Below are 61268 nucleotides of genomic sequence, written 5' to 3' on the forward strand. Positions count from 1 at the left end.
TTTCATTGTGTTAATTAAATAGGCAAATGATTTCGGATTGAATTGAATTTTTGCAAGAATGTATGAATCAAGACTTACAAAATAAATGGTTCAAATCGTTGAACTTCGATGTGAAGTAGATCTTACAACTAATCCCCGTTTTTGAATAAAAATGGAACCCCTTCCCTTAATGGGCATGTATGGTAGTATACTAGTAGAGTGAGGATCCTTGTCGGATCCTCTTTGTGAGGATCTTGGAGATCCACAAATCATATACGTTCATCGTACATCGTGTGATCAGAAATTATTGTAAATTATTTTATTTAAAATTAAATATAGACAATATCCAACGAAAACTAATTGCACAATGTATGATAAACATATATAATTAGAAAATTTTTAAAATCCTCACAAAAAGAATCCGGCCACTCCCGTACTAGTTGTACGTGCAATATATTTGGGGAAGGTAAAGTTTCTCGGCTGGAGATTGGTGGCGATGAGTCATAAAGCTTATCATCTTATCTAGTTCACTTTCTAGGCCTTTCTTTTCTATTCTCTACTTTGTTATAGGTAGAATCTTCATGGTATTCTTGACGTGTCCATGGCTAATTAGAAAGGGATACCCTATGCAAGCACATGTACTTTAATTATTAATAATGTAGCCTAAAATATAAACTCGTCACTCACCCACTCTGGTCATAACCAATACTTTTTCCTATATTCATACCTAAGAGTGGATTTATTTAATGCCAAAGATCAAACAATTTCTTTATAAGACTAGATTAACCCATCTAGTAGTTGAAGAAGGTTGAGAGTACGCGCGTTTTTCAAGATTTATACAGTCAATTCTACCTAAATAGGAGAAACCTTTTTGTTGTTATTGTAATACCAAAAACCAACAATCATTTTTGGATGTTCTCCTTTGTTGCAAACTTGTTTCATCCAAATTCATCCATTTCACTCAAAGTTTGCTAAAACTTGCCCACCAACAAAAAAACTTGGCCAAAAACACCACACCAAGCTTATATACATAAAATTTCTGAATTCTTCACTACTTACATTGTTTTTTTTTTTTTGGAAGAAACAAAGGCCGAAACCGAAAACAGCAGGAGAGCCAACAAATGGCGAACACCAAACAGGCACAAACAGAAAGAAAACGAAGGAATGGGATACCAACAAGCAGACACTGCAACCAGGTTGAGTGTCTCCCCAACCAACGCAACAACAACTCAAGGCGGACAAGGAAGCCCATCCTTATTCAGAACATGCACTAACGAAGATGGGGGCCTGTTAACCCAAACCCGATCACACATCTCCGGACATCTAACCGACGCAAGATAATCCGCCGAAGAGTTGGCTGATCTTGGAACCCAAGACCAGCGACAGAACTGGAAAGCTTCACACAATTGCTTGACCCTTGCCAAGATAGGAAAAGCCTCCCAACTGCCAGAATCCAAAGCGCCAGAGAGACAAGAAATGGATTCACGGGAATCCGATTCCAAAATGACCGCGCAACAACGTAAAAGCTTCAGCCGCAGCAACATTAGGGAACAAAATAGCATACCTAGCAGCCGCCACAAACCTCCCTCCATTAGCACGCAGGACCACCCCAACAAAACCCATTTTAGACTCCTTGGACCAGCTAGCATCAACATTGATTTTAATGAAAGGAGATGTTGTAGGGTTCCATCGAGAAACCAAAACATGCCGAGCTGGAGCCACCAAACGCCCAACCTTCGAAAAACCCCCGGCCTCCCAGTAGGACCCGACAACAAAGGCAACCTCCCGCAAAACAGAAATAGGATTAATGGGAACCTGATTAAAAATAAAGTTGCACCGAGCTTTCCAAATACTCCAACAAGTGAAAGCAACATAGGAATGAACCCATTGCACCTTAGCCGAAGACCCCAGATGAAGAGAGAACACAGCCTGCAACCAGCTCGCCCACGAAGGAATGCCATCCCTAACCACACGATAATTAAGAGCACCACCAAACCAAATAGCTGCAACCCACGGACACTGGAGGAATAAATGTTCCACAGTTTCATCCTGGCAAAGACAAATGGGGCACACAGGGGAAGGGGAAGATCGTCGACGGAAAAGCGCCACACTAGTAGGCAGAGCATTGTGCAAGGATAACCAAAAGAAATGGCGGAGCTTATGAGGCCCACGCAGTTGCCAGACCAATCGCCACAACTGCCTCGGAACTAAACGAGCACCAAGCTGGCGATGATCCCGGGACCCAACAGACCTAGACTGCAGCCAATGATAGCCCGAACGAACTGAGTACTGCCCATTCTTGCTCACATCCCAAACTAGACGATCATTCCGACTAAGATCACCAAGAGGGGTGAGACTGATAGCCCGTTGTTCCTCCTCTGAAATAAACTCCTGCAAAAAACTAATATCCCACGCATGCGACTCAGGCCGAATAAGAGACTAAACCCGCAAACTGGGAGTAACCGCAACCTCCCCAAGCGGTAACGGATGCCCAACAGGTAAAGATGGGAGCCAACGATCCACCCAGACACGCACATCCGCACCACTCATGATTTGCTAATGAGAACCATTCCTTAAAACCTCTCGACCAACCAAAATACTACTCCAAGCCCAAGAAGCCCTCCCGCCTTTTTTGGCATCCCAAAAGGAACAGTGCGGAAAATAACGAGCCTTAAGGACTCGAGCCCAGAGGGAATTCGGATCAGTGATCAACCGCCAACACTGCTTAGCCAACAAAGCGTCATTAAATTCACTGAAATTCCGAAAGCCTAAACCTCCCATCGTCTTCGGAAGACCAAGAACAGCCTTAGAAACCCAATGCGTCTTCCGCCTGTCCCCAAGACTACCCCACCGAAACCCGCCACCAAAGCATCCAATTCCTGACAGACAATTGCTGGAAATTTAAAAATGTGCATCGGGTAGGCAGGAATAGCTTGAACAACGGCCTTAATCAAGACTTCTTTCCCAGCTCGGGATAAAGTACATTGCTTCCAACCTTGCAACTTTCCTAAAAATTTTCCTTTAATATAGGCAAGACCGCGTTTTTTGGATCGCCCCCAAATAGCAGGAACGCCTAAATAAGCACCAGGATTAGCAACCGCCGGTATGCCAAGAACATTAACCAACTCATTGGAAACTTACATAGAAATGTTCGCCCCAAAGTAGACACTCGATTTTTGCAGATTAACTTACGGACCAGAAGCCTCACAGTACCTCCCAAGAATGTCCACCAGGTTCCGACAATTTTTAGCATCTACCTTTAGAAAAAGAAGAGTATCATCCACGAAAAACATATGAGAAATGACGGGTCTAACATCTTCGAATCCACCGCCTTTTGTATTAGACAAGAAAGGACATCTCCAACCAGCAGGAACAGATATGAGGAAAGAGGATCACCCTGCCTTAAACCCCTAGAAGGAGTAAACTGCTTGCCGGGTTGTCCATTAAGGAGGACAGCCAACTGCACCGAAGACACACAACTCATAATGAGATGCCTCCATTCACTGCAAAATCCCATCCGAGCCATAATAGCCTCAAGGAAGTCCCATTCCACTCTATCATAGGCTTTCTGCATATCCAGCTTAATACCCATCTCAAACTTGTTTCTAGCCTTGCGCCCTTTTAAGAATTGAAAAAGCTCATGAGCTATGCCAACATTATCGTGAATCATCCGACCAGCCACAAAGGCATTCTGGGAGGGAGAAATAATGTGCGACAGAACACCCTTAAGCCGGTTAGCAAGAACTTTGGATAGCACCTTGTAAGAATAATTGCAAAGACTGATGGGTCGAAATTGCGAAACCGTTTCCGGATGAGAGACCTTAGGAATGAGAACCACGTGGGTAGCATTGAGTGTACGCGGGCTCGCCGTTCCGTGCATCAATGATTTGATCAAGCTGTTGACATCATCCTGCAGCTGCTACCAAAAGGATTGATAAAAAATCCCTTGGAAACCATCAGGCCCAGGAGCTTTAAGGCTTCCCATATGTAGCGCTGCCTCCATAACTTCCTGCTCGGACACCGGCGCAATTAGCTCCAGATTCATTGCGTCAGAAACATCATGAAGTAGGCAATCCAAAATAGTACCCCAATTCCTTGGACCCCCCGACTGAAATAAGGAACGAAAATGATCCTCAACTAACTCCCGGACCCTACGGGGATGCTCAACCCACTGCCCTTCTCCATCCTTCAAAGTAAAAATCTTGTTCCGCCTGCGACGTTGTAAAGTTGATTGATGGAAGAATTTAGTATTTGCATCACCCTCACGTAACCACTGAACACGAGATCGTTGATGCCAATAATTTTCCTCCTGAGCGCTAAGGTCATCAATTAGTCTAGACATCTCCTGAATTGCAGTAAAATTAGGACCCCAATTCTCCTGAAGCACCCCGAGTTGCTGGGTGAGGTCCTCAATTTGTTGTCCGCGCTTTTTGAATTTATTGCGGCTCCAGCGAATAAGGCGAGACCTACAATCATTAATTTTAGACACCCAATGAACCAGAGCCCCTGCCTCCCCCCGCCGAGCCCAGCACTCACTAACCAACAATTTACAATCCTCCTCCTTAGCCCAAAAAGCCTCAAAACGAAACAACTTCCGCCGTTTTGGCCCATCTAACTCCGACTTAATAATCAGGGGACAGTGATCATATCCCTGGACAGGCCCATGCAAGGCCAACGAGTTGGGCCAAACCTCTTGCCACAGCCCATTAATCAGACCCCTGTCCAAGCGTTCTTCCACCCACTCCCCCCGCCTAAAACCCCTCCACGTAAAGGCAGGACCCTTGAACTCCAGATCAAACAACTCAGAAGCATTCATAAAATTCTCCAAAAACCGAGGCCAATTGTAATGAACCGCCACTCCTCCGGACTTCTCAAAATCCCAAATGAATTCATTGAAATCACCACCACAGAGCCAAGGAACATCCGAAGGAGAAAAATGAGATTGCATCCAAGCCCAAAAATCAGCTTTTTCACCAGAGTACGCAGTACCATAGACACCACTAACCGGAATCCACTGATGGACGCCTTCAACCTTTACAATAGAATCAATCACAGACCTAGACGAAAAAACTATGTGCACCTCCAAAGAATCTTCCCACCATAAGCTCAAACCCCCAGCCTTGCCGATTGGGTCCACATTAAAACCATGCGAAAACCTCATACGTCTCCGCAAACCATCTAGTCTATGACTCTTCATTTTAGTTTCAGATAAGAAAATCATAGAGGGTCTGTTATGTCGTATAAGCCCATGAAGAGCTCGAACTACCGTGTCCGACCCCAGACCACGGCAGTTCCAGAACAGATAATTCATGGCAGCTTTGCGGCTGTTGAGGGCCAGCCGCCACCACCCCGAGCTACAATGCCCGCTTCCTGAGTCGCACTCAAACTAACACATGGTACTACCAATAACCACGTTCCCTCAATATTTCAAAAGTGAAAAGTAGCGTCCTTAATTATTGTTGAGCTGAAATATTACAAAAGAGAGGATTCTGTATATACTTTTAACTTGTACAAGTCCATGAACCTAGTTTTTGTCATTGATTCCATGTCCACTAAAAAACAGGCTGGTTTGGATAATCCATTTCTACTTTTTAGCTTTTCTTCCATTTGCATGGACCAACTTCATTCCAGTTTTCAATCACAACCCTCGATTCATATTTGGAGATGGATTATCTACTCTCCCCATCCTATGCATTTCTCATCCCCTCCTATTTTTTATGGTCACGATTAAGCCACGTCAATATTTTATATTGATTTTTTTATAGAAACAATAAGACAAAAAGCAATGGGAATATAAAATGTTGACGTGGCTTAACCGTAATCATAAAAATATGAGAAGATGGGAAAGGCATGGGATGGGGAGGGCAAACAATCCATCTCCAACATATTTTGAGCAATTTTGTATACAATAAACAATTGTCGCAGGATATATATATATATATATATATATATATTTACATGTTAGAGCATAAAGTGTACAACAAAATTGATGCATTATATTTCTATATCAAAAAATAGAGTTGAGCATAAAATCTCCCAACCTTTTTTAGTGTCATTTTAAATTGGTCTCAGTTTTTTTAAACATTCCAAATAAATACACAATCTATTGAAATGTCACATCTGTTAGACCCCAGTTAAATTTATGTTAAACAACTACGTTTACGTTGTCTAAAAAATTAATAAAAGGTTATGGAAGCATGGCCTCCACCAACTAACAATCACCACCATTCCATCAAACCATCACCTCCAAATCCAACTCCACCCAAAAACTCAAGCTGCCAACATTCAAAAGAAGGTCTTGGGGTTTCGGTAGTTGTAGGTTGAGCTTGGAGGTGGTGAGACTTGATATTTCTCAATCTTCATTTTTGTTTTTCATTTTATTTGTGAATTTGTTTATTTATTTTGTCATCTTCACGTCTTTTTAAAGTTATTTTTATTATTATTTTATTGTTCATGTAAGCTAAAAAGTGAGACTCATCGTCGCCACATAAACATTTAGCAGAACAATTAATTGGAGCTTAATAGATGTGACATTTCCAATAATTTGGGCAGAGCCGACCCTAAGAATTTGGAGGCCTTATGCGAGCCTTCAAAGGGGGTCCTAGAGTTCTCTGACCTCCAACTTTTTGTACAGTGATATGTATAAAAAAAATTCGCTAAATACATGAAAATGTCAACTTCTAAGTCAAATATCATTAAAAATTAATATCAAAATGAGAAAGATATACAAACATTATTGACATATTACCCGTCTCGTGTTTTTACATGCAAATGCAACAATCAACTTTCAACTCAATATCCTAAAACAACAAATTGACAGAAAAGCAAACTGAAAACTCAAATTCCACCCATTACCCATATATTATATATTAATATAAGCAAAGCATAGGCAATCAAGTAAGCGATCAGATATTCAGATTCATCAGAATAAAGAATCAAACCACGTTAACAATTCTATTCCACCCATTACGACATTACCCTAAAATTGAATCCATAAACCCCTAAAAGATTGTATCTCTAAATCCCTAAAATATTTCAAATCCTAAATCCATATAGTAATCCAGAAACCCCTAAAGGATTCAATCTCTAAATCCCTAAAAAGAAAAATACACTTGTGCGGAGTGTAGAACGAGATTTTTTAAGTGCTAATAACAGTTTCCTAAATATGTCTAAATAAATATTGTACGTGGCATTGACTTAGACTTTCACGAATAGACTTATAATTTCTGGTATCTAATAAATATCCAGATTGAAAATATTCATCGATCTATAAAATTTTCTCATGGAGGTATCCCTTTTTTTGCCACAGAAACTAATATAGAGGCTAAAAGACAATACGACATTAAATTCATATGTGGTCAAGATATTTATAAATTTAATCATTAAAATGCATAAACTCAATTATACATTCAAGACTCTTACCTATGAGTTCACCCTATAAAACGTGCAAAGGCGATATACTTTTTAACCACAGTTCAATGTAATGTGAATTGTTGTCCGTAATTTTTGTATCTAATAAATATTCACGGTTAAAAATATTCATTGATCTACCAAAAGTTATCATGGACGTACCCATTTTTCTACCACAAATAGGAATATAGAGGCTAGAAGATTCTCATTTAATTGAAACATACCAAACTCATTAAACACTCTAACCAGAAGCTCATACCGATTATTAAGCTAATTAGTGCTCTAGAAATTTAGGGGAAGAGGAAGAGGAAGAGGTTTGGATGACTACGGAGGAGTAGATGGGAGTGTAGAATGACAACCACGGGGGATGAAAGGATTTTTTAAACAGAGAGAGAATGGGATTTGCTCCATGGAGATGATAGACTGGTTAACATTTTATTTTTTATTTTTAAGTAGATTGAGTTGGGTGTAAAAAGAAGTTTGAATGAGTTAAGTTTTGATAAGTAAGAGCGGTTTCAGAAATAATGTTGGGTGTAAATAGATAATAATAGATAAATCAAATACAATGTAGATATAAAAAGTAAAATACAAAATAAAAATTCAAATAAAAATTCCCATAAAATATTCTAGGATTTCTGAGCCTTTGTATTGTTTTGTGGGTGATTTTTCCACAATGCAAGTTTCCTGGATCTCCTCTGTATCGATTTGTTCTCAATTCTTTCTGTCGCCGAGAGAGGAACTGAGTTGAGAGGAAGTCTGAGTTTCACTTCCCGCCCAGTCGTCCGCCTAATTCTTTTCCCGTTTTCTCTCCCGATTAACACTTGAGAGGTGTCTCTCCCTATTCAGCCGAGCTCAAATCCCTCGCTCTCCTCAGTTTACATTAGTTTAAAAGAAATCAGCCTCTCCCTTGTTTCAAATGCATTTATAAATCTGTGATCCAAAGCAATTGCTCTCTTGTTTTAGAATTCAGATTTTCAGAGCTGGGTGGTGGTTGTAGTTGTTGTAACTATGCAAGCGGTCCTTGCGTCAGTTGTAGGATCTGTTGTAAAAGTACCATTTGAATGGCTGTTTGATGCCGCCAAAAAGGCGCACAAGATGGCTAAGACGTTTCCAATTCACCACAGCAATCTCATTTCAACGCTAGACTCTTTGGTACCGCTGATCGCGCAGATAAACCACACCGGAACCAATTCGGTTTCTGAAAATTTTACAAGAACAATGGAGGATGGCAAGAAGCTGGTCGAAAGGTGCGAGGGGAAGCTGAACTACTTTGAAAAGGCTAAATATGCTCAAGAAATTGTTGAATTGGACAAATCTCTTCAAAGACTCTTGCTTCTGCTGGCTGTGCAGTTAGGAGTTAATTCCGCGGTGGTGCTCAACCGAATTGATGCAAATCTTGTGGCTCAAAATCAAATCCGATACCTTATTACAACTAGGTATGCAGTTCCTTACCTTCCACACGATACACTTCGGCTGGATGCACAATTGGCACAATTGGCTGAGATCAGGATGAAACTCCTTACGGACAACACGCCGTCAATGCTTGTGCTCACTGCTCTGCCAGGATGTGGGAAAACCTATTTGGCAAAAATGCTTTGTCATGATCAACGAGTCAAAGGTATGTCTATAAAGTTTTTAATTTTTATGCGTTGCGGCTAGACCCGTAAACGGGACTGGGTTATCAGGTTTGAATCGGGTTTAATTTGAACAGTTAAGTTAACAGATCATCTGAATCCAACCTATTAAACTAACGGGTCATCCAAATCGGACCCGTTAAACTAACGGGTCACCTGTTTCATCTGTTAATAATTATTATTATTTTTTTTTTCATAGAGTTTTTTTTTTTTTTGTTAATACTTTATTGAAATTACTAAAACATCCTCAACTAACTAGTGCTAACAGGTTTAACGAATTGACCAAAATGACCCGTTATTTAACGGGTTCACCTGTTAGAGACCCGACCCATTAAGCATCCATTCAAATATTAATATTAACGGGTCGGATCCAAAATGTCAGGTCTAGTTGCGGCTAACATTTTTTAGATGCGCAATTGATGATGCGCACTTACAATTGTCAATGTGTGGTCATAGTTTGTCCCCAAGAACATTTCATCACAACGTAGAACGACTGCTGCCTATATACTAATGATATCAGTTCTTTTCTATCTTTTTTTCTTCTAATTAGTAATGTTACATTCCTACTTGTTTTCCTGGCCAGCTAAATTCAACAATATCTTCTTTACCACGGTTTCCGAAAACCCCAACATTGATGTCCAAGAATTCTGCCAACATGCCGGATTCAGGTCACCTGCATTAGAAAATGAAGAAATTGCAGCTGGGCAAAATCGTTTCCTATTAATCTTGGACGATGTTCCGTCTACATCAGAATTCCTTCTTCACGAGTTTAATCAAATCAACATTTCAGATTCCAAGATTTTGGTGACATCAAGATGCCATTTTCCCAAAGTCGGGTCCCCACATGAAGTACAACCATTGAGTAGTGAAGACGCAGAGACTCTTTTTTGTCGTTCGGCATTCCGGAATACGACCCTCAGCAAAGGTGATTTTCAGGAAGAGTTGAACAAGGTGATTTATTAGTTTGAATTTCTAACATACATGCTTATTTATGCATCCTTGCTTTGCAAAAATATAACTTAGTACACAAATCACCCATGCACGCAAGTGAACCCGTAGATTTTACCATATCTGTAAATAGTTATTCACCTTATTTGAGAAAATTGGGCTGCAGATAGTAAGCCACTGTAAGAAATTTCCACTGGCCATTACAACGATAGGAGGGTCACTTTGTAATCAGCCTATAGAGAAATGGAGACTCAAATGCACAGAATTATCTGAAGGTTCTATTCTCGAGTCAGAGGAAAGTTTGCGTGTGGTCCTCCAGAGTTGCTTAGATGACTTGAATAAAAGAATGGCTACTGTCAAGGATTGCTTCAAAATGGCTACTGTCAAGGATTGTTTCAAAGACCTTGGTTTGTTTCCCAAAAACCAAAGAATCCCTGTTGCTGCCCTCCTTGATATGTGGGCAGAGTTCTATGAGGGATCAAATGATAACATGTCAATGGTGAACCTCTACGAGCTCACCATCTGCAATTTGGCCAGTATTGTAATCACAAGGTATTCAAACTTTACTTTGATAACTAATTCACTATTGTGATCTGCACGTTTCAGAAATTTCTTCTGTGAAACTAAATTTTGATCACCACCAGGAATAAGGGTATAGATGGCTACTATGGTGAACACTTTGTTATCCAACATGATATGCTTAAATTGCTATCAATCCTTGAGAGTAGTGAAGACCCGATGGGCAATAGACTGATTATCGACATACGTGAAAAGGAGCTTCCACCAACATGGTGGACGGAGAACCAGCAGAAAATGAATAAGGCTCGCTTGGTATCTGTCTCAACTGGTTGGCATCTCCGAACTCTCTTTAGAAAATAGATACATACATATATACAATCATGTACTACAATCTCACAAACGTAATTTCACATTAATTTCCTCCCCACAGTCACATCATATAGCACATTGTTTATTTGCAGGCGAATCGTCCTCAACAAAGTGGCACAACATGGATCTACCAAAAGGCGAGGTTCTAGTTTTGAATTTTCAAGCAAAGAACTATGCCTTACCCAAGTTCATGAAGAAAATGTCCAAGTTGAAGGTTCTAATAGTCACAAATGATGGCTTCTCACCAGCTGAGCTAAGCAACATTGAACTGCTGTGTTCTTTATCTAATCTAAAGAGACTAAGATTCGAGCGTATTTTGATTCCTTTGATAAGCAAGATGAGCATTCAATTGAAGAGTCTAAAGAAGATATCTTTATTCATGTGTAACGTCAGAGAAGCATTTGGAAACTCTTCCATCCAAATTTTTGAGATATTCCCATACCTAGAGGAGTTGCACATCGACTATTGTAGCGATTTGGAGAAATTTCCTGCCAAGCTATGTGATCTTAAACGCCTAAAAGTTCTCAGCATCACCAACTGTCATAAGCTATCTGTCTTGCCTGAAGACATCGGAAAGCTGGAGAATTTGGAAGTGTTGAGGCTAAGGTCCTGCACAGACTTGGAAGAGCTTCCAGGCTCGATTGAGAAACTCAGTAAGTTGTACTTTCTTGACATATATAATTGTTTCCGCATTAAGGAGTTGCCCGAATGCATTGCAAAGATGAATGGTTTAAGAAAAATCAACATGGCACAATGTTCAAGATTGAAACTGCCTGTGTCAGTGTATGATCTTGATCAGCAATTAGAGAAAGTGACATGTGACGAAGGCAAAAGAGATTTCTGGAAATCTGTCTTATCAAATCCTGACAAAATAACGGTGGCTAATGAAGAATTCAACCTGAAATGGCTCCACGGACCTCAGAATTGAGAGCTCTCTTTCCACGATAAGTATTGGAGCAAAATGTCCTGTTTGTGATTTGTGAAGTTTATTCTTCCCTGTTTCTCATTAGGTGTTTGTACGAGATATTGCATCATTCCACTGTCTTGGATTTCCCTGATTTTCTTCTCTACATACTGTTGAAATGGTACCGGGCCATGATATTTTTGTTTAATTTCTTAAAGGTTTTAGCTTTCAAGAATTGGGGATTCGAATAATAAGAAATGCAGAGATGAAGAAGTGAGAGAGTAATTTTAATTCAAACAACTTAGCGAAGAAGGCTTTGGTGTATTTAACACAATACGTTGAAATGAAGGAAAGCTTATTTATTGATATCCCCGATAAGTTACAAATATGTACATATACTTGAGTCAAAATAAACAAACAAGAGGGAGCCTTCACAAAGGTTGCTTAGGAGAAGTCTCAGTAGTCGGTAGAGCCCCAGAAAGAGAAGGCACCGGAGGGGGATCATTCGGAGCCTCAGTACTGGACAAAACCCTAGAAGGAGGAGGCATCAGAGGTTGATCATTTGGAGCTTCATTACGCGGTACAGTCCCAGAAGACGAAGGCAATAAATGCCTTTGGAACAAACCCACAAATCTCTGATGATCAAGTAAAACCTGACCATCAGATTCCTTCATCTGGTCAAGCTTCCTCTTCATGTTTGTAGCATAGTCATGTGCGAGCTGGTGCAACTGTTTATTCTCATGCTTGAGCCCTCTAATCTCCTGTTTGAGACTCATCACTTCAGCCGCCAATGATTCAACTTGGCGGGTTCGAGCAAATAGGCGTTGGGCCATATTAGACACAGAATCTGCACACTGAACACTAAGAGCCAGAGAATCCTTAACAGCCAACTCATCAGACCGTTTGGAAAGTAGTCTGTTATCTTTAGGAGTGAGAAGGTTCCTGGCCACTACCGCAGCGGTCATATCGTTCTTCATCACGAAATCCCCAACGGTAAGAGGACCAGTAGGGGAGACGAAGGATGGGCGCCATATGTTGTCTGGAGAAGGCGGGGCTGCCTCTTCAACAAGGTTCAAGTCAAAACGACGGTCGGAGGGGCCAGACATTTTCAAAGGTGTTGAAGAGAGAAGAGGTCAGACAAATCAAGATCTTAGAAGTGCAAGAATGGAGCTTCTACTGGTGGATATTCAAGTGTGCTTTGGAACTTAATGTCAGCCCCTATAAAAATCTGCACTCGACGAAGCTTCAGAAATCGAAGAGGCGTCTGCTCAGAAATCGAAGAGGCGTTTGCTTTCTCAAAAGCTGGGCTGCTCAAAGACCACGAAGGCCGATCTCAGAAATCGAAGAGGTTTGCTTTCTCAAAAGCTGGGCTGCTAAGAGACCACGAGGGCCGATCTCAGAAATCGAAGAGGCACCTACTTTTCCAACCTTGTCAGCACCTGTCACACGTACACTCAGCTTTGCGGAAATTATGGGCATTCTGTCGAAGATTTCTGGCGAAGTAGAAAGCACATGAATCGTACTGTTCAATCACCCACTTCCCACACGCAACAGTAACTCATGGGTACCACAGATAACTTTGCCAAAGTTCTCTGACAAAGTTGAGACACGTGAAGCTTGCAGCTCCCGCTACATCGCTCTGACCAAGAAGGGTAAAAGAATTGCAAAGAAACAACACTAACAAAGTTTAGACACATAAATTTTGAAGGTCTAGCTACCATATTATTACCCACAAGGGTAAAGGAACAGTACCACTGCTGGATAATTGGAAAGTCCCGGTGTGTCAACCTCTGTGCTTCGTGGCAAGGTAGACTAACAAACATGCCCAACCTTTACTCACATTCGAGAAAACACTCCCAACAAGATTGCTTGCTCCAAAATCGAAGAGGCACCGCCCTCCGAATCTCGAGAGCCAGACTCCCAACATGATTACTTTCTCAAAAATCGAAGAGAGGGTAAAGGAACAGTACCACTGCTGGATAATTGGAAAGTCCCTGTGTGTCAACCTCTGTGCTTCGTGGCAAGGTAGACTAGCAAACATGCCCAACCTTTACTCACATTCGAGAAAACACTCCCAACAAGATTGCTTGCTCCAAAATCGAAGAGGCACCGCCCTCCGAATCTTGAGAGCCAGACTCCCAACATGATTACTTTCTCAAAAATCGAAGAGACACCGCTCTCCGAATCTCGAGAGCCAGACCCCCAGCAGGATTGCTTTCTCAAAAATCGAAGAGGCATCGTTCTCCGAATCTCGAGAGCCAGATCCCCGACAGGATTGCTTGTTCGAAAACCGAAGAGGCACCACTTTCCCAACTTCAAGAGCTGGATCTCCTTGGATAAAGCTTGTCTGTAATCTTCACACGCAACATCAGCTTTCCAGATACCACAGACCACTTTTTCAAAGTGCTCTGACAGAGTTAAAACATGTGAAGCTGGCAGCTCCCACTACCGTACTATGACCAAGCAGGGTAAAGGAATAGCCTTATTACTTGATGTTAGGGAGACTCCTATATATGTCGACCTTCATCCCTAACGGACAGGCAGACCTGCAAAAATGCTCAACCCTTTCTCTTATCTGAGAGGGCACTCCCAACGAAGCCTTTCGAAATATTCAGCTTTCTTTCCCCCCGATAATACCTCTGTAAACAAGCTATACTAGAGCAAGAATATCTCATATCATCAGGGTTAAAAGCAAGAGTATCCCATATCATGCTTTTTCCCTGTCTTTTCCTTTGGCCTTGTTCTTACCTGCAAGACAAGGAGAAAGAGAGCAATCAGTCAGCACTTGGAATCAAGCTTCCAGCCAGGAACTGACTGCCTGGAACCTCTTACCTGATTACTTACCTGGCATTGCTCTCGAGTACTCATCTTTAACATCTTATGCTTCCAGGGAAGATACCGCATCGGCCTGTGGAACAGATAGGGCAAGTGAGAAGGATACAAGGAAGCATGTGGAGACAAGCGTAACAGCACACGTGCCGATACATCCACTACTCTGTCAAAAGCAAAAGTATCCCATATCTGCAGGGTCGAACGTACTCTAGATTTGATGGACTTGTTTTGACCCTCAAATTCTTCAGTCGGCCTTATACTCTGGAGGAAACCAGAAAACCCTCCAGCCCGGTTCAAGAATAAGCCTGTGGAAAGTTACTTCTTCAAAAGCAAAAGTATCCCATATCTTCTCTTCTCATTTTTCTTCTCTTTATCCTTCATGCTGCCTGCAAGATAGGGAGAATGTGAACAATCAGCCGGAGCTCTGATTGCTTACCTTGTCTGTCACCTCTTTCAGCAGATCCCCTAGCCCGGCGACTTGGGGGACTCCTACTACATGGTTTGTATCGCGCTTGACCAAGCCTGAAACTACAAGTAAGCTTCAAGTGAAATTGATACATTACCTTGTGCATCTCCACCAGTTACAGATACCACCCCTGGATGGATGAAGAGTATTTCCAGAGAAGATGCCACATCTACCTATGAGACAGATAAGGCAAGTCAAGACGATACCACACTCCGGTACTTAGAAGTTTCGTGGTTACAAGATCATTCTCCCACAATATTTCCTAATGTCATTTGTACTAAATCATTCACTTATACTCACTAAAGGAGAGCTTGAACCTATGTACTTGTGTAAACCCTTCACAATTAATGAGAACTCCTCTAGTCCGTGGACGTAGCCAATCTGGGTGAACCACGTACATCTTGTGTTTGCTTTCCTATCTCTATCCATTTATATACTTATCCACACTAATGACCGGAGCAATCTAGCGAAGATCACAAAAAGTGACCGTTTTCGCTACCTAGGATCTATCTTGCAAGAGAACGGAGAATTAGATGGAGATCTCAACCATAGAATACAAGCTGGATGGATGAAGTGTAAGAGCGCATCCGGCGTGTTGTGTGACCGTCGTAGGCCACTGAAGCTCAAGGGAAAATTTTATAGGACGGCAATAAGGCCAGCGATGTTGGATGGCACATAATGTTGGGCGGTGAAGCATCAACACGTACACAAAATGGGTGTAGCGGAGATGAGGATGCTTCGTGGGATGTATGGGCACACGATAAAGGATAAGATTGGGAATGAGGATATCCGAGGTAAAGTAGGAGTAGCCAAAATTGAAGGAAATATGAGAGAAAATCGGTTCCGGTGGTTTGGACATGTGCAAAGAAGGCCTACTGATGCTCCGGTTCAAAAATGTGACTACGGGACAGAGGTTCAGGGCCGAAGGGGTAGAGGAAGACCTAGGAAAACTTTGGAAGAGACCCTAAGAAAATACTTGAGTACTTGGATCTAACGGAGGACATGACACAAAATCGAGCGCAATGGCGTTCTAGGATTCATATAGCCGACCCCACTTAGTGGGAAAAGGCTTTGTTGTTGTTGTTGTTGTTGTTGTAATTCATACATCCAAAACCCTAGCATATAGAAGGCTTAGAGTGGTCCTATTTTTCAGGGATCAATCTCAGTCCTCTAGAGCATCAGGAGTTGTGATCCTTTCACTTGGGAATAGATCCAGCAACACAATACATTCAAGGGATGAGAACAAACACAGTTGTTCATCTTTCACAAAATAGTAACTCTACTAGCCGTTGGACATTTAAACATAACGGCTAATACTAAAAATAGAAACTTCCATCATCTTCGATTTCTTCAAGTTCATCTGCAATATTTGTCATCTGTAGGTTGATTTCAAGTCTGAGAAGCTTAATTCTCAACAGCCTCTCCTAAGCTGCTCACTGGCTACTCCAAGCTTGTGCCTTAAGTAATTGAATCTTTCTCTAGGCAGTGCCTTAGTAAAAATATTTGCGAGTTGTTCCTTACTTCTGCGAAACTTCACATCAATCACCCCTTCTTGTAATGCTTCTCTTATGTGTCTAGTTTTCTGGTTGAAGATAGGGTTCTTCACCATAGAAATTGTAGACATGTTTTTTCAAAATAAAGGTGTTGCATCAGTTTTCATTTCCCCAAAATCATCAAGAAGAAATCTCAGCCAAATTGATTGAGCAGTTGCTTCTGCTGCTGATACATACTCAGCTTCAGCAGTTGATAGAGCAACTGTGTTTTGCTTCACTGAGGCCTATGAAAACACACCACTCCCAAAGTTAAATGCATATCCATAGGTGCTCCTGCTATCATCTTCATTTCTTGCCCAATCAGCATAACAAAAACCAACAAGAATTGTTGTCGTCTTTCACATATTTAATTCCATAATTTAGTGTACCCTGCACATATCTCAAGACTCTCTTTGCTACTCCAAAATGCTTCTTTGTATGACTATTCATAAACCTTGCTAGTAGACTAGCAGCATACATCAAATCTGGTCTAGTTGTTGTCAAATACAACAAGTTATCACAATCTTTCTATACATGCTTTCATTTGCCAACTCACTTCCATCACCTTCTTGAGTTTTTCTCCTATGGGTAATGGAATTGACACAAGCTTGCAGTCTTCAAGACCAAATTTCACTAGGAGTGACTTTGCATACTTACTTTGATGAATGAATACACCCTTATCAGTTTGTAGTATTCTAATTCCCAAGAAATGGTGAAGCGGCCCCAAATCAGACATCTCATATCTCTGCATCATTTCTCTTTTGAACTCACTGAGTAATCTCTCACTACTTCTAGTGTATCATCAACATACAATGACACAATGAGCAATCCTCATTCTTCATCAGATCTTGTATGTCACACTCCAAAACTAGAGATGTGAGATTAAGAGAAATAACTAGAACAAAGTGGTTGTTCAAGGGTGCAACACAAATCTCATCTTAAGATTATGTCAATGAAAATTTAAATTCCACAATTCCATTAAATCAAACTACGAAAGTCAATTTAAAGAAATAGAGTTAAAGATCTCATGGTAATACAAACTACAAAAGCGACCTGAACCGTAAAATTCACCGAAAATAGCTCATTCAACCAAAACGAGTGAAAATTTCCAGATCCAAAGTAGACACATGAAACTAAGTTGTGTCAAAATTTCATTGATTTTCGAGTTCGGGAAGTATAGGAAAATTTTAAAACTAAAACAGGCATGCTGCTGTTTTCACGTAAAAACAACTTTAGCAGCACCAAATTACTTTGCAAATAAAACTGTCTATATTCCAAAGAACAAAAATCTGAAATTTTGCAACATACCACTTAGGTAATAGGTACACACCCACAGTTTTAAACATAACCAAGTTCATAGTGGTTCTTCAAGAGCCATTCATAAAACCTTCCAGATTATAATGAGTTCACAAAAGACTTTCAGGGCTTCTAACAAGAAAACATTTTCAGGCCATTTGAGGAAAATGTACATGAGCAAAACTATACAAGCCAAAAAACGAGTAATTACATATACATAGTTTTCATAGCCCAGGTAAGTAGAATCTCCAACCCACTGAGGTCGACATCATTTTAGTCTACTACGCAACAAAAGGATCATTTACAGACAGAGACTAACTATACAAACACTTTGGCAGCTCACCCAAAAGAAGTGTATGTCTGAACTCCCTTCTACTAGCCCACACTAGTGCTGCCACTTGAAAATCAGCTAGTCGACTCTACACACCTGAAAGTACATGTTTAGAAAAACGGGTGAGCATAAATGCCCAGTAGGGGTTTTTCCATAAGTCCGTAGTCATTTAAAATTTATGGTGCACACCAGAAAGTAATAAGAGTGATTCAAAACCATTTATATTCATTACCACGAAATCCAACAATCTGAAATATGCTAAAAAAAAAATGCTTGGAAGTAACATATGACAGAAAAACCAAAGTTTTAGAACATTAGTAGCTTTGATAACAACGGTACCACACACAAGTTCAGAGTCACTTCCTTTTTCATAAGGATAATAAAGCCATTATCATTTAAAGAAACACAAACACAACTAATCTCAAAGATTTTCTGTTATCCCCAAACAAGTGACTAGCAGATTGGAAAGAACAGTAGTAATACCTGGCCAACTTACATATCACACGTATTTATCACTTTTATAAATCATTCTCACATCCCACACATGGAGCTCTCCCCGGGGAAACATTGGGTCATTGTGCCCATAATCAACAACTTCACGGGTTATTATGCCCATTCATACATTTCTCAACATTCACATCTGCACACCTATTATACTACTTTCCACCTACTTTCACAATTTGAACATTCGTTTCAAGATGCTTCAAAATTTGACATTGAGTAAAATAAGAGGCATGCACATCAAAACAAAATCTTGAAAAATCATTTCAATCACTTTAAACTCACCAAAGTTGTAGCAACAGAATTCAAATCATTAAGATCAAACCATAGAGAAATATTTTCTTAACTTTTTTCACATAATCGAAAAAGAAAAACATTTTAAGTAAGCTTCAAATAATGCTCAAATGCCAACAATCCTTGATCAAGTAAAAATGAAAAACCAAAATATTTTATTTTTGATTAAAACTCCCCTACCTCAACACAATTTCTTGATATTCAACTCCCAGGATGTTCGTCAACTTGTTCCGTAGTCTAGTAAAAAAAATCATCACACACCACTTATACAAAATATCAGACAACGAACCCTAATTCAAGGTTAATTGGGGCCTTTAATCAAAGGTGCTCAACTCAAAAACTATAACATGGGTTATCAAACCAAATAACAATTAGATCCCAAAGGTAAGAAATAGATACCTTAAATGGAGACAAAAGAAAGATCGTCACTTGTTCTAATCTTCACAAATAGAGGAAAAGAAAGCTAATTTCCTCCTCCTTCAATTTTCTTTTTGACAATTTAAGGGTTAAAAGGGATAAACCCCTTAATTCCTTTCGGCTAGAAGGGAAAGCAACAAATATGAGGGGGTTTTCTAGAAACCTCATCCCCTTTTATTCCCTTTTTCTAACATCAGCTTTCCCTTTCTTTTTTTTTCTTTTTCTTTTTAAATTCTTTTCATTTAGTTCTTCTCTTTTCAAGCCAAAGCTTGGTCTCAAAAGTAAAAGAACTTTTAATAGCCACAAGTAATCCACTCTTAATCACCACCTAAAATTTTAGGGATATTACATTGTATATAGTGTAGCCTCACTAGTGCTTCTCTTGAACTTATAATTAATCGAGTAAGTATCAATCTCACTATACCAGGCTCTGGGAGCCTGTTTTAAACCCTATAATGCCTTCCTTAGCTTGTAAATCTTGTGTCTACAATTCTTTAATTCAAAGCCTTCAGGTTGATCAATGTACACTTCTTCTTCAAGCATTCCATTTAGGAATGCTAATTTGACATCTAACTGAAATAACTCCCACCACTTTTGTGCTGCAAGGGCAATGAAAATTCGAATTATGTCTAACCTTGTCATTAGGGCAAAGGTTTCATTATAGTCAATACCAGGCTTTTGAGCATAACCTTTTGCAACAAGTCTATTCTTGTGCTTTTAGACAGTTCCATCCAAATTCAACTTGGTTTTAAACACCCATTTCACTCCTATGACAGCTTTATCGGTAGGTCTATCTATTAGCTGCCATGTGTCATTTTTCTCAATCATTTCAATCTCAGCATTCAAAACATCTTGCCAAGCTTGATCATGTGCTACTTCTTGATAGTTTTCTGGTTCAACAACGCGCATGTGACATCTTGCATATATTTCATCCAAGCTTCTCATCTTCACATGTATTGAACTAGGTGTTGAATTTTGACCTTGAGTTTCACTCCTACTAATGGATGAACTGGCATAACTTGAAATTTGTTGGTGACTCTGAGTAGTTTCAACTTGAGTTTCAGAATTTGAATTTTCATGCATATCAATACCATACACATCATTTCCCAAGCTAAAAGGTATTGAGAGTGTTTCAACTTTCCTACATTCCCAATTCCAAGATCGATCTTCATTGAACACCACACTTCTAAAGAGGATAATTTTCTTAGATTGAAAGTCATAAACTCTATAGCCTTTCTCACATCTACCATATCCTATGAAAATGTCGTTGCTTGCCTTTTCATCAAATTTATGCCTTAGTTGTGAAGGAATATATGTGTAACATATGCAACCAAGCACTTTCAAATGCTTTATGCTAGGTTTTCTACATGTGAAAGCTTCAAATGGGATGTTGTCTTTTGTTGCAATTGGAAGACATTTATTCTACAAATACATTGCAGTCCCAACTACTTCAGCCCAAAATCTCACAAGAATGTTTTTCTCATCCATCATTAACCTTGCCATTTCTCCAATGGTTCTATTTCTTCTCTTAACAACGCCATCACGATTTTGTTTATAGGAACTCACACGAGAACTTCCTAATGGGTCACCCATCATGGGATTGCTCTCGCGCAAACTCGTTTAACTTCGGAGTTTCGATGGAACCCGAAGCCAGTGAGCTCCCAAAATGCCTCGTGTTAGGTAGAGATGGGAATATACATATAAGGCTTACAAGATCCACTCCCCTGGGTGATGTGGGATCTTACAATCCACCCCCCTTAGGGGCTCGACGTCATCGTCAGTACACTTCCGACCAGGAATTGGCTCTGATACTAAATTGTCACATCCCGACCCGGGCCCCCACCACAGCCTAGGCTCAACTCCGCTGTAGCACGATATTGTCTGCTTTGGGCCCCGACCACACCCTCACGATTTTGTTTCTAGGAACTCACATGAGAACTTCTCAATGGGTCATCTATCATGGGATTGCTCTCGCGCGAATAAGCTTAACTTTGGAGTTCTGATGGAACCCGAAGCCAGTGAACTCCCAAAAGGCCTCGTGCTAGGTAAAGATGGGAATATACATATAAGGTTTACAGGATTCACTCCCCTGAGCGATGTGGGATCTTACATTATTAGTCTTCTCGGCGAAGTAAGGTGTTAACAAGTTACGACATTCAGCACACTGAAAGCCAAATTTGATATTGAACTTCGCATAACTAGCAGTCTTATCTTCAGGCTCTCAAACCTGAAGGCCGAAACATGCTCATTTCTCTACCGTAGTCGCAATATTCATAAGTCATCAGTGCGACCAATGCCACATCAACATTCATTCACTCCCTGGCTGAGCTCGGCCAATGAGCTGGCACACCCTGCATTCAACTAAAGGACGTAGTTAGCTTATTAGCCATTCGGTCTGCGCGCCACTTAGGCTAAGTAGTTTTTAGGGTCAACGGATGCTAAGAATGTTATAACGTGGCTCTTGCAATCAAATTGTTGTTGAGTCAATGATCTTTATTTTGGTTGGTTAAATAAATTTTTTTTTTCCGAGTTAGGTTAATTAGGTCAACTTTTTAAGGAGATCAATGGATTTTTTTTCATTGAAACATTCATAGTTACAGTGATCCTGCTAAGTTTCGTGGATCTTCAACACACTTAATTAAAACTGTATCCAACCCTTAGGGCTAAAATTCAAATTAAGAAAAGAAAAAAAAAGCTCAAATTTAAGCGATTGGAGCAGCTCGGATCAAATTAACTTGATCGTCTAATTGGTTCAATTTGAGCAGCTAAGATCATGAGATTACATCGTGGAGCGGACTCAAACGAATCAATGCTTGAGCGCTCTTTTATATATATATATATAGGAAGCCTTTAAGGGAAGGGATCCCCATTTTTCAAAAAAATGGGAACATCCTCTTGACCGTTAGATTTGGCTTTAATGAAATTCTGTGGTTGAGATTTTGTGGCCTGTGATTTAATCTCAACCACAGAATTTCATTAAAGCCAAATCTAACGGTCAAGAGTGTGTCCCCTTTTTTTTTTTTTAAATGGGGATCCCTTCCCTTAACTTCGGAGTTCCTACGGAACCCGAAGCCAGTGAGCTCCCAAAAGGCCTCGTACTAAGTAGAGATGAGAATATATATATAAGGCTTACAAGATCCACTTCCCTGGACGATGTGAGATGTTACACTCAACTTCTAAATTTGCTACTATAATCACATAAACTATAGATCTAAATTTAACCGTTAATTATTGTTTACATTTTCACTCCATTCTTCTCACCAAATTTTGTTTTTTAAGTTTTTTTTTTTTAAAACATGATTTCTTAGAGGATGCAGGAAGATAACGGTTCGGATTGTTGGTATGATGTTTAGAGTTTTACTATTAGTGAAACTATTGTTTGAAGTTTATAATGTCTCTAGAAACTATATAACTTCAACTAATATTTCAGTTAATCGTAAATATCGGAATGTGAAATCAATGATCCGAACCTTTAATTTTTTTTCTACATCCGCTGAAAGACCACTTTTCAAAAAAGAAAATCTAAAAAATGAAATTCGATGAGTAGAATAAAGCGTAAACGACAATTGACTATTGAATTTAAATCTCAGGTTTATGGATTTAGGTGTCGAATTTCAGAATTGGCCCCTTTACGAAAATTGCAAAGTTTGGCATTACGAGTGATTGCATTTTTTTTTATTTTTTTACATTTTTCACACTTCTACAATAATTGTTGTTAATTTTGCACTCAAATAAAAACACTATTCATGAGATTTGGAGGGTTTAAAAATCTAAATGACCAAGTAACCATCGTCCAAGCGTAAAAGATGTAATCATGAGCGTGCTTTCACAATTTTCATACTTGTACATTAATGATTATGAATTTTATTTATTTTGAACTCCCTTAAAAATAATATTCATGAAGGTTTGTAAGGTTTTAAAAAAATTAAACGACGATGTATCATCCTCAAAGCATAGAGGATGCGATCACGAGCGTTTGCATATTTTTTCACATTTTTGGCTGTTGTAATGTGTTTAATAATTTTTTAATCTCACTCTTGGCCTATAGTATACTACAAAAATAAATAAATAAATAAAACTTAATTTTTTTAAATAAATATAAAATAATAAAATTACAAACAAGCTTACAAATAAAATTAATAAAATTACAGGGTGCACGGAGAAGCTAGAGAAGCAGTGACCTGACTTGTAAGTAGGGAAAGGATATCGCCTCGCCAAGCTCGCCTGCTAGTCACCATCAAGTGGGACCGAAAGAGAAGTCCCTACCCAGTACGCCAAATTCCAATCATTTTTCTATTGTTACAGTGCTACTATTATGTTCAGTAAATGAATGAACGTTTGGATTTACTGCATCTGACGACTGGGAAAAATACTAGAGTGAAGAGAATAGTAATTTTGTATATGTTTGTAAAACTATATTTACATGTGGGTGAGGGAAAAGAAAAAAAAATTTGTGAAAAATTATTTTATTCCCTATGATATTATTTTTTGATATTTTTATTGAAATTTAATTGAAATTTTTTGGGCCCCTCCGAAACGGGGTCCTGAGTCGGCGCCTACTTTTTGGCTACCCTCAAGGTCAATCTTGAAGTTAATACTTGTTTGGAATGTTTAAAAAGGTTGAGACCAATTTAAAATAACACTAAAAGATTCGAAAAATTGAGATACTTATCCTAAAAAGTGTATATACACATATATTAATTCGAATGAAATAGTATGTTAATTATTGAGTATCCTATATACTAAAAAATGACTAACAATAAAGAAGTTTTGAACAGATTTCATTTTTCTCAGAGAGCACGTGTGTGCATGAATCTGCCTTCCACTGATCTATTGGTTTCCCATGCTAGGATGCGACTTTGTGTTTTGCTTTCGCATCTTCGGTTTCATCACTTAGCTTAGATTAGGTTTGATGTACCTGGATAAGGTGGACAACAACGTACCATCGACCAATGCTAAATGAACATGACATAATGGATTAGAAAAACCTAGAAAATACGGTTGAGGCAAGTGTTCAACACTTTGTCCTTTAGACAAGTTTACGCCCCACTACAGTGCTTATAGTTGATCGGCGCATGTCTCCCAAGATACAATGAATGTACTTGTAATAGTAGCACTCCAAATCACAAGGCTCGATGAACAACGATTGTGTTGAAAACTCTCTCATATAGACTCAATGAGACTCTAATATTTAGTGCACTCTATGTATGATTATGTAAACAAATGAAAAGTCTTTTTGTGACTTTAGGGACTTCCCTATTTATAGAATGTGAGATATCATTTTGGAAAACATGTGACTATTCATGAAGAGTCAAAAGTTCCAACATTTCATTTAAGTAGACATATCTTTCTAAGAAAAGGCTCCACTTCTAATTTCCATTCAATTCATAAATTTTCCAACAAGATCATCATGCATCAACTCCAAAAGATTTTGAGTGTCTTGATAGTATCGTTCATAGCGTGTTATTAATTTTACGTGTTATAATTATACATGAGCAAAATACGAAATTTATACTTTAAATTATAACAAGCCGTATATAATTAATACAGATTGATTGGTATCGGATGGTGGGATTATGGTCTTACGAAAAATTTCAACCGCATGCCCTATTTCTCTATTATGAATTTTCATGTTTTTCTACTCCATCACTTGTCTTTCCTTATTTTTATTTTTTATTTCTAAATTATTATTGTCAAGGGAAAAGAGAAGAGTTCAAACCATTTATAATAATTAGGGGAGAGGGTGTGTACCCAAAACATATTGGTATAAATTCAACATCTTTTTCACTGGAACGTTGGATCACACGCACATTTTTGACTTGATGATTAACTGTGATATTGGAGTATTATATTAGAGTAAACTGTCGATTTGCCCCCTGAACTATCACCCAACTTTCGATTTGCCCCCTGAACTTTTTAATTGGAAAATTAAGGACTTAAACTAATTTTTTTGGCCGATTTGCCCCCTGCTGTTAATTTTTCATTCATTCCATCCAAATTTCTATTAAATGGAAGCATATGCACAACATGTGTAGGTAGTTCGGTCGCTTCATTCTTTAAAATAATTGAAAACCTTAGATTTCTAAAATATAAACCTATGCAAATATGTGTGATTCTATAGCTTTTTTGTCTGAATGTCTAGTGAAATGATGCTTTTGTCCACAAATGAGAGTTACGTGGTTTGCACACGATAAGAGTTAACGTTAATTTGGATGAAATCTATGAAAAACTAATGGTAGGGGGGAAATCGGCCAAAAAAATTAGTTTAAGTCCTTAATTTTCCAATCAAAAAGTTCAGGGGGCAAATCGAAAGTTGGGTGATAGTTCAGGGGGCAAATCGGCAGTTTACTCTATTATATTATATACAAAATTGTAAAAAGAAGAACCAAGTGGAAGCATAGAGAAAGTGAATTGGTATTGGACCTTTTTGGTTAAGTCTTCCATGGATGTTTAGGGTTATGCACGTGTAGCACTTTTGTTATATCCTCTGTCACACTTTCATGATCAAACGAGGAGGTCCTTCTCATCGTTAAATAGTTTTATTGTATATGGTGGGTTAGCTTTGATATCACATTGGTAAAATAAAACAATTCATAAGAGTTTGAATGATGTTAGAGTTATTGATAACTAGTAAATTAATTTTGAGTTGAATGTTCACATTTTGGCACACACATAAACTCTATCAATCTAACCGATTACAAAGAGATAAGAATCTGAATTCTTCTAGCTTTTTTTTTTTAAGTATTGGAAAGACTCACATAAGCATTTCAATTTCTTCTGATCATCATCAAGTGATTCACCAACATCATAAATCGAACTTAGAGCGAACCGTATAAAATACAGGCATGAAATTCGCCTCAATCATTGAACCGTCGGTGGTGGTTTCTGGTTAATATATAAAGTGCTATAATTTGTAGTGTGATTGGATTAGATATGGTGTGCACTCACGCGTGCATTGGAAACAAATGTACGTCCACACATTTTTGGATATGTAATTGTAAGATTGTTGGGTTTCCAAGGTGTTGCCTGCTTAGTGTTTTTGTTACTGTTCTATCTATTACGTGACGGTTTCATCTCAAATCTCTATGACATAATGTATAGGTGCCTCTAAAAATGTTATATTTCTTTCGGTATATTTGAAAATTAATAAAATCGGGCCGTGGGCCTTGAGCTAGAATTTTGAAACCCATGCAATCGGAGTCCATGAGTGTTTGAACCCTTTTTATTTTGGGCCTCTTGGCCTCAATGGCCCAAATCTTTGTTACTGCACCGGAGATTCTGGCGAAGAGGAATCGAGAAGGAGTGGACGGTGATTCCGGCGAAGAGGCCACCGGAGATGTTATACCGAAGATGGGAGTAGTGGTGTCTGAAAATTCCATTCCGGTGTAAACAAATTTTCTTTTGAGCTAAATACCAAACCAATCTTCGTGTGTTTTTACCTCGTTAACCAATTTAGCAACCGTATTAAGATTATTTCGTAAATGCAGTTCCTTAAGACCTATCCTAAATTTTCAACCATGGTGCAAAATTGGGAACTCATTAAAACGCTTTTACTAGTGCACAATAACAACTACACAACCAATCTGTACAATTGAATATAAACCGTTAGATCAATTAATCTAACAGTTTTTATTCAATTTTGCATATTAATTTTGTTGTGCATTAGCCTAAAATGTTAATTATTAAGAGGACGCCCACCCCAATTGAGTAACATTTAAGTTGAAGGGGTTCAAATCTTCTGCATCCAAAATTTTTTGTGATCTTTTTATGACCTATTTACTTAATTGATAATTTGCATCCATCAATAACGTGATCTTAGATACTTGTGATAAGCAAAGCTCAATCGTAGAAAATTTAAAAAATAATATGAGTGGTTTATGGCTGACTCTAATGACCCTTCAAAGCTTAACAGGCCGCTAACCCCCGTTGATTATTGAAATAATGTGAATTAAAATGCCCTTAATTATTCAATTATTCTGAGACTTATGGGTCACTTATCTTATGGTCTTAATTATCACCAAACATCGACTTTTAACCACTTATAAGAAGTTTTCAGTATTAATTTTTTATAAGTTGAAGAATTAATATTATTAAGTGAAGTAATAAAAATAAGGAAAACTAATGAAAAATGTTTGAAAATTTTGAGTTTTAACGAGGACAAAATAAATGATAAAATGAATAATATTAGGTTTGACTTTTTAATATAAAAATGTTGTTTTGCATTAAAATGAACTGCGGTCTTTTCGTTAAAACTTCTATAAAAATAATGATGTGTCAAGACCTGAGATAAGTCACGGTAGTACCACAATGTTTTGAATGCAGAAGATTTCATCTCAGGCCATAGTGTCTATTTGGCAATTGGGGCTTTTTTTCGGATGAGGATCCTCTTTGTAGGGATTTTAAAGATCCTTACATCCTAATCATTGATCGTATATTGTACGGTAAATTTTCGTTAGATACTATTTGTGTTTAATTTTAAATAAAAAAATTTAAATAATTTATGACCTCATGATATAAGATGAATAACTAGAATGTAAAGATCCTTAAGATTTTCACATTTTGAATCCGAATAGAATCTAAATTCCTTTTTTTTTTCTTTTTCTTTTCCATTAGTGTGACATTTACAGGGCACATGCTGCACGACAATAATTTGAAAAAACGTGAACGACCACTCAGTGTAAGGCATTTCCTCCACCAACTTTGGTTTTATCGACTTTATTCCCAATTTTTAAAGCTGGCTAGACAGGCATTCTGGAATCACTTTCGAGAAGGTGTTACTATAAAATGAAAAAAATGTTTATAACATTTCTTGTGTTGTTCTTAACCCATGGACCCTCCATTTTAATTTTAACCATGGAGATGGTATATACGTTATATTGGTGTGTGGGTGTAAAGTTATTAACTACTATAGTTTAATAGTATTCGTTTCATTTGTGAACGAAATACTTTAAGATTTAATTTCCGCAATAAAAAGTTTTATACCAAATTATTAAGACAAACGTATTGTGTAGCTAAACTCAAATCTCCGTTCTTTTTCTTTTTAATATATCAATGAATGAAAAAAATTGATGGAAGGACCTGGAGTGATAATTCCATAAAGAAGAGTTGCAAACAATCGTTGATTGAAAAAAAATATGGGTTTCAATTTCACATTGCACATTCTCCGACCATTTAATGTAGATAGTATATATTAAAAAAAACTTTATGTTACAAGAATGATTTTAACCAAGTTAAGAGTAGTATGCTCACCCTTATATATATCCAAATTCGAATCATCTATAATTTAGACGAAAAGTATTGAAAACATTACGAAGAAAATGTTCCTTCCAAAATTTGAGTCACGGATTAAACCATATAAATGACTTCAAAAATTTCTACTTTACATTAAGGCATTTTAAATTATACTACATAAAGAAATAGATATAATAAAGTGACCAAACTTATATATGCAATTTTACCGAGAAATATCATAAGAATTAGAGTAATGTTAAGGAATTCACATTTTGTAAAGAGTAAATTGTAACAATGGTCATTTAGCTTTAACTCAATTGAAAATTCATTACCATTGGTCTCTCAATTCATCAAAACGTGCAGCTAAGATCCCTCAACTAAAATTCAATTACCATTTGTCCCTCAACTTTAATCCAACTGGAGAAATGATTTCTCAACTTTAACCCAATTGGAGCAATGGTCCCTTAACTTTAATTCAATTGTAGCAATGGTCATTCCAACATAACTCATTTTGATAAAATTCTGACGAAGTTGACGAAAATGATTTTAGCTACATATTTTGATGAGTTGAGGGACCCAAATTGTAGCAATGGTCATTCCAACATAACTTATTTTGACAAAATTCTAACGGAGTTGACGAAAATGACTATAACTACTTATTTTGATGAGGTAAATAGCCAATGATAATGAAATTTTAATTGAAAAATCATTGCTCCAATTTAATTAAAAATAAAGAATTATTGCTACAATTTACTATTTTGTAAACGACACATAAACTATAATTTAATAGAAATAAGATCCACAATAAGTTCCACCTACGATGATCTAAGTGCGATTTACAAAAATGTAATACCACTAACATTTTCGAGCTCGATTTCGAGGAAGTTATGATTGTTTGTCCCAACCTTCACCCATGTGCGTGTGATCTCCATCTTGGCCCGTACAGTCAGATGATCTGACTCAGAGCTCACATGTGCTGCGTTCCGATTACAAAATGGGACATGAACAAGAAAAGCATAAATAATAATTCTTCCCCAAAAACACAAAAAAACAGAAGAGAAAAGTAACAAACAAAATTACTAATGGGCCCCGGCTTTAATTACATGCTGAGCTGTCATCACCTCATTGGCTCCCAATTCCCATCAAAGCCACCCCACATGGAGAGATTTTTTCAATGTGACCGGTACACAAGGTGGTACACTACATGTTACTAAATAAATGATGAAATATGTGTGCTAAAAAATTAATAACTTAAAAAATAAAAATTCTTATCATTCCTATTAAAACACGTGGTGTACCACTTGTATTCCCGTTACAACTAAATTTTTTTCCCCACATGGCCGAAACCCACTAATCAAGTTTCACCGACCAAACACACGGCTTTAGAAAGAAAATATTTACATTTTATTAAAATAATAATTTTAAATTGTTTTTATAAATCATTTAATCATACATACGTGTCTGACACACACAAAATCCTACTTATATATGTAATTCAACTCTCATTAATTTCTCTCGGGTAAACTATATTCTATTAAAAAAATTAGATAACTTACTAAGAGCATCTCTAAAGGAGATCAAATTCAAAACATCAAATTTCAATTTGATGACTGACTTGATAATTTGACATATTATCAATATTTTTCTTCCACATAATGTGCCAAAATTTATTGCTTCATTTATGTTTTTTAAATAAAAATAATAAAAATTGGGCTACTGTTTGTTTAAAATAATAAAATAATATTTAAATATGCTAGCATTTAAGATAAGTCAAATATAGTGTCTTTAGAAATAGCAAAAACCTCATTTGCCGCTAGCGTCAATTTTTATATCTTCTCGTTCATGTTAGTTTAGTATTCTTTTTCATATCAACTTTGACATCTCGATTTTGAAGATGGTTTAACGATATAAAAATTAAATAATCTACTAACTGTATCAATTTGACGATTATTTAATTTACACAAACAAAAAAAAACGTTATATATTAAATTTTTGGAATTTCCCAAATTGACCGCACGCGGTAACTCTGACACACCACGCGGCAAAGAGATTTTAATTTAATATTTATACCCACTCTGTCACGCTCATTCCTCAACTACTACTCCATACTATAATGGACCACAACCAGATCGTGGTCGTTGAAATGTTGAAACGTTTCGTCCGAAAAATTGATCGGAGATATTGAAACGTTTGAGGCCAGAGAGCTGCACAGTTTCTACAGCTCAGTCAACGCTCAGTCTCTCTCCGTCTTCAGCTTTCCGCCATAGCCAAAAGCTGCAAGAAAGAGAGGGATTTGGAGGAGAAGACCAAGTCAGATTCTGTGGCGGTCTACGGCTGAATGTTAAAGCACATCAGAGAGGAAAAGCCGAAAAGAAAAAGCGATTCCAGGTACTTTTGGTAAAAGCGCTTTTGGTTCGGCTTGCGTTTGAATCCTTGGTGGTGTGCTTGAATGAGTAAAGGTTAGGGCGGTTACTGTGTGTATAAAGGCTAGGGTTTCTGGTTTGCGGTGAAGTTGAGAAGTTGAGATGGAGAGCTATTTGAACGAGAACTTTGATGTGAAGGCGAAGAACTCGTCGGAGGAGGCGCTTCAGAGATGGAGGAAGCTCTGTGGATTTGTCAAGAATCGGAAACGGAGGTTCAGATTCACTGCTAATCTCCCCAAGCGTTTTGAAGCTGAGGCCATTCGACGATCCAATCAGGTATAAATCGGGTACTCTTTTGGTTTCTCTCTCTTTTTTTGTTCTGTTTGGCTCCTGAGAAAATTTCATTTTTGGAATTATTTAGTTCTTTTTGTTGATTAATTGAGTGTGATCCCAATGCTAATCTGGATTTCTATAATTGATTAATGTTCGTTTTCTGCGTGCTTATAGATTTACATTTCAGCTGGATCTCTAATTGATTAGTGTTCGTTAATCTGGATTTTTAATTTATTAGTGTTCGATTTCTAACAAAATCAAAGTGTTGTAAATAGAAAGTTGGGAAGATCATCTCTCAATCAAAATTCGATGATAGGCTAGCTAAGAAGGGAAAAAGTAGACTCGCTGTTGTTCGTAATTTGGGATTATGTGTTTCTGGTGCATGCTGAATTATCAATGCTGTTCCCAGATCCATTTCAGCTTGGAATAGCCATTTTGTTCCGTCTCATCATGCTGAATGTCAAAACGAAAACCTTGACCAAGTACATATTGTACTAGATTTGGTTGATGGTATATCAACTGTTCTATTCTGATAATCTGTAAAAAAACTTAAAAATTGATGCATTGCGTGGTATGGGAGTTTGTTCAAGGGGGATGCGCGTGAACGTTGGGACTCATGAATGATTATCATTTCAGAACCATGCACTGTAAAATTTTTAAGCAAACTCAACAGCTTTAAATGACCTTATGCTACATAAATGAGGATAAGTTCAATTCTTCGGTGAACCATAGTTGCTGGTTGATAGGCTATGAAATTAAGGTATACCGTCTACCATAAAAAGAAATTGAGCAGATATATTTATACTTAATGGGGGTAGTAACTCCTAAAAAATATATTCATGAGCATACTTAATGTAGAAAATATATCTTTTGCCGTCTTATAAAAGAAAACTTTATTTCTTAGCGTGGTGTCCTTTGTTCTTCTTCGGTTGAAATAACAGGAGAAGTTTAGAGTTGCAGTTTTGGTTTCACAAGCTGCGCTTCAGTTTATCCAAGGTTAGAATCTTAACCTACTCAGTTTTAAAGTTGTTTATACAAGACGATATTTTTTATATTTTACAATGATTCTATTTGTTTTATATGTTTAATTGGTTTTCAATCTTCAATGTGTGCAGGTTTAAGTTTGCCCAGTGATTATACTGTGCCTGAGGAAGTCAAAGCTGCGGGTTTTCAAATTTGTGCTGATGAGGTGGGATCAATTGTTGATGGCCGTGATTTGAAAAAGCTGAAAAGTCATGGTGGTGTGGAGACTATCACAGACAAGCTTGGAACATCCAGTATCAATGGAATTTTTACTTCTGAGAAATTGCTTAATAAGAGAAAAGAAATATATGGGGTTAATAAATTCATTGAAAAACCGCCCCGTGGATTTCTTGTTTATGTGTGGGAAGCCCTTCAGGACACTACCCTCATGATACTTGCATTTTGTGCCTTTGTATCTCTGCTGGTTGGGATAATGACAGAAGGTTGGCCAAAGGGTGCCCACGATGGACTTGGAATTGTTGCTAGCATTTTGCTTGTTGTATTTGTCACTGCAACTAGTGATTATAAACAATCCCTGCAGTTCAAGGATTTGGAGAAGGAGAAGAAAAAAATTACAGTTCAGGTTACTAGAGATGGATTCAGACAGAAGTTGTCCATTTACGATCTACTTCCTGGCGACATTGTTCATCTTTCTATTGGAGATCTGGTCCCAGCTGATGGACTTTTTGTTTCGGGGTTTTCTGTGCTGATAAATGAATCCAGTTTAACAGGAGAAAGTGAACCAGTTAATGTCAACTCTACGAATCCTTTTCTCCTCTCTGGAACTAAAGTTCAGGATGGATCATGCAAGATGCTTGTAACTACCGTTGGAATGAGAACCCAGTGGGGTAAACTGATGGCTACTCTTAGTGAAGGAGGAGATGATGAAACCCCCTTGCAGGTCAAACTAAATGGTGTGGCAACCATCATTGGGAAAATAGGCCTGTTTTTTGCTGTTGTTACATTTTCTGTATTGGTTCAAGGATTGTTCAGCCGCAAGCTTCAACAAGGATCACACTTGATCTGGTCTGGAGATGAAGCATTGGAAATCTTGGAATATTTTGCTATAGCTGTTACAATTGTTGTTGTTGCTGTTCCAGAGGGTTTGCCTTTGGCTGTGACATTGAGTCTTGCTTTTGCCATGAAGAAGATGATGAATGATAAGGCACTAGTCAGGCATCTGGCTGCTTGTGAGACAATGGGATCAGCCACAACTATCTGCAGTGACAAGACTGGGACACTAACGACGAACCACATGACTGTTGTGAAAGCTTGCATTTGTGGTAAAATCAGAGATGTGGGAACCTCCGAGGAAGCTACTAACTTGGCTTCTATAGTTCCTGAATCTGGTTTGAGGCTTATACTGCAATCTATTTTTAACAACACTGGAGGAGAAGTTGTTAAAAACAAAGATGGCAAGACTGAGTTACTTGGAACACCCACTGAGACTGCTATTTTGGAATTTGGGATGTTGCTTGGCGGTGATTGCAAGGCAGAACGGGAAGCAACAAAAGTTGTTAAAGTTGAGCCCTTCAATTCTCATAAAAAGCGAATGGGTGTTGTTCTAGAGCTTCCTGAAGGTGGCTTCCGGGTGCACACTAAAGGTGCTTCTGAGATAATATTAGCTGCATGCGACAAATTCATGGGTCCAGATGGCGAGGTTGTTCCCCTTGATAAAGCATCCATTGATCTTTTGAATGGCATCATTGAACGTTTTGCTAGTGAAGCCCTTAGAACTCTCTGCCTTGCATACATGGAGGTCGGCAATGAGTTCTCAGCTGAAAGTCCTATTCCCACCTCAGGGTACACATGTATAGGCATTGTGGGTATCAAAGATCCAGTTCGTCCTGGTGTCAAGGAGTCTGTAGCAATTTGTAGGTCTGCTGGTATTACAGTCAGAATGGTTACTGGAGACAACATAAACACTGCAAAAGCAATTGCAAGAGAATGTGGAATTTTGACCGATGGAGGTTTGGCAATTGAAGGCCCAGTGTTTCGTGAGAAGAGTGAGGAGGACTTACAAAAAATTATTCCAAACCTTCAGGTACAGTTTCTTATTTTTCTGAAAAGACACTTGTACAGAAACATGTGATCAAAATTTCACAATCCCGCCAGTGAGCTGTCTCAGAAACATTTAATTAAATGAATTTTACTTAACAAATTCCCTAGACTGTAGTCTGTTAAACCTATTGAAATTCCTTATTCCCCCGTTACCATTATTGCACAGCTAATTATGGTAGATGTACAACTTCATGTCTTTAGTGGGAAGTAGAAATACAAACAGTGACATAGCACTAACCATATGAACGATAAATACATTATTTCTTGACTTATGGGTGACTTGCACCTTTAGCCATAAATAATAGAACAGTTTTTTTGTTTAATTTTGCTGTTCCCTTCCACTTCAAGTGACTTTTCTAATGATGCAATTTGATGTTATGATCAGGTTATGGCTCGTTCTTCACCAATGGATAAGCATACCCTTGTAAGACACTTACGGACCACTTTTCAAGAAGTTGTTGCTGTGACTGGTGATGGTACAAACGATGCTCCTGCACTTCATGAAGCTGATATAGGACTTGCAATGGGCATTGCTGGTACTGAGGTATTTACGAAGATGTTGCTTCTTTTTGTGTCCTAATAAAAGCCTCCTCTCACTCTCTCAAATTGTAAAGTCGCACATTTCCACAGTTGATTTTCCTGTTTTATAAATATAATATGCTAAAAGATGCAACTTTTTTACTTCTCAGGTAGTTGTTTCTAGAGAAAAGTTCATTCACTATTTTCTCTCTCATGTCATGCCTGTAAACCTATTTTGTTGCATTACAAACATTCAATTCCAGTAGAATTTGATTGGAAACTATAGTTGTACAATCAGAGTTGCATGATCTTATTACTAAATTGAGATATCAGAAGAATGCACAAGGGTTGCAAAGTGGTGGTGGTGGTGGTGATAAGACTAAATTTTATGAGGTTTACATTTGGATAATACAAGAAATAAGTGAATACCTTGCCCAAGGACGTCTTATTTACTCTCTTCTTCTTGTGCATGGATCCCCTGATCCTTTTTTATATTAAGGTAATTAAGAATGTGCTAATTATATCAGGTGGCAAAAGAAAGTGCTGACGTGATAATTCTGGATGATAACTTTTCTACAATTGTGACTGTGGCCAAATGGGGACGTTCAGTGTACTTGAACATCCAGAAATTTGTTCAGTTCCAGTTAACGGTTAATGTGGTTGCACTTATTGTCAACTTCTCTTCTGCCTGTTTAACTGGTAAGCAGACTGCGATGCATTTTCTCTCTTGTTTAAGTTTCTTATTCTTTTTCTCATGAAAATATTTTATTGGCTAACTTTTTGTTTTGGGGTTGATAACGCTCGTAGGAAATACTCCCCTTACTGCTGTTCAGCTTCTCTGGGTCAACATGATCATGGACACTCTAGGAGCCCTTGCATTAGCCACGGAGCCACCTACTGACGATTTAATGAAGAGAGCACCGGTTGGCAGGAAAGGAAACTTCATCACTAATGTGATGTGGAGAAATATCCTAGGGCAGTCTCTGTATCAGTTTGTGATAATATGGTTTCTACAGACCAGAGGAAAAGAAGCTTTTCAGCTTGTTGGCCCAGACTCGGATTTGATCTTGAACACCCTTATCTTCAACTCATTTGTGTTTTGTCAGGTAATTATGAATCATCGAGGGATGTGATTTAATCGTATTGCGTTTGTTAATGAATGGAGTATTGGAAAAAGTAAAATTCAAATTCAGGAAATGACTACTCATCCAGATACATTCATTTGAATGCTACCGTCTTCTTTCAGGTTTTCAATGAGATCAGCTCGAGGGAAATGGAGAAGGTTAACGTCTTCAAAGGCATAATGCAGAACTATGTTTTTGTGACTGTCCTCTCTGCCACCGTTATCTTTCAGATCATAATCATCGAGTTCTTGGGTACATTTGCGAACACACATCCTCTAAGTTGGAAACAATGGTTTGCCAGCGTTGCACTTGGGTTCCTTGGCATGCCGGTTTCAGCAGTTCTGAAATTCATCCCTGTGTAACAAGACTGAAATCAACCGGAACTTGAACAGGTACTTCTCCACTTGCCTACCGATGGATGTTTTGTTATGGCATCATTTCAAAGATCATTCTTTTGACTCCGTAGACTCTGAAAAGCTCACAAATTCAAGGCTAAATGATAAACTCTCCCGCTTACAAAATGATAGTTTTTGTAAACATGAATGCGTAGGACGTATTCTACCTGTTCGAACGTCTAACCAGTTGTACTTTTACAAGGATTTAGTTTATGCTAACAGGTTGAATGTTTTGCTTAATCGTGCTGTTCTTTCCTTAATGTTGATCCTTCTCTTGTAATTGCTCGTGTTATTGTCGATAATTAAACCACCGATTGATGCATGCTGCATAAGAGACTGCTTGTACTATATAGTTGGCCATGGCAATTTCCGGGCATATACCGGAAATTTTGCCGTAAAATTTACCATGGCATGCGACTCCCATCTCTTTCGTCGAGAAAACAAATTAAATGATATGACATGCAATCTTCTCGTATCTTCGCTTTCACCCAAACATCAGTCAAAGTTATGAATGGAGGTGTCACGTGATAAGAGAGATATTAACGTAAGAATTTACTCCAATTACTCTTTAAGCCAATTACAGTTTGACCTAATTTGGTCACATGTGATATTTACTATTACCGAAGTAATTCCACTCTGCTATCGAAATTTCTTTAGCAGAACAGAATCACACTTCTCTGATGTAATGCAACTCAAAGAATTCTCTACAACATCCATCCACGGGGCTCGAATCAAACGGAATCAGCGATCAATCGGTTTTTACAGGCTTCTCTGCTGGAACTGAAGATCTAACTGCAACATTTATCGGGATCGATCGGTCCTTCAGACTCTTTAGCTCCTTCTCCTGCATCCGATTGTAACATAAAAACACAGCTTCCTGCAACACAAGGGCCAATGAGTCCAAGATTAATCAAAATCCAGTCTTTAATCTAATTGATTAATCAACAAATGAGATCAATTAAGAAAACTCACAATTTCCAGAAATTTCAAGTCAGGAACCGATTTTATCATGACTTCCACTGCTTCCTTTATAATTTCTGATCCGCTGCCATTAAGGTGGCGGCTGCTGCTACGGCGGACGGTCGATGATGCATTAAGTTAATCTCTGTAAAACATTAAGATTAGAGTTAATTAATAAATTATAATTAACCATCTAAATCAACCAACAACAAATAAAAAATAAATTAATTAAGTGATTGATCAAACATAAAACATTGTTCGTGAAAATTAACAGAAATACCTGTCATTCCAGAAAGGAGGTGTCCTTCAATCCGAGATTTCACATCTGATGCAGGTCCCTGGCATAACTTGGAGATCAAGTAACCGAGAAACGCAAAGGGTGTGATCAAACTCAGCCTCCAATCTAAGTGATCGAGAAACGCTAACTCCGTCGTCCTGACGAAATGACCTGGAAAGGAGTAATCTCCGGCGGCGTATTGTGACAGTGGTGGAAGTTTCACGTCCAACTCCTCCATCTTTGCCGCCAACGACAGGCACACCACCGAAAGCAACCTCTTTGCAGATTTTGGCTCTTCTTTCTGCAGAAAAAGAAGAAGAAAAAACCATAAAAATATAATCTTTAATGCCAGAACTGTTAATCAAATCAAAGTGTAAGGAACAAAATCCTACAGGGTCGGAACTCAGCGAATAGAATCGATCGAAATATGTAATGGCCAGATATGCTGTCAAGGGCTGAAACCCAAGTTCTGCACTTCTCTGAATTTCAAGAAACACCCGATTAAATTCCCAATTAAAACTTCACAAATGTTGGTTCAAATGATCGAAATTTCGAAAACAAGAAATGGGGTTTTGGAGTTCGGAGACTAACCTTGAGAACCCATGTGATGGATTCAGATCGAGCTTCCAAGACCCAGCTGGGAATGATCACATTTTCATCTTTCGTGAAGCCGAATTCGATCTCTCTGTTGATTAAGTTCATCAGTTGCTCTTGTTCCAGTGCACTATCGGAGAAGTAGTTCATGCTGATCAATGCGTTTTCATCAGCCATCTCTCCGTCCAAAAATGTCAGACGTTCGTGGCAACAAACGTCTGGCGAGAAGGGATCGTAGTTATCACCTCCGTTGTTTCTTTCTTGGCAAGAAAGGTGCAGAAAATGTAGTAGAAAAAAGGAATCAAATAGTATGAACTCAGTGAGCCAACCCAGTACTGAACCCAAAGATTTGGAGAGAGAAAATGGTTGACCAGCAAAGACTGAATACGACTGAATATATTTATAGTGAAAGTGGATGCAGAGATGTGACACAGTTTTGACGGTTGCAGGTTTAGCAGAGTAGTCTGTTCACTCATCTGTTCCTGCTTTGTGAGTACCACAAGCTTGAACGCTAGGTTGGGCATACGTTCGTGTGCGATTGATCCTAGCATCTCTCATACTTATATGCTGCATCGTTTTTCCAAGAGCATATTTTGCTTCTACATCTCAAATTAACCGTCAAATTCTCCGGCTTCAAGTTTTCAACATTCACTGAAAATGCCCATATAATAAGAGCAACTCCACTCGTTCTAGGAGAGCAAGGGCAAGGCAAGGTGATGGCAAGCCAATGAAATTGCTGTTATAAGTAATTGGCTTGGTGCAGATCCACCGGTTTGAGAAGAGAAAGGGCAAGAGGAAGGGCAATTACTATTCACAAATATTTCTTTTTAATGTTTTATGCCTTGTAAGTGTGTAACTAGCAAATTTGTTCTTAGAAAATAAAACTTCATATTTACCCCGATAATTTAATTTTAAATACAAAGCAAAGCATAGTATTACAACAAGCATAATTAAAAATAAAAGGCAAATGAAGAAGATGGTTGAACTTTATAAGGCTGTTGAGTGTGTTGTTAAAAAGCATTTGTGCTTTTTTAGAATTTTGGGGTAGTTTTTTAGCTCTTTTTATCTTCAAATTAATCCGTTGATTTACTAAATTTTGTTTGAATCAGATGCACCAGATTGTGCCACGTTGGATAACCTTAAATTTTTTATTTTTTTTAACATTGAAAATCCAACGGTCTGCAAGGACAAGGCAACGATCTCCAAGGGACTAGGTTTTACACATGAGTGGGCCCACTACTGCAATGGCATAAGCCAAGCCAATTCTTGCAAGGGCAGCTGAAAGCGTACAAGCCCTTGGCCTAATTGCCCTCTATTTTTTGAAGGGTGGACCACTTTTTTTGGGGCCGAAGACAATTCAACCCAATTGCCCTATCAATTAGACCATAAATGGAAATGCTCTAATGATGTTTCCGAATTTCGGTCTACATGGCATTTACACAACTCTTTTTCTCTGTGCAAACTTGAAATGTGTGTATTAATAATTTCTACTAGGTGTGTCTGAATTTCCATGTACGAACTGGTACTTAACCAACTCTGTTTCTCTGTGCTAGAATTAAGTTTTGTGTAAAACTAAGAAATTCTTAGTTGCGGAGATCTGGACCACGTGACCATTCAACTGCACATACAAAGCACCCCACTTAAGAATCTTTCGTCAAACACCTTCAACGATGATTGCCTTGTACAAATACTCACAGACATTGCACAATATGAAAACAAGTAATATTTACCAAAGTAACTCTACTCCGCTATCGAAATAGCAGAACAGGATCACTCTTCTCTGATGTAATCTAATCTAACCGAAAAATTCTCTACAAGTTCCATCCGCTGGGCTCGAATCAAACAGCATCAGCGATCAATCGATTTTTACAGACACGGGTTCTTTAGGTTTCTCCGTACTTAGCTCCTGCAATATATTGTAGCATGAAAACACAGCTTCCTGTGACGCAAAAGGCCAATAAGTCCAATACTTCATATGAAACATCAATTAAGTAATGAGAAAACAGCTAAATGAACTCACAATTTCCAAAAGGTTCAGTTCTGGTATGGAGTTTATCTTTAATTCCAATGCTTCTTTTGTTAATTTTTGATCCAATGCCATCAAGGTGGCGGCGGCTGCCACAGCTGACGGTCGTTGATGCATCAAATTAATCTCTACATTAACATTAAAACATGATTAACTAACCATCTAAATCAACTCACAATTAAGTGATCAAATAGGTATATAGAAGTACCTGTGATCACAGAAAGGAGGAGGTCTTCAATCTTTAATTTTACATCAGATGGAGATTCTTGGCACAACTTGGAGACGAAGTAATCGACAAATGAGAAGGGTGTGATCATATTCATGTTCCATTCCAGTGCTCCCAACACCATAAGCTCCATTTTCTGAATCAGTTTTCCTTCGAAAAAGTGAGGATTTTCGACTTCATATTGTCACAGTGATGGAATGCTCTGCTCCAACATCTTTGCAGCCAGAGATAGACACGCCACTGAAAGCAATCTAACCGTAGCAACCTGCAAAAACATGAACTGATTCTCGTTACACAATCGCCATAAACACCGAAAGGAATACAGTTTTACAAAACACATTGGCAGTATCGTTTAGACATAGCCGAAAAAAGGGAACAACAAAATCTTACAGGGATTTGTCTCAGGGAAATGAACCGATCAAAGTATGTCATGCACAAATATGCTGTTCTAGGATGAAACCCAAGACCCCTTCTTCTCTGAAATCCCAAGAAACACCAATAACAGGAACACAATCAATTTCGATTCAAAACAACTTTGTTTTTATTCTTTTTTTTATCTAACCTTGGAAAACAAGAAACTGGGTTTTTGAGATTAGAGACTAACCTGGAGAACCCATGTGATGGATTCCAATCGAGCGTCCAAAACCCAGGCGGGAATCACCAAATCTTTGTCTTTCCCGAACCCAAAATCGATCTGTGGATTAAGTTCTGCAACTGCTCTTCTTCCAATGCAAACGCCATCGTAATGGTTGTTGAGATTGAGGAATCCTTTGTCTTCTACAAAATCTCCGTTGAAGAGAAAGCTGTGACTTTCTCGGCAAGAAAGGTCCGGCGATAAAGGATCACTATTTTGGTTTCTTCTTCTTTCTATCTGTTCTGTTTATTGCATTCCGCGCAGAAAATCTAGTAGGAACAGAGTCGGATAATATAATCCCAGGACTGAATAATCCGAGATTTGGAGAGAGAAAGAATGGTTGACCAGCAAGACTAATGAGGACCGGAGAGGTTGAAATGGAGACGAAATAGGGTTACAGTTTAGCAAGAATGTGACACCGGTTTAACGGTTACGGTTTTCAACAGAATCGGGAAACGGGAATCGTTAGGGACGAATATGAGATTTTCTGTTTGTTTCAGAGCCTATAGGAACGTGGCTAGATTGTATAGTTAACAAAAATGGAACTTTAACGAAAATCTCTTTTCATTAGTTTTCCTTATCATTAAAACTCAAACTTTAACGCTTATGATTAGAAGCAACTTTGTATGTGATCCCGCTTGTTTGTGAAGTGTTTTTAAATGACTGAAAATGTTTTTAGAAATAGTATTTATAGAACCAATTCTTAGTGAAAGTGAAAATTAATACGGAAAAACACTTGACTGCTTCCTGCAAGAAACACGTAACTGGTGTCTATCGAATAAATCACTTTCAAGTGTTTTTGGAACCTAAAAATATTTTCTAAAGTGCTTTCAATTATTTAAAAGCACCTTCCAAATGAAATTTAAAAAAGAAAAGTAATTTTCACACATCTTTTTTAGCCTCTTACACAGCCTATTTAATCATGGCCATTGATTCTGTTTTATTTATTTAATATGATGGCCAAAAATAAAAAAGGGTGTGTGAGATAGATTTTTTCAAGTACCATATTGTCAAGCAGTACTCCACATGTCATAATACAAGCGGAGGAAATGAGAATTTTTTTTTATGTATCCCTCTACTTATTTTATGTCACGTGGAGTACTTGATTGAATATTGGACGCGTGAAAAATTTTCTCGTGTTAGAGGCTAAAAAGTAAAAAGTGTGTGTGAGAATCACTTTTTTTCAAAATTGTATTTGCACTTTTATAGAATCAACAACCTGTCATTGCACATCTGAATGAACAGGTCATTGATTTTACAAGATGAACATTTAAGGAGGTTTAAGAAAAATGAAAACTTACAAAAAATTTAGTTTTAATGAAAAATGACAAATAAAGGTGTAGTGAATAGTACCAGAGAAAGGTAAAAATATGATTTTTCGTTAAAATTGAACAGTACTGGGAGTATTTCGTTAAAACTCCCTTAAGAAAACGCTTATGATCAAAAGCAATATCTATATGACGGTATTTAAAAGGAATTATGACACATTTGAAAGAGTATATCGTTGATTTTACAAGAAAAACTATTGCTACAATAAGAATGCTACTGTGACAGTATTTAAGTTATTAATTGCAAATTCTTATGCATTTGAATTTTTATAAATTGGAGTAAGTATTAATTTTGATAAAATGTCATTCTTGTCACGCCTTAGTGTCATATACCTATTTTGTAAAAGTCTTCGTATCTGACCCTCATAATATTATAGTCATTATATTAGTCATTGAGGATCTCCTAATATATTTTGAACTTTTGAGATATCTTATATCTTAAAATTTAGCGATTATAAATTGCAGAATATAGAATTCACCGGAGCACAACTTATTTTCTTAGTCAGGGAGGAGGGTACATGAATGTGGGTTGTGTTTCCCTATGGTTTGACTGTCCCAGATCCCATTCCAATTCAAACTTGTCACTTCTGAAATAGTTAGGCTAGGAAGGGAAGGGATAGATTGAGATATTTTTCCAATGTTTAGTGTACACAATGTCATTTTATGGTCGTCCATTATAAGGATTGTCATTTTTTGTCCGTTCCTTGTACTATCTTATAGGTTACATTTGGTGGGCAGGACAAGAATGAATATTATACTTTGGATTGGTTAGGTTAGAATGTAAAGAAATAGGTTGGGATGAAATTTATAAACCGTGTATGAAATTAATTGCATAACCCACTTTATTTCAAATTTATAGCTTATCCAGTCAAAATTTCATTTACACCATCAAACAAGACTTGAACGTATAGCCATTTTAATTGGCTATTACCCATGGACAAGGATTGTCTGCCCTGCCACTTCCGGTGCCCTCCCGTGCCCTTCTATTTGTGTGGCCACGGTTAAGCTACGTCAACATTTTATATTACTATTTATTTTTGTCCTATCATCTCTATAAAAAAAAGTAATATAAAAGGTTGATGTGACTTAACCGTAACCACACAAAACAAGAGAGCACGAAAGGGCACCGAAAGTGTGGGAGGGCAGACAATCCTTGTCCATTCCCCATTCCATTCAGCACACCAAGCAGACGTATAGTGTTTTTTTCTTTCAATAAAGTATCTATTAAAAAAAATAAAGAACTAGAAACAAACACCATCTTTCTTCAGTCACTTGTCTGGTTTAAAATCCACGTGTCACACGTGCAGCACTTTTCTAGCCGCCTCCTGGCTGTCTTCCACTCGCGCGTCTGGCCGACATCGCCGACTCCGTACTACATAATATTTTTCTGAGCAACTCCAGCCCCATATTCTTTATCACAAAGCACATCAAACCCAACGGCTCACAGCCCGCCACGTCATAAACCATACGACTCCGCGCACCAGCGTGCCACATGTTTGCACCGAATATTCGATGCCACAAAATGTTCCAGATTTCAATTTCCCCCAAATTTTGATTTCTCAAAAGAAAGAGGAAGCCCCTTCTCGCATTTTTGCCCCAAATCAGGAAACCCTAATTCTTTTAATGGCTGAATTGGTCTCTGGATTTTCTGAATGCAGTTTTTTCTCGTCTCCGGCCAATTCGATTTCGTCGATCTCGTCAGAGTTTCTTCTCTTTGGCAGCGCTCTCCTCCTCCACCTTCTTCTTCTCAGATTTTTAGTCGCCCTTGTAACTTTTTCTGACAGAGAAAGCGTGCTAGGGATTCAGAAAGTATAGTAGGGACCCCCATACAACTCACAGTTATGGGGAAACGTAAGCCTTTCATCCCTTTAGACTTTTCAATTTGATAATTTTGTTCATTAGGGTTTTCTTGATTCTGCTAATTCTGATGTTTCAATTCGTTAGTTTTAATTGTAATTTGCTTGTTTTATTGCTTGAGATCCCAAATTTGCATGCAATTTATTACTTTTTTGTTGGTTTCAATTATTGCAACAAGTTTTGTTTTTGCTGATTTTAATGTTTGTTTGAGCTCATACTACATGTGGGTTTTTAATTATCTCCTGAAAAAGGAGGAGAAATTAGTAAATAAGAATTGTGGAATTTTCGGTGTTGAGTTTATTGTGGATTTTGGCATTTGCAGGTAGTTCTCAGCGCAAGAATGCTGCAATGATGGATTTTGGCATTTGCGTGAGTTCGACGTCGACTACGCGCTCCTTTCGTAATGAAGATATGCAAGTGGAAAAGGATAGTTTACTTGACCAAGCTGTAGATGCTTTGAATGAGAAGAGTTATACTCTCCTTTTGATAATCATATTATGTAATGATAGTAATAATACTCAGAAAAAAGTGCGAAGAAGCTCGTTTTATTGTTGCCCATTTTGCTTACTAAATGTTATACTTTGTGTATTTGGTGTTCATCAGGTTTGCCACTTTATTGCATCAGTGTCTGAATTGCATCAACAAGGGTTCGTCCAAAGAGATATGTTTGGTGTCTCATGTGATCGGTTAGGTCTTAACTCCTTTTTTGGCCCATTCGTTTACTTCTCCCCCAAGTATCAAAATCAGTTTTTAATCTTTTCGTGTGTGCTTGTAGGACTATCGGCTTTGACTGTTGGATGTGGAGACAATGCTCATGAAATACTGGAAGAATCAGTACCTGTGATTTCACAGGTTTTCAAATCTGGATCTGAAGTCTCAAAAGACATCAGCGGTAGCTACGATATCATACTTCTTTAGGCTTTAGCTTCATATGATTTCTGGTTGTTGGACATATCATGATATTGAACCAGAGCAAACAGGAAAGTCAATGCAAATTATGTGGCAAGTAGTTCATCCAAAACAAAGTTCCAATGTAAGTGAGTGCTTGCCGTATTTATCTATTTTTATTTTGTGTGCCAGCTGAAGGTGCTGTTTCACTATTTGACTGTTGTCCATTCTATAACTTTTTCAGGTAATGGCAGTCAAACTCTCAGCAGCTGCAATAACCACCGTGGTGTCTGCGTGGTCCTTTCTTTTGACAACTGTAGATGGGTGGAATCTTAATTTTAAAGATTGGCAAGAGTGAGTAAAATATTGTTAATTGATGCATTTCATTGCTTTGCTTTTCTTTCATTTGATAAGGATTTGTCTGCTTCTTGATGTGTGATTCAAACCACATCCTGTTTATGTATTAAGATTTTGGCTGCGACCAATTTGATGCAATAACCTTGTGGAATAACTTACCCACATCATAGGTACTATTTATGTTTAATTTTAAATAAAAAAATTCAAATAATTTTTTGTCGTACGATATAAGATGAATGATTAGGGTGTGAGGGTCTTTATGATTCTCACACTTTGAATCCTGATGAAATCCAAATTTTTTTTTTTTTTTTTTTTCATTAGTGTGACATTTGCAGGGCACATGCTGCACGACAATAATTTGAAAAGACGAGACTGACCACTTAGTGAATGGCATTTCCTCCACCAATTTTGGTTTTATCTACTTTGTTCCTAATTTCTAAAGCCGGCTAGACCATCATTATTGAATCTCTTTCGAGAAGGTGCTACTATAAAATGAAAAAAATGTTTATAACATTTCTTGTGTTATTCTTAACCCATGGACCCTCCAATTTAATTTTAACCATGGCGATAGTATATATGGTATATTGGTGGGTGGGTGTAAAGTTATTAACTACTATAGTTTAATAGTATTCGTTTTATTTGTAAACGAAATGTCTGGAGATTCAATTTTCGCAATGGTGAGTTCTATACCAAATTATTAAGACAAACTTATTGTGTGGTTAAGCTCAAATCTCCGTTCTTTTTCTTTTTAATATATCAATGAATAAAAAAAATTGATGGGAAGACCTGGAGTGATAATTCCATAAAGAATAATTGCAAACAATCGTCGATTGAAAAAAAGAGTAAACTGTCGATTTGCCCCCTGAACTATCACCCAACTTTCAATTTCCCCCTGAACTTTTTAATTGGAAAATTAAGGACTTAAACTAATTTTTTTGGCCAATTTTCCCCCTACAGTTAGTTTTTCATAGATTTCATCCAAATTAACGTTAACTCTTATCATGTGCAAACCACGTAACTCTCATTTGTGGACAAAAGTGTCATTTCACTAGACCTTTAGATACAAAAGCTATAGAATCACACATATTTGCATAGGTTTATATTTTAGAAATCTAAGGTTTTCAATTATTTTAAAGAATGAAGCGACCGAACTACCCACACATGTTGTGCATATGCTTCCATTTAACAAAAATTTGGATGGAATGAATGAAAAATTGACAGCAGGGGGCAAATCGGCCAAAAAAATTAGTTTAAGTCCTTAATTTTCCAATTAAAAAGTTCAGGGGGGAAATCGAAAGTTGGGTGATAGTTCAGGGGGCAAATCGGCAGTATACTCTTGAAAAAAATATGGGGTTCCAATTTCAAGGTGCACATTCTCCGACCCTTTAATGTAGATAGTATATATTAAAAAAAACTTTATGTTATAGGAATGACTTTAAACAAGTTAAGAGTAGTATGCTCACCTTCATATTTATCCAAATTCGAATCATCCTTAATTGAGACGAAATGTATTGAAAACATTACAAAGAAAATGTTCCTTTCCAAAATTTGAGTCACGTTTTAAACCATATAAATGACTTCAAAATTTCTACTTTACATGAAGGTATTTTAAAATATACTACATAAAGAAATAGATATAATAAAGTGACCAAACTTATATCTGCAATTTTACCGAGAAATATCATAAAAATTAGAATAATACTAAGGAATAAATAATAATTCTTTCCCAAAAACACAAAAGCATAAATAATAATTCTTCCCCCAAAAGAAGAGAAAAGTAACAAACAAAAATACTAATGGCCCCGACTTTAATTACATGCTGAGCTGTCATCACCTCATTGGCTCCCAATTCCCCATCAAAGCCACCCCACATTGCCAAAATCCGCTAATCAAGTTTCACCAACGAAACACACGGCTTTAGAATTTTTTTAAGGAAAATATTTACATTTTATTAGATAGTGTTTTAAATTATTTTTATAAATCGTTTAATTGTACATACTTGTTCAACACACGCAATCCTGCCTGTATCTGTATTTTGTTCAACTCCTATTAATTTTTTTTCTCCGTAAACTATATTCTATTAAAAAAGTTAAATAACTGTTTGGACCCAAAATGTTATTTTGGGCCGAGCTCAGAAATATCCTCGGCCCAAAGGTGTTCATTTAGAATCTTGTCATGGGCTGGCCATGTTAAGGTTGGCTGAATCCTGCTACAAAGAGGATTATTTCGGATAAAGGTGAAGTAGTCGAGACCTAGTATGATAAGGAGTCCTAGGGATGCTGGGACTTGGGAAATGAATTTGGCTCATTAAAAAGGTGGGTTCAAAGTCCTAATTGAATTAGGATTGGCCGAGTCCTAGTTAGATTAGGTTAAGGAGTCCTAATCCAAGTGTGGTTCTAGCTCGGCCATGAGAGAGTTTGTTGCTATAAATAGAGAAGGGAGTGCATCATTCAAAGTCTCCAAATTCAACACACAAACTGCCCTGCACAAACTCTCGCTCTACGCGAAACCTCTCAACAACCTTGAGATTTTTATTTTCTTTTTCCCGCCGACACATCTTCAGTTTGGATAAACAACATTGTGAAGGCAACCGGCGACATCTTCAGGTTGGATAAACAACACTGGAGCCGTAGAATCAGCCGATCAAAGAGCACATTCAGTTTGGATAAACAACACTGCTTCTCGACCGACTGATTACCTATCCAAGTCTGGGTCGGCAAGGATTTTCGAGTCCTTGTTGGTAGAGGTCATCTCATCAGCATTCTCGGCGAAGTGAGGTGTTACTAGGTTACTACATTCGGCACATTGAAAGCCGAATCTGATATTGAACTTCGCAAAACTAGCAGCCTTGTCTTCAGGCTCTAGAACCTAAAGGCCGAGACGTGTTCCTTCCTCGGCCGCAGTCGCAAGATCAAGAAGTCAGCAGCGCGCTCAATGCAACATCAACACATTTTACTCATTGGTCGAGCTCGACCGATGAGTTGGCACGCCCCGCACATAACCGAAAGATGTAGTTAGCTTATTAATTACTTGGCCTACGTGCCACATAGGCTTGGTAGTTTTTAGGGTCAACATGGCACGGCTAGTGGGACACAGTGCTAAAGCTACGAAGTTCATACCATTAAGACACGATCAGTAAAAAAGAAAACAGGAATGGGTAAATCAGGGGCTAACCTTCCACCTATTGTCCAAAACCTATATCATGATGGCTTGTCACAGGCACAAAATCCTCCTGTTGTTGTCACACCCGAAGTAACAAGTGCGACACGCCGAGAAAAGGAAGTCAATCTCGGTGGACAGGCTCGTGATGTGGAGATCACCACCAGAGCAACAAAAGGAATTTTTGTCGAAGGAATATTAAAGGATTGTGGCGAGGACGATGGTGAAGCATCTGATCCACCAACTAGGTCTTTTTTTCGAAGACGACTTGATGATCAATCTTGGCAGTTTGAGCAAACGTTTAGTCGAGAAATAAAAGGGATACTCGAAAAAGTGTATGGTTATAGCGTCGTGCATACTAAATTGCTCAAGGTCCTGGTTAGCAATACCCATAATATTGGACACGCTGATCGATCCAGACAATTTATTCTAAAGAACAATCCAATACCAGCATTACCAGCCGAGACGGGATCTGCTCGGCTCAAAATGATTGATTTGAAAAAAAAAGGTGGATCAAGCAGCAAGGTGGACGAATTCGATCGAGGAGCGGAAACGGCATCCGTCGATATGGTTGAGGTCCAAAGAATGATTGATTCGACCTTGAAAAAGGGGCCGAAGTTCCCAAAATTTATCCATCCATGCTCAGCTTATGTAGAAAAGTTTGAATTGTCCTTGTCCTTGTTAGAACATGTAGCTCGGTTTACTGCGCAATGCGGAGATGTTAATAGTGACTTCCATAAACTGCGGATATTCAACTTCTCGTTGACGGGCTCAACATTCGCGTGGTACATCAATGGTACATGAACCTCCCACCTAACTCCATCCAAAGTTGGGAGGAACTAGTCAAAAAATTCCATGAGCAATTCTATCGGCCGGGAATGGAAATGTCAGTTTCTTCATTGGCCAGGATGGCTCAAGCATTTGACGAGTCACTAATGGATTATCTTACAAGGTTTAAATCGGCCAGAAATTGGTGCTGAGTACCTCTCTCTAAAGTCAAATTTGTCAGGCTCGCTTTGAATGTGCTAGACGTGGAATACAAAAAGAAATTCCTGGGGGAACATTTTCGAGATATGTATGAGCTGGCTCAACACGTCGAACAATATGATTATCTGCTCCGAGAAGAAAAGATATTGAAGTCCTCATCTCGATGGACGATCTATAAGAACCCTACAGTTAGTTATGCATCAATCGAAGTTGAAGAACCCAAATGTGTCAACATAGATGCGACCGAGATAGTGATTGATAAACCTTATGTATGCAAGGCATAGGCACACGCCAACTCCAAAGATGTCAAAACTCGCTCGGCCAGTGTAAAAGCGGCCGTTAAAACATCGAAGGTCTACACATTCGACATAACTAAGGTCGATGCCATCTTCGTCCAGTTACTAATTGTGAAAATTGTCAAGCTTCGGTCGGGACATAATTTTCCCAAGGCCGATGACTTAAAAAGGAAAATTTATTGCAAATATCACAACTCGGACAAGCATGCAACGAACAACTGCATTGTGTTTTGAGACACCATCCAAAGCTTGGTCGACAACGGCAAACTCAAGTTCCTAGAAAAGAAAATGGGCATAGACACCGACCCATTTCCTACGGCGACAATAAACATGGTAGATGCTCGTCTGCCTGGGGATAAAGGAAAAAGAAAGGTCGAGTTTGTTACAATGCAACACGTCCCAAAGCAGAACTCTAGACCACGACTCATGATTGATTTATTTTCAAACGAGTCGCCTAAAGATTTTTTGGGACTAGCTATCGTCGAGCCCATGTTAAACTCCAGCGTAGAGGAAACGGATGGGCTGGTGGTTTTATTTAGTCGGTAAAAGGCAAACGTCATCTTCATCGAGCCAAAGGAGAAACCACCTCAAGCTACAATACAACGACCGCCTTCTATGGCCGCAACGACACTTCAAAAAGTGCTCGGTGCAAGCCAACACCAGGGAGTTTTCTATAGGCTCAGCCGTCAAACACGGATCGATGGAAAACCTTCAGCCAGACGACGTCTTGATTTCGACACACCGTTTTATAACGAGGACTATTATGCGCGCAACTCTAGCAGCTCAAGTTCATCCGCAAGCCAGAAAATCTTCAAACCGCCTGAGCCACTCGACCAACTGTGGTATAGTTATAACTCTCATACCAGCGTGTATACCGCACTCTCTAAATCGCAGAAAAACTGGCGCCAATGAATAGACTGCATGGCCAGCCGACAAGCGGCTCGGGCTACCTATGCTACCAAATGACAGCTGAAATAAATAACAGGTAATGAAGATGACAGACAACCCTTGTCAATCATGGCTGAATTACTTCAGGGAAAAAAGGTGATCAATCTTGACTTTGAGACCACAATAGAAGAATCTGAGAAGCGCATCAAACTTATTCTTCGGCCTGGGGAGATGAAAGCTCGTTTCGAACACTTTAAGAAGGAAGCGAAAAGCAAACTTCCTCTGTTGCCTTCACAAGAGCCATTAATAAAAGTCTGACGAAATCTACACCCCTCATTTCTCGGTAAAGCTTTGAAGTACATGCGAGAGTTTCACAAGAAATATTCCACTAATGACTTGTACGGCATACTAAAGGCGTGTTAAGAGGCTCTTGACCTGGCACTAACTTGCCCTGATGCCGAGCAGATTATTCAAAAGACCACTGATCCATGGATGAAGGCTAGGTTCCAGCATATACGTGAAACTCGAGTTATTGGTTTTGAGGTTGATCTATATACTGATATAGATACCACCGGGCTTCATTTCTCCCTCAATGACCTCCAATATCTACGATACCATTTTGAAGTCTTCTCAACCGTGTCTTTTTTCGGCCTGACGACCAATGAGAAAGAGCGCGCAGCATGGTTATATGCTTACCTAGACACAAGGGATGCCCGAATCGCCTATCAAGAGCTTGCCCGTAAGGCGTTGTAGGGATAAGACATGTCTCCAATGTTGAGTGAGCTCAGAGATAACAATTAGAATAAAATAGGTCATGTGGATGTACCACATGAACAATTACTTTAAAAAATGATTAGGTTGAAGACACTAAAAAACATGATACTTTGCTCGATAGTCTGGAAGACGACGACCATAACCCAAAGGACCATTCGATTCTCGAAAATATAGAAATTAGCATGGTCCACGTTCTACCGGCTGAATTTCAGCCAACCACGTCCTAACCGACTTTCTTGGATGGTGAAGTGGTTGCCGAAGAAGCGACGCAAGTCGACTTCATCGTCATGGAGGAGGACGAGCAAGTAAGCAAAGAAGACAAACTCAAAATAACTCTTGCTGAGCTGTTTCCCCGCTATTCCTCGGCTAATCTTCATCATTTGAAGCCGTTGTATGTTACAGCTCACATAGAAGGATATCCAGTTTCCAAAATCTTCGTTGACTACAAAGCAATAGTCAATATCATGCCCATCTCCATCATGAAAGCACTATGTCACTCTAACGACAAACTTATTCCATCAGGGGTCACCATAAGTAACTTTGTCGGTGACAAATCCTAGACCAATGGGGTATTTCCGTTAGAAGTAAATATCGCAGATCGTAATCAGATGACTGCGTTCTTCATAATCGACTCAAAAATCGAATATAACGCATTGCTCGGTCGGGATTGGATCCATCAAACATGCTGTATCCTTTCGTTGTTATATCAAGTCCTCATCTTCTGGGACAGTAAATCAGTCGTGGTTCATCTGGCCAATGATCAGTTGTTCGAAGCTACGACAACCACGTCGACTACATCACCTTACAAGGTTTCAACGATGAAGGACGGCCGACTCAGATTTCAGTTCAGAAAGCCATCAAGGTTGGCGCCGAGACTGTTCACAAGGATTCAGTGAGACTTGGGTTGGCTGACCTCATTTCCAATCCCGATGTCTGACACCAAACAGGCCGAACGCCAGGCTGTAGTTTCATCTACCATGGAACGACTGCTGGCTCATTGGTATACTATTTCCAAACAACCGAATTCGAGCGTAAACCTCGTGGAGTTTCTCGTCGAATGAGATAATGGTCCTGTCATTTCCCTTGACAAAGTCCAAGTTACCCTGGTCGAGCTTGAAGACAGTCAGCCTCAAGTCAAAGACCCATTAGAGGAAATAAATGTGGGAACGACCAATGACTATGGGCCGTTATTTATTAGTGCCTTGTTACCCCAACCCATGAAAACCGAACTTAAAGATTGTTTTTCTTGGAATTACCATGAGATGTCTGGTATAGATCGAACCCTCGTCAAGCACGAATTATGCATTAAAGTTGGTTGTAAGCCTTTTCGCCGACCCCTTTGGCGATTCTCGACCGAAGTACAACTCGGCATAAAAGATGAACTAGTTCGACTTTTAAAAGCCGGGTTTATTCAGACTGCTCGATATGTCGAATGGATGGAAAATATCGTACCAGTTCTAAATAAAAGCGGTGCTTTACGCATTTGCATCAACTTTCGTAATTTAAATTTGGCAACCCCAAAAAATGAATATCCGATGCATCAAGGACGGCCACGGCCAACCATGAGATGTTATCCTTTATGGACGGCCATGCTGGCTATAACCAGATCTTTATTATCGAAACTGATATCCACAAAATCGTTGCCCGTGGGCACTTGGGACCTACGAGTGGGTAATCATGCCATTCGACCTCAAAGATGCTGGTGCCAAATACCACTGTGCTATGAATACCATTTTTCATGACCTAATTGGTACAATTACAGAAATGTACATCGACGATATGATAGTTAAATAGAAGGTCGCCGAACACATCTAGATGATCTTAGGAAAACTTTCATTCGTATGCGCTAACATAATCTCAAAATGAACCCAGCTAAGTGCGCATTCAGTGTATCGACCAGCAAGATAAATTTTCTCCGCCGTTTTGTAGCTAATTTCGGTTGGAAAAATGAAAGTGTTATCTACACTTTTGAAACTCAAGGATTCAGACAAATTCAAGCGGCATGAAAAACATCAAGCGGCCTTCACACAAATCAAGGTTGGCCTTACAACCCCACCCATCCTCGTACCGCCTCGGCCCGGTAAATCTCTTAAACTATACATTTCAGCAGTCGAAGAGTCAATCAGCTGCCTCCTTGCACAAGACAACGATATTGGGCGTGAGCAGGCCATCTTTTATCTCAGTTGAAATCTTAACTCACCCGAAATCAATTATTCAGCCGTTGAAAAACTTTACCTGGCTTTGCTTTTTGTTGCATCTAAACTCCATCATTACATGCTCATTTCCGTCACTCAGGTTATCGCCAAATCGACGTTATTCGGTATATGCTTACTCGACCAATGGTCAAAGGCCGAATTGGGAAATGAACAATGGCATTGTCTGAATTCAGTTTGCAATACGTGCTATAGAAAACCGTCAAAGGACAAGCACTAGCCAACTTCTTAGCTCAACATCATTCTCCACATGGTTTCGGGGGCAACAACGTCGAAATTGGCATGGTGGAAACACGTGATAATTATTGGACGATGTATTTTGATGGCTCTCGAACTTCAGCCTCGGTCGGTGTTGGAATCGTCATTCAATCCCCAGATCAACATCGCTGGTATGTTTCTCTCAAGCTTGATTTCGATTGTACAAATAATTAGGCCGAATACGAAGCCCTTTTCATTGGCCTTAGCGTCCTTCACGACCTGAGGGCAGCCCACATACTCATCTTCGGTGATTCGAAACTTGTGATTAACCAACTCAATGGCACTTTTCGTTGCATGAGTTTTACTCTAGTGCCTTATCACATGGTTGCCAGCTATTTGGCCGATTTGTTCGACGGTATTACATTCAAACACATCTCCCGCATTCGAAACACCGACGCAGACGAACTGGCTCAAATAGCCTCAGGAGCATAACTCCTGGGGGGCGAGCTAAGCCAGGCAATACTTGTAATACGACGATCGCACCTGACCTTGGTTAATCAACAAGATCTCTAACACAATCACGTGATCCGTACACAAGTGATGTCCTTACCTTCGTTGTTGGAACGAGGAGATCCTGTAGACATGTGTGCAGTCAAGATATTACCAGACGACTGAAGAAGGTCAATCATGCGATATCTCGATAACCCCAGTGGCAAACACGATTGGAGGACAAAGGTTCATGCCACAAATTACGTGTCATACTAGAATGAGTTGTATCGGAAAGACGAGGATGGTTTATTGTTATTGTGCCTCGACTTGCAGGAGGCTGCCCAAGCAATTACAGAAGTACACAAAGGAATTTACGGAGCTCACCAATATGGATGTAAGATGCATTGGTTGTTTCGTCGACATGGCTATTTCTGGTAGAGTATATTGAAAGATTGTATCAAGTACGCATGGGGATGTGTACAGTGTCAAATTCATGGGCCTATACAGAGAGTCTCAGCCAAATTACTCCACTCGGTCACCAAACCATGGCCATTCAAAGGATGGGCCATGAATGTAATCGATAAAATTACACCGTTTTCTGGAGCAGCAAAACATGCATGGATATTTGTGGTAACCGACCAGATTCGGTGTACCAAAAACAATCATAACTGATAATGGCATAATCTTTACAGCCGATAGGTTCAAATAATATACGGCGAACTTGAAAATTCAACTCAAACAATCCACGCCGTATTACCCATAAGAAAATGGACAAGTCGAAGCAAGTAATAAAGTTTTCATTGGCATTCTCGAAAAAATGATAAAAGAAAAGCCTGGCATGTGGCATTTGAAGTTGAACGACGTTTTATGGGCATATCGGACTTCACTCCGATCAGCAACAGGGATGCCCCTGTATGCGTTAACTTATGGGCACGACGCGATGCTACCAGTTGAGTTAAGTATAAATTCATTACAAGTAATTGAACAAAGTAGTTTGTACAGTGCCAAATACAATCAGGCTATGAGATAAGAGTTAGAAGACTTGGAGGAAGTTCGGCTTGATGCTTATAATTTATTGGTGGCACAGAAAAAGATTGCTGAGCAAGCCTATAATCAATGAGTCAGACAAAAAACATTTGGCGATGAAGAGTTAATTTGGTAAATCGTGTTGCCCGTAGGAATTAAAGACCCTAGATTCGGGAAATGGTCGCCGAATTGGGAAGGATCATTCATCGTACAGAAAGTTCTCGGCAAGGGGGCATACCACCTCAAAGATCGAACTGGTTTGATTCATAAACTACCAATCAATGGGAAATTAAAAAAAAAATAAAATTATCCAGTCACTTGGGAGATGCGAGAATAAAAAGTTCATTTCATTAATTTTGCAAAAAGAGTGTACATGTGGAACTGATCGATTAATTTATAAGGGGTCGAAGGAAAGAAAGCTTTGAGGGCGGCTTTCAACTCTAACCACCTCACTTCACCCATTGTGATTTCAGCTTGCTAAGTTCTCTTGTCTATCTTCAGTTGCTCAATCCACTTCGTGCCAGCCGCGTATTCAGTCAAACGAGGTTTGCTTGACTCAAAATCCTTTGCTAGATCAGAGGCAATGGCCGACCTCTGACGTTGGAGTTTGGCAATTTGACGGTCGAGGTCGGCTAGTTGTTCTTTCTTCGCCTTTATCGCCTTGACATTTGGACGAATAACTTCTTGAGCGACCATTGCAGCCTTATAGTCGTTTTCTACCCGAAGAACTCTCTCGAAGATATCAAAATATTCTCAGGTTCGTTCTAGGATAGAAGACATGCGAGTGACAATTTTATTACTCATTAGGTCGTCGGCTGCAAGGTTGTTCAAACATTCTCCTACTGAGTTGAGGCATTTGCGTTCGAGGATTTGAGAAGCTGAGAGAGATAAGAGCTCATGTAGCTTGACAAGGGCATTTGACTCGGCCGTTGATGCAGAAGGGTCGGTTGTAGTGGTAGAAGGACCAGCCGTCCCCAAAGAAATGGAAAGAAGGGCGTCGAGCTCGACTTCCCATGAAGGCTGCATATGAAAGGATTTTAGAAAAAAAAGGAAAATCTTAAAGAAGCTAGCATAAAAGATATTTGTGTTAGACCTGCCGAGATGAGACTTCAGCCATGTCATCTGGTTCGTTGCTCGAACCTAGAAAGCTTAATGGCCGAGCCCAGTGTTTAAGACTGCCTTTTAATTCACGCGGCCGATGAAGGTTATCTATGTTCGACGGCCACTGAAGTGGCCAAGAAATATAGATAACACCATTCGACGCATAGAATTTTTGGTGAAACGAGTGATTGGGCACCTGACATTTAGTATTTTCTTGGTTTAGAATTCTAAACCAGGAAGTTAATAAAAGGATAATGAAGATTCTTACGAAGGCCGAAGTAACCTCATGTGGAGGAATGTTGAGATTCTGATCTTGGGAATGAATCGGCATCTCTATCTTCGCTTCTGTTTCAACAGGTACTGCTTCGTGCCCAGCATTCGCTTCGACAGCAGAAAGGTTGGCTTGGCCAGTCACTGCGACCACCAGCTAAGGATTAGTGGGTGGCAACTTGGCCGGTTAGGGGCACCTCACCAACAAAGGTTATTCGCCCTCGTTCTCCTAAACAAAAATTGCTTGTTCATTAGTTGGAAGATCTAATTAGAAAGAGAAAAAATTGCTAACAAAAATGGTCATACCTCTTATTCCACGATGATTACTGATTTCTTTTTTGGATTTGGATGAGGTATTTTCTCGGCCAGAGTGGCCGCTTTCCTCACAACAGCATTTATTGGTCCGACAGAAGGATACAGTCAGCCCCGGAGCTGCAGGACCCTCGACCAATGGAGTGACGACTGGTTCGATCATGGCTGGAATAGTAGGGTAAACTTTAGTCACCTGATCCATTGGAGGATTTTGCAGTCCTCTCGCTGAGGCCTCGACGATAGAAGGAGTGAGAGAAACGTTAGCAGCAGTTACACCTATGGTTTGACTTGAGATCACAAGAATCTCTCGCTCACCCTTCTTTGCCTTCTTTTTTATGCGCTTTTGGGGCGGGGCAACATTACCAGTCGCTCTTATCTCTAGGTAAAGCCGTTTTCTAGGTGTGACTGACACAGTAGTGGCCGCCACTAGAGTGGGAGAAGTTGCGGGAGCTTGAACAGTTGCAGCTTTCTTTGAAGTGAGAAACATAAATAAATAAATGACGTCTACCTTGGGCCGCTTCTTTGGATTTTGGGGTGAGAGCTTTCTTTGGACGATCGTCGAAAATATTTTTGACAATATCCTTGACTGGTGTGCTAAAGAATTATTGGATGTATGTGTCCCATCAATCAGCAAATGTGGTAGTACTGTGAGTTTCAGAGACGTTCGACCGAAGATGGAGTTTCGCGCACCTCTCTTGAAATTCTCGCTCAGCTTCTTTACACTCTCTTTCGGACAAACCAGAGAGACGTTCTTGAGTTAGAAAAGAGTGTGAAGTGGGTAGAGGCACATGGCAGCCTTGGAGGTAGCCAAGTTGCCTAGCGGTAAAATGGGGGTGGTAGACTTCCCAACTCGCGCTCTGAGCATCACAACCGAGAGAAAGGTCGCGAGCTAACACGAACGCCCCCATTTTTGTCTAAGATTGGCGTATTCGGTCTCATCACATGCCGATGATGGAATCTTGATGGAAGATGGGTACTCCTGACGACGACAAATCAGGAATTCATTGTCAGAAAGATCTTCTAGGCCGAAGAAGTACTTGAAGACTTCTTCGGCCAAGTGAGGATGAGCTGGTTTAGAGGCCAATTGGAGACCTAGCGCTTCAGAGGACTTGAAGCTAGGGATTTATGGCCTCAGGGTGGTGAAGTAAACTTGCAGCCAAAACTGGAAAACCCAGAGTGGGCCGTTCTGGTACGGGTCAATTTTGGTGACGGTCGATTCGGCTAGGCAACGCGTGAGGTTGGCGAGGATGGCCAAACTAAGAGCTAGGGTGTGACCACTGGCCAGAGCTTCGGCCACTGGCATGTTTTCGATCAAATATTTATTTGACTTGGTACAAACAATAAATTTGTTGTACCAGTAGAATAGGAAGGCTTCATGTTCCCATTTCTGTAGGTTTTCCTCCCCTCGACCAGCAAATTGGTGGATGAGAGTATTATAGTTGAAGAAGTTCTTGTGCAGCTTCTGGACTTTTTTTTTTTTGGCTTCTTGGTATTTCTTCTTTAGGGTTTCGACGACATGTTCGTCAAATAATGACTTAACGTCTAAGTTGAATTGATACCTAAGAAATATGGTATCAACTGGAAAACCAGATGGAGAAGTGCTAAGGACGGCCGATATGTCGAGCACGGTCGGGCCAATGGGGCCGAGGGGGAGTACCATTGTGTTGGTGGCCGGGCACCAAAAACTCAAGGCTTCTGTGAGAAGCTCCCGGTCTATGGCAATCTCAATAATCGAGAGCTTGATAGCATCATAAATGCCAAGAGTTTTCCACTCTGTGTTGAAGAACTTTTCCATTCGTTAGACCCAAGTTGCCCAAGATGCAGGGATCGAAGGCCAGGCTCCTTGAGGCCTGGTCAAATCCCACTTCGACCAATTTTACCCTTGGAGCAAGGGTTTCAAGCAGTGGGCCTTGATCATTTCGATAATGGCCTTTGGGACGTCGTCCTTGAAAAGTGGTCCCAAGATCAGGTGGGAAGCATTTGAATAGTCTTCAAACCGTTGGGTCTTGATAGCATTTCGGTCGATGAAGTCCTTGCACTTGGTGCACTCCTCAGAAAGCTTGGTAATAAAGATGTTAGAAGCCATTGTTGAAGACTCGAGGGATTTTCTGGGTTTGGGAGTTTTTTGGGTTTTGAGATTTTCTAGGTCATGAGAGAAAATGGCAAGAGATTCAAGAGTTCTAAAAACATAAACTATGAATGAAGAAGAGTCAGGTATTTATAGGCATTTTGGGAGGAAGATCAACCGTTTGGTTTTTAAATAGGGGGTAGAATCGATCGGGGAATTTGATAATCATGAGGGATATTCAGAAAATCCAGGTGAATGGACCAAAGATTTCGTGGTTTGAGGATGCATGTTTGCGTGTGACAGCGGATTTACTAGCGAATAGACGTTTCGAGGGTCGCACGTTTCGAGGGTCATTATTAAATGCAGACGAGTAAGCTGAGGAATTGCCAAGTGGTAGAGCATCTGACAAAGTTAAGATCGTGCAATCATGCTTCATAAATGCACTAGAGTGGATGGAATATTCGAGACTTTTCGTTGTCTTTCAAATATATACTAAGGGTTTGATTTCACTTCTTCAAGATTGAGGCTCGACAGGATATTTAGGCTGAAGACCTCAGAAGCGAGGGGGCAATGTTTGGACCCAAAATGTTATTTTGGGCCGAGCTCAGAAATATCCTCGGCCTAAAGGTGTTTATTTAGAATCTTGTCATGGGCCAACCCTATAAAGGTTGGCCGAATCTTGCTACAGATGATTATTTCGGACAAAGGTAAAGTCGTTGAGACCTATTATGATAAGGAGTCCTAGGGATGCTAGAACTCGGGAAATGAATTTGGCTCATTAAAAAGGTGGGTTCAAAGTCCCAATTCAATTAAGATTGGCCGAGTCCTAGTTAGATTAGGTTAAGGAGTCCTAATTCGAGTGTGGTTCTAGCTCGGCCATGAGAGAGTTTGTTGCTATAAATAGAGAATGGTGTGCATCATTCAAAGCCTATCCAATTCAACACATAACTGCCCTGTGCAAACTCTCGCTCTACGCGAAACCTCTCAACAACCTTGAGATTTTTATTTTCTTTTTCCCGCTGACACATCTTCAGTTTGGATAAACAGCACTGTGAAGGCAACCGGCAACATCTTCAGTTTGGATAAACATCACTGGAGCCGTAGAATCAACCGATCAAGGAGCATCTTCAGTTTGGATAAATAACATTGATTCTCGGCCAATTGATTACCTATCCAAGTCTCAGTCGACAAGGATTTTCGAGTCCTTGTTGGTAGAGGTCATCTCATCAGCCTTCTTGACGAAGTGAGGTGTTACCAGGTTACTACATTCGGCACATTGAAAGCTGAATCTGATATTGAACTTCATAAAACTAGCAGCATTGTCTTCAGGCTCTAGAACCCGAAGGCCGAGACGTGTTCCTTCCTCGGCCGCAGTCGCAAGATCAAGAAGTCAGCAGCGCGCTCAACGCAACATCAACACATTTTACTCACCGGCAAAGCTCGGCCTACGAGTTAGCACGTCCCGCACATAACCGAATGATGTAGTTAACTTATTAATTACTCGGTCTGTGTGCCACGTAGGCTTGGTAGTTTTTAGGGTCAACAATATAACATACTAAGAATATTTGCAAAGAAGACGTTAAATTCAAAACATCAAATTTCAGTTTGACATATGACTTAGCAATTTGACATATTGTTAATATTTTCCTTCCACCTAATATGCCAAAATTTATTTCTTCATTTATATTTTTTAAATAAAAATAATAAAAGTTGGGCTGTTATTTGTTTAAAAATAATAAAATAATACTTAAATATTCTAGCATTTAAGATAAGGCAAGTTAAGTATCTTTGGAAATATCAAAAACCTCATTTGACATGGCATCAATTTTGACATCTTCTTGTTCATGTTAGTTTAGTAT

The 61268-nt window shown here is 39.0% G+C and overlaps 4 protein-coding genes and 1 pseudogene across 5 annotated transcripts; 3 read left to right on the forward strand and 2 right to left on the reverse strand.

Moving 5' to 3' along the window:
- The first annotated feature begins 8058 nt into the window (after positions 1-8058).
- On the forward strand, positions 8059-11917 carry LOC126632422 (putative disease resistance protein At5g47280). The gene is made up of 5 exons (XM_050302832.1): positions 8059-9007; positions 9607-9974; positions 10138-10523; positions 10616-10818; positions 10952-11917. Exons 1-5 carry the CDS (start codon positions 8398-8400, stop codon positions 11785-11787), a joined length of 2403 nt encoding a protein of 800 aa, XP_050158789.1. The 5' UTR covers positions 8059-8397; the 3' UTR covers positions 11788-11917.
- Positions 11918-30755: 18838 nt separating this feature from the next.
- LOC126632500 (calcium-transporting ATPase 1-like) lies at positions 30756-36721 on the forward strand. 2 transcript variants are annotated; one of them, XM_050302927.1, is made up of 8 exons: positions 30756-31051; positions 31150-31362; positions 32301-32355; positions 32475-34426; positions 34829-34987; positions 35490-35661; positions 35770-36068; positions 36209-36721. In XM_050302927.1, the coding sequence occupies exons 2-8, from the start codon at positions 31189-31191 to the stop codon at positions 36446-36448; spliced, it is 3051 nt and encodes a 1016-aa protein (XP_050158884.1). In that variant the 5' UTR covers positions 30756-31051; positions 31150-31188; the 3' UTR covers positions 36449-36721. The 2 variants fall into 2 exon arrangements, with proteins under 2 accessions (XP_050158884.1, XP_050158883.1); XM_050302926.1 differs by having other exon boundaries at positions 30756-31362.
- Positions 36722-37509: 788 nt separating this feature from the next.
- On the reverse strand, positions 37510-38489 carry LOC126632658 (cyclin-D5-1-like). Its single transcript, XM_050303101.1, has 4 exons — positions 38310-38489; positions 38111-38197; positions 37722-38019; positions 37510-37586 (listed from the first exon to the last, which is right to left on the reverse strand). The coding sequence occupies exons 1-4, from the start codon at positions 38487-38489 to the stop codon at positions 37510-37512; spliced, it is 642 nt and encodes a 213-aa protein (XP_050159058.1).
- Positions 38490-40086: 1597 nt separating this feature from the next.
- Positions 40087-44020, reverse strand: LOC126632661 (cyclin-D5-1-like; annotated as a pseudogene).
- Positions 43986-45301, forward strand: LOC126632503 (uncharacterized). The gene is made up of 3 exons (XM_050302931.1): positions 43986-44377; positions 44706-45069; positions 45159-45301. Exons 1-3 carry the CDS (start codon positions 44368-44370, stop codon positions 45199-45201), a joined length of 417 nt encoding a protein of 138 aa, XP_050158888.1. The 5' UTR covers positions 43986-44367; the 3' UTR covers positions 45202-45301.
- The last annotated feature ends 15967 nt before the right edge of the window (positions 45302-61268 follow it).

The sequence above is a fragment of the Malus sylvestris genome, chromosome 8 (assembly GCF_916048215.2).
Source record: "Malus sylvestris chromosome 8, drMalSylv7.2, whole genome shotgun sequence".
Classification (NCBI taxonomy): domain Eukaryota; kingdom Viridiplantae; phylum Streptophyta; class Magnoliopsida; order Rosales; family Rosaceae; genus Malus; species Malus sylvestris.

Coding starts and splice junctions, on each gene's coding strand:
- LOC126632422 (XM_050302832.1), top strand. CDS start 8,398: ATGCAAGCGGTCCTTGCGTCAGTTGTAGGATCTGTTGTAAAAGTACCA. Junction 10,524..10,615: donor GCCAGTATTGTAATCACAAG/GTATTCAAACTT, acceptor GATCACCACCAG/GAATAAGGGTATAGATGGCT. Junction 10,819..10,951: donor CTTGGTATCTGTCTCAACTG/GTTGGCATCTCC, acceptor GTTTATTTGCAG/GCGAATCGTCCTCAACAAAG.
- LOC126632500 (XM_050302926.1), top strand. CDS start 31,189: ATGGAGAGCTATTTGAACGAGAACTTTGATGTGAAGGCGAAGAACTCG. Junction 32,356..32,474: donor TGCGCTTCAGTTTATCCAAG/GTTAGAATCTTA, acceptor CAATGTGTGCAG/GTTTAAGTTTGCCCAGTGAT. Junction 35,662..35,769: donor CTCTTCTGCCTGTTTAACTG/GTAAGCAGACTG, acceptor TAACGCTCGTAG/GAAATACTCCCCTTACTGCT.
- LOC126632658 (XM_050303101.1), bottom strand. CDS start 38,489: ATGGCTGATGAAAACGCATTGATCAGCATGAACTACTTCTCCGATAGT. Junction 38,020..38,110: donor ATTCGCTGAGTTCCGACCCT/GTAGGATTTTGT, acceptor CTTTTTCTGCAG/AAAGAAGAGCCAAAATCTGC. Junction 37,587..37,721: donor CCTCCTTTCTGGAATGACAG/GTATTTCTGTTA, acceptor AATGTTTTACAG/AGATTAACTTAATGCATCAT.
- LOC126632503 (XM_050302931.1), top strand. Junction 45,070..45,158: donor TTTGGTGTCTCATGTGATCG/GTTAGGTCTTAA, acceptor GTGTGCTTGTAG/GACTATCGGCTTTGACTGTT.